Consider the following 62,519-nt stretch of genomic DNA (forward strand, 5'->3'; position numbering starts at 1 on the left):
TGATACTGCATATTTATGACGTTTAATTTCATGTCACATATCATTTTGATGATTTAAAATATGTTAGCATGCTTATATGTGGTTGTGAATGTTTGGGTTGCAATATGTGTTTATGATACATATGTTACACTATGCATTTTCATTAATATCAAAGTTTTGATGATTTGAACACATGTTCAAACTCATTCAAATGGTGAAACACATTGAAAATATCCTTAAAATGATCAAAATATCCAAGAATCATTTCTTGTGGTGTTTTGATTCGAATTGTACATGCACTACACAAAAGTTTCCTACAAAAAACTAGATTTCAAGAATGGGACGTCTATCCCAATATATGTAATGGTCATCCCCTAAGTTGTCTTATTTTTTTTTTAAGGGAATACGACGCTTGTTCCATTCTTACTGTGACAACTGTCTCATATACCTCTTTATTTTTCAAAAAAGAGGGAAAGGACACCCCACCCCTATCTTCTTGTGAAAGACGTCCTATTGATCATGCTTTCAAAAATGCAAAGAGGGAAGGACACCAATTTCACTTATTGAGATGATTGTCCCTCAGGTTTTATAAACAAAAAACCTTATTTTTTTCCCTTATTTTTTTCCCTTATTTTCTCAATCGTCATGCACAAGGACCCCAGTCCCCTCGATTCCCCATCACTTGAATCTTATTTTTTAGCCATCTTCGTCACACAAACATGCTTCCTTTTGCATCATCATCGATTGTACCATCATTTGTATCTATTTTTGCAATAAACCACCACGATTCACCATTGAGTTATGTGTCATCCATCACTCAATTCATCGATTCTGATAAAGTCTTACATGCGCATTATCATCCATAACATCATCATTCTATCCATTGCATTTTAGACCTCTTTTTTCGATTGTTCGTCATTGTTCATTGTCATCGTCTATAGTGGTGTTGTTAAGGTCCTTTTTTCAAGTGGTTTTCAAAATTGATCATCATTTATGACACCAAAAACTCAACCTCAAGGAAGTTACCATACGAAAATTTGTAAAATTCAAATCCAAAATCAAGTGTATCAGATTGCCATAAAAAAGCTTGTCCTACGTAATGTTATTTCAGGTAGAGCACTAAACGAACAAGTTTTACAAGCTCTTGGTATTTGGAATGATTTGTTCGATTTTATTTATAGTGTTAGTTGGGCAAAATCATTTCAGCTTAACACTTATTTTGTTGAATCTTAGGTGTTTGAATTTTGTAATAGCTTAGAATTGGCCAAAGGATCTCTAGGTGAATTGATTGATTATGTTTTGAAATTCTGGTTAAAGAGGAGTCATTTTGAAGTGAAATTGAAGGCCTTAACTAGGTGGCTTGAGTGTGACCATTAAGGCATATTAAATGTTCTCGTAGATTTTGATGCTCAGATAGCTTGGAAAACATTAAGCGGTGTCGAGACACACTGAAAGACTATTAAATCAAATGTCTTGCATAATCCAATCATGTGAATCATTCATTGCATGACAACTAACACTTTAAATGCTCATGATCAATCTAATAGCCAAATGACTTTGAAGGATCTGGTTCTTTTGGATACAATTTTCCATGGTCGTAAAATGGATATGACTCATTTGTTTATTGCTAAAATCATTTCGATCAAGGACGCAACAGATGGGGTTATTGAGTCTAGTACTAATGTCATTGTGATTGTTGAGAGTTTAGGGATCATATTAGAAGAAAGTGACATACAATATCTAAAGAACTTCACTAAGAGGGATTACATCAGATTTGATACCCTTAAATAGATGTAAATGATTTATTGCCTCCCTCGAGATAGGTGACAACTTATTCAGACTCAGTCTTAGCCTCAGCTAAACTAACTTACACAACCAACTCAACCGAATCCTTGACCTCATTGCTCCTTAGGATAAAGAAGTCTACTCCTATCATTCGAGTTCTTTTTCGTTTGCCTCTAGCTGTAGGCAGATACATCCTCACCAGGAGTTAGTTCCAACTGCCGAGCCATCTTCATTTAAAGATCGTGTGCTTAGCTTCATGAGCTTCATCAATGATTCACTACTTAGGTTATGTCATGATATGCAAGGTTACGATCAGGGACTTTGCTTCATGGAGTTGCTCATTCTGTAACATATTCATGACTGTCACCCAATTCCATCAATATGCCTCCACCTTTAGAGGATAAGCCTTGATCCTCCATTCTCATTTTTCATTTCACTACATCCTTATTTTGTATAGTATTTTGAGGAACATGTATTTATGCATATTTTGACTCATCTTTCATTTGTTATGTTTACTTTATCATGCATGCTTATTGAACATTTTTTATGATGCTATGATTCATATTTTGAATATTTTTTAAGATATGTTGATCATGTTTGTTGATGATTGGTTGGATCTCGTTGATTATGTTTGTTGATGGTTGGTTGGGATGCTATTGAGAAATTGGTTGCTATTGATTGATATTAGGAGTGTTTTTCTTTTATTTGTTATTTTGGGATATTTGAAAAACAAAGGAAACTCTGCTAAAAGTTTTTTGAGTTATGACAAAAAATGGGGGAGAGATTGGTCATTTTCTAAATACAAGTGACTTATATGAACTAAGATTTGTTGTTTTTAAATAAAAATGACTTATATGTCTTATTGAATTTGAAATAAGTTTGGCTTTGGAAAATGATTAAATAAATTAAAATGAAATGTGATCAAATCGATTTATATTGCTAAAGTGAGAGGGGGTTTTAAGTTGTTTAAAATTTTATAAACTTTCTAAATTGATTTTTTGAGGTTTAAACTTAGGTTTTGTCATTAATCAAAAAAGGGAAGATTGTTAAACGTCTAGGTGTTTTGATTATGTCAAAACTAAGTTTAATGTTGATATTTAATAATTATTGTGCTAATAAAGTTCAAGGCATAAAGTTCCGATGACCAAAAGCTGGGCAAAATGCAAATGTGTAATTTTTCAGGTCAGGCACACCCATCCCTATATATGGGACGCCTATCCCTCAATGAGACATCAGTCCTATGCCCGTCATTAGGAGTCTAGAGCTCTCAAAAATATTTTCTAAATTACTAGGGATGCCAATCCCATACTAGATAACGACCATGGAATGTTCATTCTCCCAAGAATGCATTATCAAACATAATTGGGACGGTCAATAAAATTAGCACATTGGGACGCTCATCCTTGCATGATTGATGCTCTTTGGAATTCTAAAGAGTAAGGCAAGACACCCATCCTTATAATGGCTTGTTTCAAGAAGTCGACCCTTGGACGACCATTTCAAAGCTGCCAAAGTAGGGATGTGTAAGAGGACGTCTGTCCTCTCGTGTTTTTTAAAGTAAAAACATCTTTTTTACAAGTCAACGACTAGTAAAATTAATCAAACAGATATTTCAAGTCTCAAGGCTATATAAAAAGGTTAGATTGAAGTCAAAAGGGTTAGAGAACATACTCAAAGCTTTCAAGAATTCTTATCTCAATCATTAAGCTCTCAATCTTTTCTAGAAATCAAAACTCATATTTTTTCAAGAGAAACTTTTGTACAAATTAGTAAAATCAACCTATTAGAAACATACTCTACTTGTAAATCTTCTTCCAAAATTACACTTAGACAAGATCTCATATGACTACTATAAAAGGGCAAAATCTTGAGTCAACTAGTATAATCCGAAAGTGATTAAAGTGGAAACTTCAAGCCAATTGCTTGAAGAAGTGAATGTAGGAGGCTTGAGACGAAAAACTCTGAACCACTCTAAAATTTGTGAGCATTTTCTAAACTCTCATCTTTTACTTTATGCTTTGATTGTTTATTTGTTTTTGTTTGTGGAATCTTGAGTGAAAATCAAGTTGAATAAATTTTGTGTTTAATTTTTTTAATAATCCTATTCACCCCCCCTTCGTCCCATCCACCCCCCCCCCCCCCCCCCCCCCCCCCCAATCTAGGATTAATTTGTCATTAGGGGTTTTTCAAATGCAATGTTTTAAAGTTTGAAGGGGGCGACATTTATTCTAAAATGTAAAACCTTAAAAAGTATTTATGATGGAGGTAAAAGATTAATTTTTAAAAATTAAGCTACAAAAAATTGTTAGTTTTTAAAATTAAGGGGAAAAAAAGAAATAATTTTTTTGTTTAAATTAAAATTCTAAATAATAATTTTACCTTTATCTGTAATAGTTAAAACTAATGAATGGGCGAGGTATTTGGGTTTTTAAAAGTTAACTAGATTATTTTAATTTTTTACAAAACCTTGGGTGGGAAAATAGACACACGAACACACCCCACCCAGTGCCCAATTTTTGACGTGCATTTCATGATTTCTAGCCTGCTTAATTGACCAGATTGATTCTCTTCTTTTATCAAATTATTTTGATAGTTAAACAGAAAAAGTAATGTTGCCTGCATAAGTAATATATACAATTTTATTTGAAAAAAATATTATTATGTGATTAAATAATTTTAAATAAGGGTTAAAAGTTATATTTAATCACATACTAATATATTATTATATGTGTATATAGTTTTATTGAAACAAAAACTAGTTTAAGGTATTATCAATGGATAATTATATTTTTAATTATCAATTTATCCATGTGATTTAGAATCTTGTACAAATTAAGTTGCAATATGACCCTTAATAATCTATCTAATAATAGACTCTAGCACAGAATATTAGAAAAATAAATATAAAGAAAAAATCAGACAATTGTTTTTAATGTGGTTTGATGATTCAATGAAACTATGCATATTTACTTTAAATATATAAATAGATATATATTTGATATATATCATCAAGTGGATTTAAATTAAAGATAAAATAATATTTACTCATATAATAATATATCATATATATTTATTTATATATTTAAAAATAGATAAGTATAATATTAGTTTAGATTGTTATTGTAGGGAGAAGAACTATTTCCCACCCAACTTTTGATGCGTTCTTAAAATGCCATCCACGGCAGATGAAAATCCACTTTTCTCACCCATGACCAAATTGCCGTCCAATTTTTCAGTTAGGGATAGGGGCAAAATCGACATTTACTATTTTTCCCCTCCAGGTTTTAAAAACTAATAACTCACCCATCCTCAAAGTTTGAAAAGTTTAGTTTCACCTCTAGGGTTTGCTTCCTTCTCCGGCCACCACCGACGGTCGATGCATTCGATCGATCTCTCATCTCCGACTACAAAGGACGACGAAGGATGACCCTTCGTCCCCCAGATCTGGATGACGAAGCGTCGTCCAGATCTGGAAGAACAAACGTCGTCCTTTGTTGTAGGGTCTAGACGACGCGACGAGCGACGAAGGACGGCGAAGCATCATCCTTTGTCGTCTGGGTGGAGCGACGAAGAGATCTCCGTCTCTTCGTCGCACCGTGCGATGAGGAGATGAAAATCTCTTCATCGCACCACCGTCGTCGCACCAGGAGAAGGAGGAGGCCGGAGACAACGTTAGGAGATGAAGTTGAAGAATGGGGGTGAAACTGCTAGTTTTGAAAGTTATGGGGGGCGACTGTATTTTGAAAAATATGGAAACCCTAGGTTTGGGGGTGAAAATGTTAGTTTTTAAAGTTTAAAAACTTTAGGTAAGGTGAAATGTTAGTTTTTAAAACCTAAGGGGGGTGAATGGTGAAACTCTCACATCAATTTTGAGATGAATTTTACAGATTAAATTGAGGGATAATTTTATCATTTCATCTAATAAGGGTAAAATTGATATTTTACCCTTATGCAGACAGATATCATCTATATTAACAGCTCATGGGTAAGAAAAATGAATTTTCATCTATCGTTGGTGGCATTTTAAGAATGCATCAAAAGTTGGGTGGGAAATAGTCTTTCTCCCTATTATTGCATCAATAGCTCTAGGTGAACGCTTCAATAAATTATGTGCAAAGACATCACAACGAAGTGTCCTAATAAGGATTCAAGAAATTAATCTTTGTTATGACTATTACGAAGAGATACTACAATTGGAATTGACAAAGAAAAAAATGATTGTTTCTTTATAATAGACGGATAGCACGAAAGGAATGTCATTTTTGTTGATCGTTTCTTAGAATGGGCTTCATGCCACACAATATTAATATTAATAGTCAGATTAATTCTAAAAAATATAGCAGAGAAATATGAATATTTATGTATATCGTAATGCAAGCCTTCGGGTTGATCTGGATTCGAATCAATTGTATTATCTAGAATCAACTCGTGGGAGAGTGGCCTGACCTTACAAGAAATTGACGTCTTCAAATCGAATCAACTGCCTGAAGAAGACAAAAATAGAAATAATTGAATTTTCTGTTTCTAGTTGCATGTCAAAATGACGGTGCAAAATTCAGTCACGGGACAGATAGATAGTTTAGAAAAAAAGCAAAAAGGATGATCTGACTCTGATACTCAAAACTTTATAAGATTGTGACACCCACTGCATTTCTATTTAGTAAAAAGATAACAAGAACAAAAAACCCTAATGTGACAAATAGATAAAGGATTCTGGATAATGCTCATGAAAAATAAAGTAAAGAAGTAGTGTTATACGATCAAAATTCTCCTCAATCAAATTTATGAATACAACATCAATAGACAACTAGCAACTACTAGATAGATGCATCACTTACCCATATTCTGATGTAAGTCAAGACAAAATACGAATAAAACACGATCTCATATTTAGAAACAACAATAAGGAAACAATAGTCGATAATTACATTAAATAAATAATAGTTTCGTATGAATGGATAACCACTTCCTACAACTCGAAAATCACAATCAAAATACAATTTCCTAATTATCATATAAAGATCGTACAAGAATGAAAATACTCATCAAGTTTCAAGATCTCACATTCCAATTATTCGATTACAAATATAAACTCTTAACATTTCCTTGTTAGAAATTTCTTGCTGTGGGTTAACATTAATTATAGTTTTGTTTAATAAAACTGGGTAATTGAATAATCCAATGCTAGTTTACAGATGGGCTTAAGTGATCAATAAGGATAAGTTCAATACACTTAAAGGTTATGATCTGGGTGGACAGTACAAATATAGGCCATAAGATTTATTGGACCTTGATAGGAGGTCAATTAACCTATTATAATTAGCTAGGTCCCAGTTTCAAAACCTAATGGAGTATAGTTTACCCATTCAAAGTTGTCATTTAGGGAGGTTTCTAGGATAAAAGACTAAGTCACATCGAGAGGTAATCTTGATAGATAATTTCAAGTGATTTCAATAGGTTTTCAGTTTCAAATTGTATGGAGATCCAGACATTTCTAAAACCCTAAAGTCTAATTTAGTATTTTATAATTTGTGTATAGATATTGGGATTGTAGTTGGATGATCTATTTTATAATGTTTTGGCAAAATAAATCGTATATGTGGTATCAGAATAGTACGCATTAGGTTATAGAATCAAAATTAGGAAATTAAAATCAAGATAAATTTTATAAAACTAAGATTTGATTGAAAGTCCAAATTAGGGTTTGGATTTTAATTTTTAATTTAAGGTTTTATAATGAGAAATCAAATCATAGTATTAAGAACAAGATATTGAAATTGATTCCGAAAAATTGAATTTCGTAATAGTTGTGAATTTTTAGTGAATTTTTGAAATTAAAATAAGAATTCCTCAATTCTGAATTATGGTTTAAATTTAAAAAAAAAAAAAGAAACTAGAGGTTATTCAATTTGAAATTAGATATTCAAATTGATTAGTTAAAATCTGAAATTAGATTCAGAAACCCTGAATATAGTATTTTAAGGAATTAAGTTTTTTTTTTTTAAACTCAAAATTAGGGTTGTTTTAAATTTGGGTTCAATTCAATTTTAAAATTAGGTTTAGGTTTAAAATTGAATATTTGGCACTAAAATATGACAAATCGCTCAGCAGAAACGGGGCAGATCAGCCGCCACCGACGTGAGTCGTGCCTTATGCCACTTTCTCTGTCAATTGAAACCACCAATAGGTGAATAGAATCTACAGAAACAGACCATCGATGTTGTTGGCATTGCCTCCCTTGTCGCGATGTATCAACTCGGTCCATGGCCGAGTCGTTAGTAAATCAAATGTCGTGAGCCAGTTTCTGTTTCCCCTCTCATATCAGACCAACTGGACAATCAGAGATTGCCTAATTGACTGTCGGCATTAAAGATAGGAGGTTTAGGTCATTCATAGGTAAAACCAGGTTGGGAAACTCGATGACCTAACCCATAATATTAAGCAGATTGAGTTCAACCTAGTCAAAGTCAACGAGTCAGGCAATGGGCTGTAAATAGGCCCAAATCTCTTTGGGCTAGACTAAACCGATCTCACCCATTTAAATGCTCGGTCTAGTAGGCATTGCGTGTGGCATCTTGCACATGATGTTTCATTAAATCGCGCGTGTAGACTTGTGGAAGAGATATTGAAGCTCGTGCAGGTGCGTCCAAAGTTGTGGTGGCACGTGGAATTATTCTAGAAGCACATGATAACACGTAGAAGGCTCATTGAGGTGCGTGAAAGCACATGGGAGCCCTCTGGTGGTGCATTGAGCACATGAAATATGTTATTTGGCGCATAAGTGCTTTCTGGAGTTGTGCTGGGAGTGTGAAATCATTAGTTTGATGCCTTGGCAATCCTTAAAGGCATTCACTAGCTTAGAATGGGTGCATGTAACATAAAAAGTCTCTTAAAAGCGCATTAATGCATGCAAATAGTGAATTATATCGAGTGACTACTTATAATAGTGTGTAATCCGTTCCTAATAGGTGTGTGTAGACATAAAGGATCATATAAACATATTTGTGTGTGTGAATGTCTTATGAGTGTATGTAATAAGGTTTTAAAGTTATCCTAGGGTATGTAATTGAGATCATATTAAAGGTTCAAGGATACATGTTGAAACTCATGAAAGACAAGCAACAATCCATGACGTGCATAAAGGACTTATGATTGCATATAAATAGCTTGTGGTGACATACAAAGATATCTTAGACACCTTATAAGTCTCTATTCGAAGATGAATTGAATTTTAGGTTAAGTATTGTGGCATAAAGTACTTCCCTAAAGTAAAGATTATTGTTCATTAGGTTAGATGCAACAATTTAAGGAAGATTATCAGAGATAATAAAGTATTATGTCTTATGAAATCTTAATTAGGACAATAATATTTAGTATCATTGGCATATTTTGTGAGTTTTAATGATAGTAATTACTAAAGTGGTACATTATTGAGACTTACAAAATTTTCCCTTCGGTAATGATACATTTTTTGGTTTTTAAAGCATAAGGTTAATTTTGGAAATGCATTGGTAATGAAGAACTCAATACATCCAAAGATGATTTGGCTTATTCAATTGACATGCGTTTTCCTATTAAATACAAGAGGAACAAGAGTCTAAAAAGTTTTATCTATCTAAGGGTGATATTTTTTTCAAAAACCATATGTTCTAAAGGTCTTCATATAGCTTTAACCTTGTGTTTGGGATCCTAATAACATGTCATTATTCTGCCCAAAGGTGATTTAATAATGATGCACCAAGAATTCCTATGAGGTGTAGCTTATACAATTTTAAAATTATTTTAATTATTGTCCAATACGAATTTGTTGCAATACTTAATTAAGATTGTCAGAGGTAATTTGGTGTTGTATCTCATGAAATCTTAATTTTGGCAATATTATTTAGTCTCAATAGAAATTATTGTAAGTTATTAGAATGTTTAATCGTCAAAATGATACATTCATTAAAGCTTGTAAAATTTCCATATTTAGTGAAAGAGACATTCTTCAATTGACACATACAATATCTTGTCCAAAGGTGGTTATTGTGTGTTAAAATTGATGGTCGCATAATGAAAAATTCAATTCACCCAAAGGTGGTTGTAATTTTTCAATTGACATATGTTTTTTCTATTGGTATGAAAGGGAACAATAACTTAAGGGGTTTATCTGCCCAAATGTGATAAACGTTCCAAAAGTTATTTGTTCTTCTTATTTGTAACCTTATGCTTGAGGGTCCTAATTACATGTCGTATTCTCTGCCCAAAGGTGATTATATGATGATGCGTCTAGAACCTTCGGGGATAATAGCTTATAAGGTTTTCAAGCTATTTATTGCCAATGATATTGTTTATTTATTGCATCCATCTCTAATAGATTTCATCATTGTGAACACTAATAATAAAGCCATAATTGAGGTCCTGATTGACTCTAACTTTAAAGAGTTAGAGATAAAAGTTGATTTTGCACTGCTAATTAAGGATATATCTTTGGCCTAGTGAGTTGGTGAACCATCTAAGCTAAAGATGAAGGCTCGATTGAATAAAAAGATTTCTATGTTGAGAGGGAAAAATCCATCATATTAAGGTTGCTTTTCATAAGGAATCTCTTGTTAATTACTTCATTGGAGGTTTATCCTGAAGATTACTAAAATGTCTCGCAATATTGGAGATACTCATTTAATTAGTAAGACTGTGAGAAGGTATAATGGTCCCAAAAAAGTCAAAGATTGATGGGTATGTGTTAGTTTTCAAAAGGCACCATAAGACTCACTTTTGACTTCAATCAAATTAAGACTAGTTATGGTCTAGAATCAGATATGAAGTACTAATAATCTGATTCATAAATGTTCTCGAATAAGGAAAGCATAAAGTGAGGGAGCCTTAATGGTAGGCTTGATTGTTCAATTGGTACTCAATTGTAAAGGAAAGAGCAATAATAAAAGGTACTAGTTTTGATTACCCAAATAGGGTTAAAGTTTTGGATGTAAAGTTGGTCAATAGATAAAAGCTAAGTAAGTGGAAGCCCACATTTAAGTTGAAAATTGTGTGAACATTAAAGGTAGAAATATGGGCATAATGGATATTTTGCCAAAATTTTCAAGATCTTAGGACTCCAAAATGGTATCGTTATAAAACTTAATCTTAGGCTTAAAGTCATGATGAGAAGTAAACGTAGCTAAGTGTTCATAGGGTAAAGTTGTCAAAATAACTTAGTATTTTCTTAATAGATTTCTTTATATATATGTCAAAGTTATTACCCCAATTAAGGTACTAAAGTGATTGACATCTAATTCTTAAAATGTTATAAGATTAGATCATGTCATAGCTAAAATCAATAATGGGAGTCAATAAAGATTACAAAGTCTAATGGAATTTGAGATCACCTTAAAGGACATTCCCCTAAATAATAAGTCAATACAATTGATGAATGTATTGAAATTCTGATAGGATTGTCTATTATAAAAGGACGATTTGTCATTATTAAGAATTATTATACGTTTCTCAGCAAAGAAAACCCTATGACATTGAAAGCTCATTTGGATTAGAGTTACAAAGGGTGAATGTCTGAGTTGTCTTTCTAAATGAAAACCTTAGTAAAAGTGGTTGTATGGTACAATCAGGTTTATCAAAAGCATAAAAGATGAAAGTTTTAGTATGGAATCTTGAAGAGTCTATCTATGGTAGAAATAAACTTTTTGACAATGGTGTTTTAATAAAACACACTTCTCATGGCCTCATAAAGAATAAATTGCATCAATACAGGAATATGAATATCAGTGGGAGCAAATTTATTTTATGGTATGGTTCAATATATTGATAGTGGCGATGTGAATTTATTTAATAAGATTAAGTCAATCTTATCCAAGACGTATGATGTGAGGGATCTTGAAAATACATCATTTGTTCTTGGTGTTGAGATCCATTGTGATAGAACTCATGGATTTAGTAACTTATCTCAAATGCATACTTGAAATGTGAGCTTAAGAGACTTAACATGTAAAGTTACAAGGTAGTCATGTGCCTGTGGTAAAATGAGATAAATTTGATATTAAGCATTGTGTAAAGAATGAGGTTCAAAGGGAATCCATTTGAAATGTCCCTTATACTGATACTACTTGAAGCTTGATGAATATACAAGTAACTTTTGCATTTATGGCTCTTAATTTACACCTCTCAAATCTAAGGTTAATTATTGGGTTGTGGTTTAAGAGGTAATGAGATACTTACAAAAAATCAAATTTTGGTGGTTATAAAGATAATCTAATGTCTATTTTAGGATATGCTTTTATATTTGTTGAATAGGTCATATTGGAAAAAGTACTAACTAGTCGTTAGTTGTAGCATCAACCATAGACATTTAATTTGTAGTTTACTATGGGGTAGCTTCTCAAGTGTGCGGTTGATGGATTACTTGGTTAAACTGTTGGGGTAGATTTTATCTATTATGATAGTAGTGCAATTAGATAAAATACCACTAGTAGGTTGAGACATAAAATAAAATATATTACAATCAGGAACCTTATAAAGAAATGAGACATTAGACTAAAATATAATGTAAAGTTGATAAAGGTTAAACCTCTAACCAAATGAATAAGCCCTATAACCCATAAACTCATATTGAAAATATAAGGGTGTTTAAGGTCTTTTGACATGTAAGGTTAGTGGGAGTTTTTGTTATCATTGTTTTATTGATATATTTTGTTACTTATTATTTATTTATTCATTGATCATATTCATATTGACATATTTATTTATCTATGAATGTATGTGCATATATACGATTAAAATACAACATGTGTCTCAAAATAAGGTTTCTCTTGAGTATGACAGTTGTATGCATATGTTTCACGAGTCTCGAGCAAAGTTAAAACATATAGACTTCGTTAGAAGTAAAGAGATTTTTCTTATTTCTTTTGAAACATAAAGTTAAAAAGAAATCATAAAGAGGACTGACAGAGATATAACACATGTTTGTGAGCATATATACGATTATGTTGATAAAGCATATAAGTAATGTCTTGGTTCGTTATTAATGATCATATTAACTAGATTGTTTATTAAAGTGTAATTTGTCTTTGGACTATTTTGTTTTTTAAAATAGTGGCACTTAAAGTTAAAATTGTTATTACCTTAGAGTCAAAATTGTTTTCTTTTCTTAAAATAAAATAAAATAAAAATAATTAATATTACCCAAGTGGGAGAATGTTAGAAATTTCTTAATGTGGGCTAACATTAATTATAGTTTTGCTTAATAAAATCGGGTAATTAAATAGTCCAATGTCAATTTACAGATAGACTTAAGTGATCAATAAGGATAGACCAAATACATTTAAAAGTTATGTTCTAGGTGGATAACACAAGTGTGGGCCGTCAGGTTTATTGGACCTTGATAGAGGGTCAATTAACCTACTATAAATTTGTTAGGTCCCTACTCTAAAACTTAATGCAGTATAGCTTACCCATTCAAAGTTGTCATTCAAGGAGATTTCTATAGTAGAAGACCAAGTCATAATGAGAGGTGATCTCGATAGATAATTTTAATAGGTTTTTCAGTTTCAAATTACATAGAGATCCAGGTATTTCAAAAACTCTAAAGTCTAATTCAGTATTTTATAATCTGTGCATAGCTCTTGAGATTGTAGTTGGATGATCTATTTTATTATGTTTTTGTAAAATAAATCTTACATTCCTACCACAGGTTCTACGCTGTGGAAAGGCCAGAGGAAGGCACTCTTTGAGCATTTTCTAAGCATTCACAAGTTCTAACAATATAATCTTGTTAATTCTCTCGGTACTCAGCTAATCGCATCTCCGTAGATGTAGGCTCTTGATTTACTTGCTGTTTTCTCAACATCTATTTCTCATTAATCTCATAATCTACCCAAAGTATTTTTCACAAATTTGTAAGTAACTTTAGCTAAACGCAGTTCAGTTCAGCCTGCTTGAACATCCATTGTCTCGACCAGTAGAAGAAGAAGAATGCATGCACGATACATAATAGAAAAAGAAAATCCAAAATCCAAAAGAATACGCCAGATAGGAGAAGTTTTAATTGGTGACAAGCTGCCATATTTACGCATGGTTCTTTAATCCTCCTATGCATGAACTCCATGTTTGTTGTTTATTTATATATTCCAATGGCTTTAGAAAGACTGATACATGGTTTGTTGGATCTCCGAGACCCAGTATCAGAATCGGCTGTACTTGTGATGCGAAGCATGTGATCAGTTATGGTGACGACTAGAGGCAATGAATCTGAGTCGGTGAGTTGAGTTCTGACAGTGAATTTTTATTAGTATTGGAAAGTGTTTAATTCGGATAATATTTTATTATCAAGTATAAAATATTATTATAAGAGAATATTTGATTAAAATAATATTTTATTATTAAAATTAAAAAATTATATTAAAGATAAATTATTGTCTATAAATTATTATTATATTTGATAAAATTTGATAAAAATAAATAATGATTATGTTTGATTAAAAATAATAAAAAAATATCAATATATTGTTTTACTTAAATACCCGTTGGTATAATTATTCTAAAATATTTATTATTATTCTAAATAATTAATAAATAAGAATATAATTATAATAAAATCAAGATTACTTTGGTGATCTTTTAATACCTAAGTGAATGTGGTAATCAAATTACTACCTATATTACCTATCATATTACCATTAGTAATAGAAAATTTATATAATATTTTATTACTGATAAATTAAACAAGGTAATATAAATAATAAAAAATATATTATCAAGGTAATATTTGTTTATTAAGAACCAAATGACCCCTAAAGATAGATTATTTGAAGATTACTAATATAAATTATTACTATATTTAATAAAAATTAATAGATATAAAAAATTATTATATTTGGTTGAAGATAATAAAAGAATATTAAGATATTATTTTACTTAAATATTTTTGGATATAATTATTTTAAAATATATTCATGTTACTTGTTAGATAAATTAAAATTAAGAGTATTTTAGTCTTAAAAATTTAATAATAAAATATAAATTAAAAAAAATCAATATTACATCGGTAATCTTTTAATATATAAAATAAAGGTGGTAATCAGATTATCATTTATATTATTTGTCACATCTTCATCGATGATAGAATATTACTATAATATTTTATTATTGATAAATTAAATAAATTAATGTAAATAATAAAAGATAGATTATCTAGATAGTGTTTGTTTATTGAGAACCGAACGAGTCTTAGAGTAAATTCCATTTTCCACCCATGATTTGGTCAAAAAACACTTTTCCACTTTTTAATGGTATAAATAATATTTTTTTATCCAAAATAAAAAATTGTTAAAAAAATTAACACTATAAAGGTAAAATTCCATCATCAAGATATTTTTAAAAATTTTAAAACGACTTATGAATCTAACCTAAAAGGTTTAAAAACTTACAAACTAACCCATATAATCTATTGTATTTGTGATTACTGTCATAAATCACTATACAAACCAAAGGCTCAAATCACCATCATGATCGTTTTGATCATGATCTCATATTGTAGCGAGAGAGAGAGGGAACAAAAGGAGGGCGACAAAGATACGAAGAAAGTTTTACTATGAGAGAGAGGATCAATTGAGTGGTTGGAAGTGTAGGTAGTTTAACGAAGAAAGGGAGTAATGGGAGTAGACCCATAAACCAAGGAAGAATAAGGTAAAGGTGATAAAAAGGGAAAATAAAAGTTAAAATGTACACTTAACATGTAAAGAGTAATATTTTAATTTTTGATAATTAAAAAAATTAAAATAATTAGAAATGATATAGTAATCGAATTTCCAACTTTGATTCATAATTATTTCTTTTAATAGAGGTTGACATTCTATCAAAGTGTCGAGAAGTATTTTACCGTGGGTGGGAAAATGTGATTTACCCTTAATATTAATTCATTTGCACGTGCGATTGATGAACGTGTGGGCAAATATTTTGTTGCATTCTGAATCGAGAAAGTACATTTCGTATACGCTTTCAAACCAAATCCTCAAGTTATAGGTTTCTCATAAGTTATCCCATTTAATTATTATTTTATTTATTAAATAATGACGATTCAAATTAATTCAGAATATCAAGTCTATTAAAATTTCAGATCATAAGATTACTGAATTAGTTATTATTATTGTCACTAATTTTAATAATTACTAAGCTTTCAAAGAAAAATAATAAATAATGATATCTTGTTAAAAAATAAGGGTAGATTTGATTTGGGTAAAGTCTGAATAAAGTCTAATATTTATTTCGTAGATAAAAAATATATTAACAAATAATAACCGAGCCATTAGAAGAAGATTCGAAAACAACCTAAACTTACCCTAAAAAGACGGATAACGTCCAAACTAACAGGACTGGATAAACCTGCGAAATAAAGCTAAAAAGAAATCTATATCATCACCTCTTTTAAGGGCTATCAAAATTCTCATCTTGGCAGAGTTCAAAAGCATCACAAATAAGGACGGCAGGATTGTCTACCAAGAAAAAACTGTTCAACAAACTCAAATAAAAAAGTACAAAAACCCAACATTGGTTGAGGAGCAGCCACGCCAGTACTGTCCTTAGTCACTACTTGAAATTTATCATTCAACTCAGCAACGAATCAGCTAATGAACAGCCAGGGCTGCTACAGAGATGGACACATCTTGCACGGCAGGACTGACTGATATGCCCGCTGGACCAAAGGAAGACTGCAGTATTCAAGCAACGCATAACACACTTTCGGCGGGCCCACTCAGGAACATAAATGCATGAAATAGGCCCACAAGAAGAGCTGCAGTATTACAATTTGATATTGGTCCAAATTTTAAAAAAGTTTGTTTGAGGTTAAGATTGACAAGTTTGAAGTTTAAATTTGGCTAAAATTAATTTTATTTTAAATTCCATTGGTGTTAGCTCAAATTTTAATGTTTAAATTGGTTTGAACTTCTTCATTTGTTTTGAATTTGAACAATTCAGATAAAATTCAATCTTATTAATAAAATAAACCTAGTAAAATTTGATACGACCTATTAATCTAATACAATATGACAAAAAAATAATTGGGTTAGGGCTATTACTTTTGACATAAAAAGGTAATTAAGATCAATTTCTGGTTGTATAGAGCCAACCCAAATTAACTAGAAAAATTTTAAACAAAATATTGCATAACATGATATTAGAAAAATACCCACAATATCATTTATTTTCTTTATTTGACAAAAAGATGTTCAATTCATATAATCTATATTCTCTAATTTGAATCAATAAAGAAATTAGCATTACATCACCAAATACAAAATTTGCATCATCCACCCACTTCTTCTTGAACTAATAGGATATGTGAAGACAGATATAAATTGAAGTGGCTAGATCTAACCCTAATCTGAGAAATGAACAAGTAAGGAAGATGAATAAAAACAGTGAAGAACTCTTTGGAAACTAAGAAAAAACAAGGGCAATATATTTTTTATTAAAAATTCGTAACTGAAAGATTACATAACCATAGTTTATATATGAGTGTGGTTAAAAATATCAAAGTAGCCCTTTTAGTTTTATCAAATGGCAACTAAGGCCACTCTATTTACAAGATAACATCTTAGTATCTTAAACTTGACAAAATTACAATTTCACCCTTGTGTACTAACATCCCTCCTTAAGCTTGACCCTCTCTGGAGGTCTATCTTCCACCGACACTTTTTCTCCATCCCAAAGTGCACCTCAATTTGAAAACTGGAAAAAGCTAGAGGAGAGTAAGGGTTGTTAGTTGTTTTTCATTCTCAGACAGGCAATGAGCCTTAGATCAGTACATTGACAATCCAGACCAGTGTAAGTTCCAGAATAATACAAGTCTAGAAGAAGCAGGGAGGGAGAACAAACTAAACATAGACTCTTTTAGTACTCTCTTTTTTCTTTTCTTTTCTTTTTTTTAATCTCTTTTTTGTCTTCTCTTATTCTTTTTTCTCTCATTCCTTCTTTCTTTTCTCATTCCTTCTTTCTTTTTTTTTTCATTTGTTTCTCTCATTCCCTTTCTTTTTTTTTTTCTCATTCTTTTCTTTCATTATATTTGTATTCTTTTTTTTCTTTTTTTCTTTTTTCATTTTCCATCCTTTTCTCTCATTTCATTTTCTCTCTCTTTTTTCCTAACATCTCACACTAGAAGCTTACACAATAGCAATAATACCAAGAGTTATTCAGGTTATATTTGAGAAGTCCAGAAACTACCTTTGTATACTTGTCTCAGATATTTAGTCATGTAGTTTTATCCATTGGCTTGCAGTTTCTCTTCAGTCTTAGTGTTACAAAAAAAAACAACAGTGACACAAAAAATTGAAATAAAATGAGACAAAGAGGACCTCCTTGTTTATACCTTTTGATTAGTCGTACCTTAAGATTTCTCCAACTCTTTGAACTTATGACCACTTTTGTGCCAGACTACTTTTATCACACCAGGTCAATATGCAGTAGGCTTTTATATAACCACAAGAAAAGGAAAAAAATATGACACCTTTATCACAAGTAAACCTATTACATTTACCTTTTTTTCTTTCAGCAGAAACCAAAAATACTATTAAACCTGCTAGACCTTCAAAGATAAATCTATTCCATGCAACAATGCAGACCTCTCAGAGACAAGTTACTATTCACAGACTGAGTACTTAACCAAGTGCATTCAACACAATCGACAGATTAAAGTAAAAAAAATAGAAAGTTGAGGACAACGACATGCTTATGCCTAAATATTTCCAAGTATATTAGTAAGCCATATACTTCCAAGAGAACACATGATAATTTCATCAATCAGCAACACTACAAAAACACATCAGAAGCTCATATATTATTAACACAATGCAAGATAATTTCATCAATCAACAATATTACAAAGACACATAAGAAGTTCATATATTCTCAACACAATGCAAGATAATTTCATAAATCAAAAACATTATAGAAACACATTAGAAGTTCATATATTTTCAAAACAATGCAAGATGTGCACAATCCAAATAACAACAACAAAGAATTTGCTAAACACAGAAAGTTAGCCACTATTCCTAAAGTTTATCAAGTAACCCATATTGCACACATTTAAAGCAGTATGAAGATTCTCAAATTTAACAATTGACAAAGCTTTGGTAAAAATGTTTTCCTTTTGGTGTTTAGTAGGAACATACTAAACCACAACATTTCTAGTAGTCACCTGGTCTATTATATAATGAGCATCAATTTTGATATGTTTAGTGTGAGCATGAAAAACAGGATTAGAAGAAAGTGTATTTGCACTTTGGTTATCATACCAGATAACTACAGGTTTTGAAAGCTCCAAATGTAGTTCACTAAACAAAGACTTTAACCAAGCAATTTCAATGGCAGTATGTGTGAGTGCGTGATACTCAGCTTCTATGGAGGATAAAGCAACAACTTTTTGTTTTTTTGAACTCCACTGAACCAAGTTTTTACCAAGAAAAACACAGTAACCAGTAGTGGACCTTTTATCATGCAAACTACTAGCCCAATCAAAGTCAAAATAACATTCTAATTGTAGATTATAAGTATTATGAAATAAAATACCATAATCAAGTGTTCCTTTGATGTACCTCAATACACGTTTACAAGTTTTCCATTGTAATTGAGTGGGAGCTTATAAGAACTGACTGAGTTTATTAATAGAGTATGCAATGTTAGGTTTAGTAAAGGTTAAATACTATAGGGCTCTATTAGGCTCCTATATAGTGATGGATATTCAAAATTTTCACTATCTTTTGGATAAAGTTTGGTTTTAGTTGTGAAATGAGTGATAGAAGGTTTGGACTCAAGCATATTTGCTTTAAACAAGAGATCTTCTGCATAATTAGTTTGACTCAAATGTAGACCAATATGATTTCAAAACAATTCAAACCAAAAAAAAAAAAATGTAATGCGGCTAAATCTTTTAATGCAAACTCTTGGTTTAATTAAGCAATGACTTGAGTAACCACAGAACTATTATTGACAATTAATAGAATGTCATCCACATACACAAGTATATACACAATAACATGACTAGATTTATAGATGAATAAACTTGTATCAGAGATGGAAGAAATAAAACCTAAGGCCATCAATGCATTTTTAAGCTTCTCAACCAAGCTCTTAGAGCTTGCTTAAGTCCATACAAAGCTTTGTTTAGCTTGCACACCTGCTTAACATTCTTAGAACCATCAAAAAAACCTTTTGGTTGGCTCATGAACATAGTCTCAGTAAGATCACCATTTAAAAATGCATTATTCATATCAATTTGTCTAATTTCCCAATTGCAACTCATAACAATAGTCAAAATTACCCAAATAGTGGCAGATTTAACAACAGGACTAAAAGTTTCAAAATAGTCAACCCTAAGCGTTTATTGGAACCCCTTGGTAACTAATTTAGCTTTATACCTTTGAATAGAACCATCAATATTATGTTTGACTTTAAATACCCATTTACACCTAATTACATGCATGTCATCAAACAAAAAACTAAGGTCCTAGTGTTATTAGCAACTAAGGCATCATATTCAACTTGCATGGCTTGCTTCCAGTCTAAATCAAGTAAAGCTTCTGTAACAATATGAGGTTTAGTTTTGACAACAGAGTAAGTGGGAGACATATGTGCAAGGAATCTTGTGACATTAGAAGAGATGCATTATTTAGGTTTAGGAAGTTTTCCTATCTTAGTTCTAGTTAAGATGGGATGAACATTAGTAACATTAGGTTCAGATTGTTGACTTTGACTAGTGAAAACAAGAGCAGGTGAATTGGATTAGTAAAATCTTAAGGAAATGGTTGAAATTGAGTAGAGTTGGATGCATTAGACTGAGACATGGAATCAGTAGACTTAGGCTGACCTTGAAGAGATATTAATATGGCAAAAGATGTAATGTAGTTCTTAAAGAAATACTGAACATTATCACATGCACAAGTTGACATGTCAACACCAAAAGTATTAGAACTTTATATATATATCTTTGAAGAATAGTTTACTGAAGGACTAAGACTACATGACTTACCTATTTGAGGAGGAGGGAACTTATAAGTTATAGTACACCTATCTTCAGGTTTATGAGAAACCATTCTAGAAGGAATATTTGTTTGAAATTTGGATCATGTAAAAAAGGAAGACAATTCCATTAAATTTAACACTTTGAGTTATATAAATTTTTCCTAAAGAGGACATATATTTATATCCCTTGTGAGCTAGACTATAACTAATAAAGACATATTTTTCTGTGTAAAAACTAAATTTATGTGACTGATAGGGTCTTATATGTACACACCCAAATACTTTGAGGGCAAAATAGTTAGAACTTATGTGAAACAACAATTGAAAAGATGAGTGAAAATCAAGGATAAGAGAGGGATGTTTATTGCTAAGGTAAACAACAGTTTGAAAAAGCAAGCCACCAAAATATGAGTGTCATACCACAATGAGCCAAAAAAATGTGACTAGTTTCAACTATTTGCCTATATTTTCTTTTAGCCCTCTCATTTTGTTGATGAGTGTGAGGACAGGGATGCCTAAAAACAATTCCATGACTAGTTAAGTATAGAGCTAAAGATCTATATTCACCTCCCCAATCAGACTGGACACACATAATTCCACTATTAAATTATCTTTCAACTAGTCTATAAAATGTCATGAAGGCAGTCTTAGTTTCAGACTTGAACTTTAGAGGAAAAATCCAAGTGAAACGACTATAGTCATCAATAAAATGAATGTAATACTTATATCCCTCAAATGCCACAGTTGGGGAAGACCCCCAAAGATCAGTATGTATGAGTTCAAGAGGTTTGAGAGCTCTAAACAAAGACATAGGAAAACTAAACTATTTAAGTTTACCAAACTGAGATGCATTACAAAAGAGACTATTGCTAGAGTAATTCTAAGATGGACAAACAAGTTTGAGAATTGAAGAAACAATTTTGGAACTAGGATAACCCAACCTAGAATGCTATAGAGCTTGAGTTAATTCAGACTTGGAAGGCCTAATAACAACTTCATAAGTAATACCATCATTAGTTTAAGTCTTAAAGGAATTACTAGCAGAGACATTGCAAACAGATATGTTATGCTTAGTACTCATAACAGTATCATGAACAAAATTGCAATCAATCACTACATTGAAAGTATTAACATATAAACCAGGATTATTCATAGAAGTATCAACATTATTATTCAAGAATTCTTTATCAACAACAGTAGCAATGTTATCATCATGAGAATCATTATCCTTGTGAATTACAAAGCAGACATATTTGTTAATGTAGTCATTATGCTTAGAATGCAAACAAGAAACCATGAGTTCCTTTGATCCAATATCATTCTTAGTCTTGCCTTGAGTAGAGGAACTAGATGGCTTGGGCAAAGATAGCATATAGAGGCCATCTCTAAGGGTTCCCTATAATAAGATAACATTACTTAGTTTATCTTTAATCACACACTTGTTAGCTAAAAATTCAACTAAAACATTATTGTTTTTGGTGATTCAAGATATACTAAGGAGATTCCTAGTGATATGGGGAATACATAGTACATTCTTAAAGTGCACAACCTTATTATGAATAAAGTTAGGTAAGACTAACTGACTAGTATAGGAGATAAAAAGATTCTCATCATTTCCCACTTGAAGTTGATCAGTACCTTGATAGATAGAGGTTGTTGTAAGTTGAAAGAGATCAATAGTCATATGATTAGTGGCTCTAGAGCCCATAAACTAAGCACTATCTTGAAAGACAGTAAGGCTAGCAATAGATGTATTAGGGACACTTAGAGTTATAGTAGAAGAAGCCCTAACAGAGTTGTGAGGAGTGACATTGGGTTGATAGTAACTTTGGGTAAGATATGTCTGATGTCTATTATAAAATGTTTATGCAAGACCAGGATTAGTGAATTGAGTTTATGGAATTTTTGGACTATACTAGGGTATGTGTGGAACTAACATTGGATAGGATTGTATTGAATGGTGATAAAAATCATGAGGTAAAGGCATAGGATGAGAATACTGGGGTTGATATGGTGGGACAAGACTAAGATAGAATTGAGGCATGACATTTTGAGTATTGTAGTTATAATTGTACCTATGATAGCATTGAATAGCAATATGCCTAGGTTTAATGCTCAATTGACAGATAACATGACTTTTTCCTCCACTTTTTCCTCTATCTCTAGCAAAACCATTTTAAGATTGATAAGAAAGAGTATTCTAACTAAAATAACTAAAGGTTTGTCTATAGTTAAGAGGACCAGAAAAATGGGTCTAATTATAATAGGATAGTAGAGTTTGATCTTAGGTATGTTGAACATAGTTTAAGGAAATAGGTAAGACAAAATTTTTAGGATATTGATGAGTAATAGCTTTAGTAAAAAAAACTTTGTGAGTATTTTCTGTAGGATCATATAGTTTATTAAAAGATTTAACAAGATTAATAGAATGGGCACCATGAAATTCTAGAGACATGTCAAATGTAAGAGACTGTTAAGCTTTGGCAAGTCTAAGCTTATGTTTTTGCAGTAGATATTAAGCATCTTGAAGAGTAGGTTTATCATATTTAGACTCAATTATAGAATTGAGAGTAATTACAGTTGAGTCATAATCAAAATCTAATCCATCTAAAATATGACTGAAAACCTCGTTGTCGATAAAACTATGCCCCTGAGATATAAAAATCTTAGCATACTCATTCATCTTCTTAAAGTATTCAACGATGCTCATATTATTCTTTTTTGTGTTTTGTATTAAGTTTTTAACTTGTAGGAGTTGAGACTTAAACTCTGATAAGAACTCATTTTCAAGAGTGACCTATAGATCATGTGTATATTGACACTTGGATATGACCCTAAACATACATGCAAAGATGGAAGACAAAAACTAGTTGTTTATCAATCTTTTACCAAAGTGAGTACTCAGGATTTGGCTGAATGATTAATTGATCTTCAGTTTGAATTTGTATGTAGGAAGGAGGACAAGTTGAAAAACCTAAAAGATGATTATCTAGACCATGGGCACCAACAGTAAATAAGACTTAAGACCTCTAAAAATTGAAATTAGACCTATCAAGTTTGGGGTTAATGGCTTGCAATTAAGAAGAGCAACTAGAGGTTCCTAGACTAGTAGAGATACCTTCTGCAACAGAACTGGCTAAGTTTTCCATAAGAGCAGAGTTATTTAGGTTTAACAGGCTCAAGAAAAGATACACCAAGATGACAACTATAATGCACCAACAAACAACAATAAACCACTTGAATTGTTACAAGAACAACTACAAATAATAACTACATAATATTGCAATCACAAGTGTTATAATCATTATTATAACTTGTATCAAAGTTACAAGACATTGTTACACTTGAGGAACGAGGTTTTAAATAAACCTTCTCTTTCACACTAGTAGCATTGCACCCTCGGATTTCTAGTTTATGTAACTAGGATGTAGATTACATACTGATTATACATAAGAAATATTAATATCCCACTAATTATGCAACATAGAAAGATTATTCAAAAATTGTACAGCTAACTCATGAAGAATCAAGACTTAGATATCAAAAGGTTATCATTCATATGTGTTATATTTGCATCATCGAATAACTTGCTCCAAACAATATAGATGTAGGGTTACATATACTAAACAATATATAAATCTAAAATTAACAATAGTACATGCACTTGAAAAATGAACAACAACCATCAAGTTTTCAAAGAAAAAACAAATCTTTATAAGCAAGAACATAAGAAACACACACAGTAGGTACAGATCTACAAATTGTTTCAATAGATACGAAACACACATAGGTCTTTCACAACAAGTAATAGATCTTAAAAAAAAAAAATGTATAGAAAATTATAAACCTAACCAAACACTTTATATATCAATTAGATAGCAAGACATATATGTTTTCAGTAACAGATCTACAACACACAGGTTACACAATCACCAAAGATATAGTTTTAAGTAAAGAAAGATTTTTAATCATGACAATAGAAACACAAATCAAATATTAATTGAACAAATATTAACCAAAAACACAAAAATGAATTCTTCAACATGCTTTAATCAACTAGATCCAAAAAATATAGGAGTATATTCTCATTAACACCCCAACGACTGCATCAGAATCATTCAAGACTTAAAGAAAATCAGTTAAACAAACTATAACAAAATAGATCTGAAAATTTGCATACTAAAACAGTCAAAAGAATATTGAAACATACTAGAATCACATAGATCTAGGAAAACATCAACATTAAAATGACATGCAAACCTTATAGACAAAGGAACATTAGCGAGAAACCAATGATCTTCACACACACAAAAGAAAACACACTTTACACAACAAAAGGAAAAATATAAAGAGAAGAATAATTACCACAATGATTGCTCGACAATACCTCGGTAGCGTTTACTCCTTAGGTCTAAATCAGACGATGCGAGTCTTTAGCTTTGATAACATGATAGGATATGTGAAAACAGATATAAATTGAAGTGGCTAGATTTAACCCTAATATATGAAATGAATAAGGAAGATGAATAGAGAGAGCGAAGAACACTTTGGAAACTAAGGAAAACAAGGGCGATATATTTTTTATTAAAAATCTGTAACTAAAAGATTACATAACCACAATTTATAAATGAGTATGGTTAAAAATATTAGAGTAGCCCTTTTAGTTTTATCAAATGGCAGCTAAGGCCACTCTATTTACAAGATAACATCTTAGTATCTTAAACTTGACAAACTTGTAGTTTCACCCTTCTATACTAACATGAACATTGTACATAATAGCGGCATGTCTACTCGGAAGAGTTGGCTTTAAGCCTTGTGACAAAATTTTTTCATTTTCTATTAAAGATGGTCATTTTAATTTAATAACTCTTTTTTGCATACTTGTAAAAAATTATTTGTTGTTTTCTTTTTTGATTGGTGTGTTATAGTACTACTAATTTGAACTTATTGTGTTTGGTGTGTCATATTCATATATTTATTAATGATTTTAATATTTATAATAGTCATATTCGTCATACATAATGAAAATTAAATTTCTTAAATATTTGATTAATAGTTGTTAATCTTGTTGGGTATCAATTGCATTATTTTAAAGTTAAAATCGCAGACTTATTGGGTTTTTATTATGATATTTTTTTTTTAATTCGTACAATTGATCATATAAAGAGACAATAAGTAAACTATTAGTATTAACTTAAAATACAGTAATTTTGTTTTGATAAAATGTCATTTCGTGTTAAAATGTCTTTTCATGTATTATTTAGTGACAAATTGTGTTATTCCTTGATATTTAACAAAATATATTGTTTGGTAATAAATCATGTTGGTTACCTGTTCCACATTTGGGTTAACTGGGATTGGGTCAAGTCAATCCAGAAATATTTTGGTTTGGTTTAAGATTTAAAATTTTTGATATAATTCTATTTCGGATCGAGTTAGAGTTTAAAATCTTTAACCCAAAACCTGAATTGATACAATATAAATATGATTTGATAATATGAACTGTCTGACCTATAATAAAGCATATTTCACCAAAATTATTTAATTTTCATTTATTAGGTTATTATAGCATAAATAAGGGAAATTAATTAAATTGCCCCAAAGATAAGGGGGTAAAACGAAATTGCCCCTGAATTTAAATATTAAACGAAAATGCCCAAAATTTGTGTAGAGACGAAAATGCCTCTCATATCAAAATTGTCGAAAACTATGCATATCTCTGTGAGACACACGAAAACAGAAAATTCAAATACACGTTTTTGCATACTCGACACCTTCGATTTTCTCTGGCGATTTTTACGACTTTTCTGACGACGAAAATGGATAAAAAGGTTAGTAAAACAATCCTTTTCATCTTTTTATGTATTTCAGTTCAAGATTTGAGCGATCTGATATGAAATTTGGGTGTTTAGCGTTAGGGTTTCGATTTGAAAAATTTGATGAAAATGTTTGATTTGTTGGTGATTTTGATAAATCTTCTTAGGGCTTTTGAGTTAGATTAGGTGTAGAGTCGATTGTTGTTGAAATGGAGTTTGTAAGACAAAGTTTGGGAGGTGAAATCTAACCACACGAATTCAGCAGTGACCACGCAAATGGTGGACTGACCACACGAATTTGTGTGATAAGATTTGCTGAAGACGGGGAGGTTTTACGCATTTTTCAAACTTCGTGGACCACACGATATGTGTGGTTAGGGGTGAAAATGCGAGTTTTAATCGTGTGGTGGGGCAGAATATAAATTGGAAAAGTTTGTTGACGCACGAAGTTACGGTCAACCATACGAATTCGTGCGGTTGACATGCGAATTCGTGTGGTAGGGGCAAAATGCATTTTTCCAAAGTTATGCACCATGTGAATTCGTGTGGTTAGAATTAGGGGGCAGAATGAGATAATGTAAAATTTTAGGGCTTTTTTGATATTTTTCATGTGAGGGGTAAATTGAAATTTATGCATCCTAAGGTTTGTTGACGTGTAGAATTCGAATTTGATATCTATTTTTTAAAATAAGACCTCTATGTATAGAACTGAATAATTTATAATATAAAATTGATATAAATTTAATATAATTATAATTTAATTTTGATACAGGGAGTTGGACAAAAGAGAAAAATGGATGAAGGCAAGGATGAAATACGATTTCCTTTTGAAAAACACTTCAAGGCTCAAGTTACTACACGTGGATATAGAGATGTGGGAGCTATGATCAAAAAATTATTTACAAAGAGACAATTACAAATTTTTCGACATACCTGTTTTGGACACTTCCTAGACTTGAAGGATAGTCGATTTAGTAGGGTTCTAATACACTTCTTCATCCTTCGAGAGATAAATAAGGTGACCTCGAGAGAAGAATTATGGTTTCGAGTTAATGATGTGGATATAAGATTTAGTCCGTATGAGTTTGCCATTATGACAAGCCTTCGATTCATTCATATGGTAGATATTGACATCTATATTCTATCGAAGGCCATTGATCGGATTTTCTAGACATATTTTCACAGGTGTAAGTCAATTACATATGCTGATTTGAGTCATGTTTTCCAGCAGAGGCCGTGGGGGAGGATAACACTGATGCAATCAAGTTAGCGCTGTTGTTTTATCTTCACATGGGGTTATTAGAGAGTGATTTGAGGAAAACAATTTCCCAGAAGATATTACAATTAGTTGATCATCTTGATGGGTTCAATGCATACCCATAAGGAGTACGGGTGTGGCAGATGACATATCGCTCTATATATGATAATATCTCTTAAATTTCTATAAATTTCGGTCCAAAAAAGAAGAAGAAAAACTAGCTTAAAAGTATAGGATCATGGGATTTCCATTAGCGTTTCAAGTAGCTATAATATTTATTAATTTAAACAAAAAATTTGTGTTTAAAATAAAATTAATTTAATAAGATTGTAAATATACACAATAACCAATTTATGTTGATAACGCAGTTTTGGATATATGAGACGTTGGACTCGCTATATCGATGGGTAGATATGTCGCCAATTGTAGGAGCTGCCCAAATGTTGAGATGGCACACGAAAGACATTCCGGGATGGGATTTTATGTCAACTATCTTAATTAGAGATGCAGTAAGTACTAATTTGTTAAATATTAATTTATGTATAAGGTATAACAATAAAATGCACTAAAAAAAATATTTTGTAGGATGATGTTAATTTTCCATTAGTTTTATCTCTGGTTGAGAAAGATACAGACTGGTATGATGATATCGTCCAATACAAAGGGATGTTGGATAACCCATCTTTTTTATCCACATCACCCTTGGCATCTTCAGGAGATGCATCATTAAGTCCTCTTGACGTTAGTTCTTTGATCGTTGTTCCTCCTTCTACTGAGGCTCCTGTTTAGCCTTCTCTTACCGAGCTTTGTCCGATTAGTGACCCTATTATGACCCCTGTCAAGGAGCACATATCACTGGATCCCGTGCCTCTGTCTCTACCACTGAGCATATGTCAGATGATTCTCCTATAAGTGGACCAGATTTCTCCATCTATTACTTTGATGTTGTATTGGCTCGATGGGGAAATCTTATCTTAGATCAACTCACTGGTTTGGAAGCTAAAATAGAGGATAAACTTAGTCAAATTGAGGATAAGATGACTCTTATGGGGGATAAACTAAGTCGTATAGAGGAGATATAATCTCATCACCACACAGATACTATTCGACAGGTAAAAAAGTTAATATTTTACTAAATATTTCATCTATTTATATAAGCAATTATATAAACCTTATAATAATTGTATATATTGTTACAGTCTTCTCATGACAATGGTGACGGACTATCGACAGAGGATCCGATATTTTCGTCTTCATTTGTTATCGATGTGAGTGCTAATTGCTTCAAGTATATTAGGAATGATACTTTAGAAATACTTTTTGTCTTCTGTTAACTCATAAATGTTGAAATTATTACAACGTCAGTTATTTGATAAGGGATCATCCCGAGAAGATCCTATATTGACTTTTGATATGGGCAATGACATATCATCGCATGAGATTTTTCCAATGACACCTTCTATGATGGCTCAGGTAATTCAAAACTATCACTTTCTCCCACCCTAACTACTTGTGCACGCTACTGACATTCTTTATTACAACATTTGACCACCTCTCTACGCGTGTCTGATTTGTTAACTGAAAATTGATATCCCTTTTGAAGAGCATCTTGATATATCGCATCAATGACATGTTGTTTACTTGTAAATAATGTATCAACTTTTGGATAATTATTATCGATCGATACTTTTGAGGTTTTGGATGTAGATGGTTGATCAAAAAAAGGTGGTAATCAATAAAATGCATTAATACGAACATTCCTACCATTAGGATTTGTTTCCGAAAAACTACTTGTACCTTCGATATCTTTATTAACGTATGTCTGCTCTTCAACCTCCGATTCCTCGATTGGAATATCATGTACAACCTTTCTATCAAATTCACTCCACTCTAGAAATTTTTCTTCGTAACCATTAAGAAATTCTTTCGCACGATACAATGCATCAACATCAACATAATTTATATATGTAAAATCTTCCTCTGAAAATTCTTGTTTCGGATTGATCCTGATATTTTGAATTTCTTCTATACCAATAGTTTGACTTTTTGGATAACTACTCGACTCACTACCTTGTAAATCCTCATCTGCTTGTTGAGCTCATAACTATCAACATTAACTGTAGTTATTACAAAAACTAGAACAATTCTTTAAAATGTTAGATAGACCGTTCAGAACCTCAACATCTTTATCATTCGAAATTTCTATAGGAATGTCGTCATCAAGATGCTTTGGTTTCATGCTTAACTGAATGTTAAATATCCTTCGATCTATATTGCACTTGTCGCTCACTATTTGGATTAATTCTTCGAATGATATGTGTTCTAGAATTTTAATCAATTTCTTATTACCTCCAACATATTTTATAACATTGTCACCATTTTCTATCCATTTCCCCCTATATCTAATTGAAGCATATACAACAATTTAGATTAATTTTACAATAAAATATATAATCAAGATAAGTAATATGACTGAAAATACTATTTATAGATTTCTATTGCACAATTATACATATTCCATGATTCAATTATATATTGTGACTATTAATATACTTTGATTAATGTGATGCTAATTTGTAAAAATATCACTTTACTTTTATATTATATAATATTATGTTTTCTCAAATATTATCTAACATATCTCTAACACCTTGTATTGTAATATATCATTTTACTCTCTAATATTATCTAATCTAATTCTCTAACACCATTTATCCCTAAATATTATTTTATCCTATGCTACTATAATATTTACAATATAGCCCATGTGATTTTTATTATTTTACTTATTACACACAACTATAATTTATTATATAAAACATAGCATATAATTGCATTATTAATAAAGTAATAACTATTGAAGTAATAGTAGGGATAGATACCTCGATATCACAATTTTTTCTCTTCTTGCTCGAAATCCTGAACACGAACTTCTTTTCTCTTTTAAGAAATCTCTCTCAGATATGTTAAAAATGAAGGAAAACATATGGTTTATATAAAAATAAAGGAAGGGTAGTTTTAGTATTATTTTGGGACATTTTTGTTCAAATGTCTTAAATTAAGGGTATTTTTGTTTAAACCCCAAAATTTGGGGTACATTTTTTATTACCTTTAAAAAAGGGTAATGTAATTAAGAATGGTAGTTTTGGTATTTAAGAGCATATTTGGGGCATTTTAGTTTAAATACTTTAATATAAGGGTATTTTTGTTTAAACCCCAAAATTTGGGGTAAATTTTTTATTACCCCAAAAAAAGGGGTAATTATTTTAATTTTCCTATAAATAATGTATTTGTTTATTTTTCATAACAAAAAGAATTTAATTATCTTAGTGATAGAGTTTTGAATGTGTACTTCAATAAAACTTTGTGCACTAATGATAATTATAATTTATTTATAAATAATAATATATCATTATATGGTTAGATTATTTTAATTAAAAATAAAAAAATATTCAATCATATAATAATATGTCATCGTTCATATACAAATGAGACTCTTTTTTAATGCACATAATTTTGCTCAAATTTCATCACGACTTCCCACTAAAATTATAAACCAATTGTTACATAATTATATTAAAAAAGGGATTGTAATTATAATTAAAATAAATAAATAATGAGTAAACAACATTTTCTCACGTAATGTATGAACTAAAAAAACTTTTTTATTATTTTTTTTTTCTCCAATATCAACCTTCCTTAAAAAAAAAAAAAAAACTAACGATATAAGGGTAAAAAGTAATTTTATTATAAATTAATTTTGAAAAAAACAACAGTTTTCTGTCAAACTCAAATATTTTAAACATGAAAATTTAACATTTAAAAAAGTTTAAATTAAAAAAATTTAAAAAAAAACTATTTTCTATCCTACCCAAATATTTTCAAATCCCTCTATATTTTGAAACTATGATATGACCCCGCTAGTTGTAATATTTCATTTATACTCATAATTTACTGCATTATATTCAATTCTTTAGAGTGTAACTATCATTTTTTAAACTATTGATAAATAATGATATTTCAAAATTTTTAAAAAGACCGCCAATATTTTTAAAAATTACTTATACCTCCTAATTTTACTATTTTACAACAAAAACATTCCTATTTATAGGAAAAGAGGAAGAAATTGTGAGGGTGAAAGGAAATGGAAATAAGAGGCTTTTTATCTAATTTGAATATTTAAAATGTTATTTAATTTAGAGCTATATTATGATTTAAAATGGTAATTTCACTTTTTAATATTATTGTTTCATTAACAAAGTTTAATTTTGGATGATAAAGTGTTATTTATGTTTGATTTTAAGTTAAAAAGTATTATTTATGTTTCCTAGGGTTAGAAAAGTTTTATACGACCAAAACTTGGCTGAGACAATGGAAATTAATCTAAATTAACAAAAATTAAAAATAACATTATAAATATGGAAATTATATAAGAAGCTTTTTATTGATGTTTTCTTTCACCCTCATTCCCTATTCCTCTTTTCTTAAGGATTATATTTGGTAGTTCATGTCATTTGATTATGTGTATATCATGTTAGTTTAGGTTTTAGGTCATTGAACCTCAATCCAAACCTAACCTAAAATAGAATTATATAAAAAAATTTTAACCCTAACCCAACCTGAATTATATTCAAATTGAGCTAACACAACCTAAAATGACCTAAAATTGTTTGTTGTTTCCATTCTCTTAAGTGTTTGTATCGTTTTAATTTCTTCACCAAATTATGTTAACCTACAAACTAGACATGTTAAGGGGCTGGATCGACCCGTGCCCCTAGTTAGTAAAAACACATATTATTTTTATTTAATTAGCATATTAAACACGTTGAAAAGAATTTTTAAACCCAAAATGTATTAAAAACACGTATTTTACACCTTTCCCATATTAAATGCAAATTATTCGGCCATATTTTACATTTGACATATTTTTGAATTTTTGGCTAAGCTTATAGTACAAAATTATTCCTTTCATTTTCAATTATTTATAATAATGCCACAGTCATTTAAAAGGAAAACCTAATTTGTTTCTTCTTGATCCCTAATTTTCGATTCTCCTTCCCCTATACAAATATTCATGCTCCACGGAAACACTCAAACACCTAAGTCATCTTCTTAATCCTTAAGAACTAGACATGTTAAAGGTTGACCCATGCCCCTAGTTAGTAAAAACGCATATTATTGTTGTTTAATTCGTGTATTAAACACATTGAAAAAAGTTTTAAACCCAAAACATATTAAATACATATTTTACACCTTTCTTGTATTAAACACAAATTATTTGGTCATATTTTACGTTTACTGTATTTTTGAATTTTTGGCTAAGCTTAGAGTACAAAATCATCCCTTTCATTTTCAATTATTTACGATAATGTCACAGTCATTTAAAAAAAAAAAACCCAATTTCTTTCTTCTTAATTCCTAATTTCCCATTCTCCCTCCCCTGTACAAATATTCACATTTCACAAAAACACTTAAACACCTAAATCATCTTCTTAATCCCTAATTTCCCAATCTCCCTCCCTTGTACGAAGGTCATGCAGTTAATAATCAGAGTGATATGCCAACCTTGTCATGCATATGCATACTACTCATAATTTCCCTTTGGCCTACAATTTTTGAAAAAAGGAGTTGGTATTGCTTTCTGTCATTTAATATTTTTTTTGTTGATATTTTCTCTTGTTTCATTATGTAGTTTCTATATGTGGAGGATTTTGATTGTAGCATAATATTATCTTTCGGTATAATGGATGAAAGCCACCCCTAATTTTACTGTATGATCATATTTATTCATCAAAACTAACAACTTGTTTATGTTTTTGTGAAAATTGTGAACTTTTTATTAATGATTATTTTTGGTTATATTTTTAACATGAGAAAGTACTTCTAATGTTAAATTAGATTTTGCTTAAATATCTTTAATTAAATGTTTTTTCTAGATGCACTAATAACTTGTGCATCAATTTTTACTAATCTCAATGTTATTCTTGATTGTTTATGTATTTAGTTAATAACTCCTATCTATATGTTTTGATGATTAACCTTTTAAAGTGCATAACACTGTACTCTTTGGGTTGTTTTATCTATCGTATAGGTCTGTTTGACATAAATTTAGAATTCATTTACATTAGTTTTGTATTATTTTAATATTGCAAGCATATATATTGTGTTTGAGTCTCAACAGAGTCTTTTTTTAGAGTCTTGAGATAATAATTTAAATTTAAATTATGTATTATGAGTTAATTAAATACTTTACATTTGAATTGTTATGTTAATTTTCATTAGAAGATTCACGAAAGTATTAAAATATTATTAATATTATTATATTTTTATAAACGTATTATTGACAATATGTTGTATTAAACTCGTATATATACGTTTCATATTTTTTCCCTATGAGTGTTTTTTATAAATGTATTTTTTACTATTCACATATCATAACCGTATAATTTTCATACTGTTTTTTTTTTTTTTTTGTTTCTGTATTTACTAACTAAGCCTGTGACACAATCCATGTTTGAGCACGACTTGCAATATTGTAGGTCGTGCTCAGGGTTATAGGATAAGGTTGTGAGCCAGTTAGAAAAAAATAATAAAAATTATAATATTTAAAAAAATAATTTAAATTAATTTAAAAACATTAAAAAATATATAAAATTTAGGGTCCATGAAGGCATGACGCAAGGGCCTTTGGGCCATGCCATGAGTCTTCCCATGTTATGGCCTATGGGAATTATGGATTGTAGAGAATTTAGTCCGAAATGGCTTGAATTGACTTCCTACCATAACATTTATCTTCTTTATACATGATTTAAACAATTTACACACAAAAAATTTTAAAATTGTTATAAAGTTAATTGATAGATAGTAATGATAATTGCAAATATATAAAAACAGAGAAGAAAACTAAAGAGAGAAAAGAAGCAGAAGCAAAAACAAAAATTAAGGGAGTGGTTTTATGAAAGAGAATTGAGTTTTTTTTCATATATCCACAAGTGATAAAAAAGGGGGTTTATATAGCAGTTTGTCGCCACCCTTATCACCTAATACAATTGACTAATTCCCTTTATTTCTTCTTCCTGCATCAGCCCTCACCATTTTTCTTCCTCCATGTGCTTGAAATAATAAATGATTTCCCACCACTTTTTCTTGCCTTGATTTGGTGGAAAGCCACCTAGATATATAACACTCTCCCCTTGGATTTCTATCACTTACTGATAATTATATTAACCTTGCTAAGGAAAAATCTAGTGGGATAAAAACTAAAGCATAGGAACATAATTATTTAATGTCCTATAAGTTGGTGTTAGACGTGCTTAAACTGCCTCATTAAAAACCTTACTAGGAAAATCAAGTGGGACAAAACCTAGTCAAGGAAAAAAGAGTACAGTGCACATTTTGTCCACAATATGATATACTTCAAAAATTAGTTTGAAAAATACTCCCCCTGATGAATACTCCTATTTTTTTGTAGTGGCATTAATTTGGTTACTTATTGAGCCACCGCATACAAATGTTATACACTAACTTTTCAAATGTTGATGTTAGTAATATCTTGGTGAACAAATCTGTCATATTCTCATTGGATCTAATTTGTTTAACATCAATCTTTCTACTCTACTAGAGCTCATGAGTGTAGAAGAACTTTGGTGAGATATATTTGGTTCTATCTCCTTTGATGTATCCCCCTCTAATTTGGGTAATACATACTGCATTGTCTTCATATAATATGGAATAAGTGTCTATTATAGAAGAAAGACTACATGCATTCCTGATATGATGGATAACAAACTGTAACCATATGCATTCTTGACTAGCTTCATGAAGAGCTAGAATTTCTGAATGATTTAAGGACGTTGCAACCAAGGTCTGTTTGGTGGAGCGTCATGATATTGTTATGTCATTATAAGTAAAAACATATCCAGTCTGTGAACAAGCCTTATGGGGGTCAAAAAAATAACCAACATCTGTATATCTAATCAAACTAAAATTTTTAAAGGATTTGACAGAATAGGATAATCTCAAATCTTTAGTTCTACATAGGTAATGGAGTATGTGTTTAATTCCGTTCCAATGGCGACGAGTTGGTACAGAGCTAAATCAGGCTAACAAATTAACTGCAAAGAATATATCTGATCTCGTGCATTGGGCCAAATACAATAAGGTTTTAATGGCATTAAGATGTGATACTTTAGGACCGAGTATTTCTTCATCTTATTTTTTAAGACGAAATGGATCATTTTGCGGATCAAGAGATCGAACAACCATTGAGGTGCTAAAAGGATGAGTCTTATCTATATTAAAACGTTTTAATAATTTGTTAATGTACGTTGATTGATGGATAAATATTCCATTTGAATTGTGCTCGATCTGCAGGCCGAGACAATATTTTGTTTTCCCTAAATCCTTCATTTCAAATTCTTTTTTAAGATATTTAGCAGTTTTTGAGAGCTCTTTAGAAGTTCCAATTAAATTCATGTCATCAACATAAACTGTTATAATGGCAAATATCAATTCTGACCTTTTGATAAAGACATAGGGACATATAGGGTCATTTACGTAACTCTCCTTTTTCAAATATTCATTGAGGCGGTTGTATTATATTCATCCAGATTGTTTTAATTCATATAATGATCTTTGTAATTTGATGGAATATATGCCTCTTAAATTGTCCCCTTTCACTTCAGGCAATTTATATCCTTCAGGGAGTTTCATATAAATTTTAGTATCCAAATTTTTACACAAATAAGCAGTAACTAAGTCTATTAGATGTATATCCAGTCCTTCAAAGACTATTAAACTGATTAAATATCTGAATGTGATTATATCCATTATGGGTGTATATGTTTCATCAAAGTCTTTATCGGGCCTTTGGGAAAACCTTTGGGCTACAAGTCTGGTTTTATATCTAGCAATTTCATTTTTCTTATTTCTTTTTCTTAGAAATATCTATTTATATCTAATGGGTTGTATGTCTTTCGGTGTGGGAACTACAAGCCCAAACACTTGATGTTTTGCTAGAGAAACTAATTCTGCTAGAATTGTTTCTTCCTATTTAGGCCAATTATGTATTTGTTTTCACTCGACCACAGTATGTGGTTCAAAATCATCATCATTCAGAATTTTAGTAGTTACTGCAAATGAGAATATATCATCAATTATAATTGTTTCAATATTCCACATCTCTCGTGTATGAACATAATTTAAAAATATTTCAATATTTTTATTTTCTTGTTCTTCAGGATTTTGTACTACTTCAGGGGTTTGTGCCATTTTAAGGGCTTGAGTCTCTTCAGGGACCATAACCTCTTCTGGAGAAATATTAGAGAGTGTGGTTTTTCATTTATCTTAGGATTATCATGATTGATAGTTGTTTGATTATTTGTCTTTCTTTTTCGAGGAACCGTGTTCTTCGATCCAACAGGTCTATCATACTTCTAGCGTGTAGTAGATTGATCAGTTATTGTAGGAATGGACTGTTTAGTAGTCATATTGATTCTTGCTGGTGCATTAGCAGTTGGAACATGTGATCTTGTCACTTTTGTCGTATATACAAATGCATCAGCATTTGGTTGGCAATAATTTATAAACGCACTATCCTCTGTACTTCAGTTTCACTTTAGGATGTGCAAAGATCTAAATGAGACATAGAAGATACATACCAAGTAAGTTCATGTCTAACTTCAAGAGGCATTTTCTTTTCCCCTAAAGATAGGAAAGTTGTCTTATCAAAGTGACAATATGCAAATTGTGTAGTAAAAAATCATCTGTTAATGGTTCCAAGTACTTGATAATGGATGGTGAATTATATCCAACATATATTCCTAAACGACGTTAGAGTCCCATTTTTGTGCATTGAGGAGACGTAATAAAGACATATACAACACAATCAAATATTCTCAAATGAGATATATCAGGGTGATAACCAAAGACCAATTGTAAGAGAGAATATTGATGATAAGAAGAAGGTCACAAGCGCATTAACGTTGTAACATGTAATATAACATGTCCCCATATAAAAGTTAGTAATTGACTTTTTAGTAATAAGGTACGTGCAATTACCTGAAGTCATTTTATAAGAGACTCAGCTAATCCATTCTATGTGTGGACATGCAAAATTGGATGTTCAACCTTAATCCACATAGATGTGTAATAATCATCAAATATTTTGGATGTAAATTCACTAGCATTATCGAACCGTATTGACTTGATCGAATACTCTGTGAAATATGCCTTAATTTGATAATTTGTGCTAACAATTTAACAAATGCAACATTTCAAGTAGGCAATAAACAAACATAAGATCATCGTGCAGATGCATCAATTAAGACCATAAAATAACGAAATGACCCACTCGGTGGATGAATAGGTCCACATATATCCCCTTATATCATTTGCAAGAATGATGGGGATTCACCTCTAATTTTGAAAAGAGATGATCTTATTATTAATTTGGCTTAAGAACAAGTGGTGCAAAATTTTTCACTGGACAATAAAATTTTATGATTCTTTAACGTATGTCCATATGAATTTTCAATAATCTTTCGCATCATTGTAGATCCTAGGTGGCCTAAACGATCGTGTCAAAGCATAAATGCTTTTGGATCACAGAACTTCTGGTTCGATATCGCGTAGGTTTCAATTGCCTTTTATGATTGTATAATATAATCCAGATGATAAAGCGGGCAATTTTTCTAGTACATGTCTTCTTTGGAGGTATTATTAGTTATACATAAATATTTTGCACCATTTTCATTTATGGTTTCAATATGATAACCATTGTTTATTAAATCTTTAAAACTCAATAAATTTCTTCTGGATCTATTTGAATATAATGCATCATTGATGTTAATTTGGTTCTATTTTTTAACATAATTGTGGCTCTTCCAGAGCCTTCAATCATATTTATTGATCTTGATATAATATTTACTTTAGCCTCTATTGGTGATAAAGTTAAGAATAATTTTTTTTTTTTAATATAGTGTGGGTGATTGCGTTATCGACTAAACATATGTTTTTATCACCAGCTTTTGAAGTTAACGCTTCAATTTTAGAGTCTGTTTCCTTTTATTTGAAAATTTACATTAGTCATTAATTATTACAAAATTTGAAAGGAAGAAATATATATAGTACTAATTATACACTATAATGTACATAATCTCTTAATCTTGAAAAAATTCTAAAATATCAAAGTTTGCCAGATCGATAGGGTCTAGAGTATCAACACAATTTGATTCGATCTTCTTGTTTACATTTTTAATAGATGTTTGGTATAAATCTACCAGATATCTTGGTGTACAACAGGTATGTGACCAATGACCTTTAGAACCACATTTATAATATTCACTTTCATGGTTTTGTGGTTTAATCTGTATCATTTTCCCTTTATCCTATTTTGTTTCATCTCTGGTCTTTTAAAAGTGGAAAGATTTTCTATTATGACCACCTCTGGATCGAAACTTATTTCGTCTAGGACCTCGTCTATGCCCACGATGACTACTACTAGTATTTGCGTTCACTTCAGGGAATGATGCAGTACCAATGGGGCGTCTCTAATAGTTCTTTAATAATAATTCATTGTTTTGCTTAGCCCCCAATAAACAAGATATCACTTCGGAATATTTTTTAAAATTTTTTTCCCTGTATTGCTGTTGTAGGAGCATAATTGAGGGAAGAAATGTGGAGAAAGTTTTTTCTAACATATTTTGTTCAATTATTTTTTTCTCCATATAGTCTCATTCGAGAGACAATTCTGAATATGACAAAGTTATATTCACTTACAGATTTAAAATCTTGTAAGCGTAAATGAGTTCATTCATATTAGGCCATCGGTAATGTTATTGATTTATGATGATCAAATTTTTTTTCAAATTTCTCCATAATTCTAGTAGGTCCATAATATCCACGTATTCTTCTCACAGCCCTTTATGGATATGATGACGAAGGAAAATAGTAGTTTTAGATTTATCCTACTGGGATGCATTATTTCCTTATTTTATTGTTTCTCCTAGGTTAATTGATTGTAAATGGAGAACTATGTCCAAGGCCCATTCAGAGTAATTTTCTCCATCCAATCGAAGGGCAACATATTGAAGTTTTACAAGATTTGCCATTTTTACCAACTGCAGGTTGACGAAAGAAATAAAAATTAGTGATATGATTGAATCTTTCTTTCAGATTTCTCTATAATTCTAATGGGTCCATAATATCCACGTATTCTGCTCGTAGCCTTTTGTGGATATGATGATGAAAGAAAATAGTAGTTTTAGATTTATCCTGCCAGGATGCGTTATTTCTTTATTTTATTGTTTCTCCTAGGCTAATTGATTGTAGATGGAGAACTGTGTCCAAGGCCCATTCAGAGTAATTTTTTCCATCCAATCGAAAGGCAACATATTGAAGTTTTACAAGATTTGCCATTTTTACCAACTGCAGGTTAATGAAAGAAATAAAAATTAGTGATATGATGAGGAAAAATTATGTGCGAACTTTAGGTTCGTATTTGTCATATATTCACATGATTAATATTCATAATATTATAGTATATAAGACTTACATAATATTTTAAACTTCTATTTCATTATTTTCATCACTTATGCAATCTTTAGGTTGCAAGTGAGATATAGTTAAAATAAATATTTAAGTGAAATTTAGGACTTTAGACCAATATATATTTTCTCATGATTTTATAATATTCAGGGTACAAATCATATACCGTAATTATATTTAGGACTTTAGGTCCATATTCATAATTTTGTAACTTCAGGTTACAAATAATGTTCAGGACTTCGAGTCCAAATTTATGATATTTTGCAAACTTTGGGTTATAAATAGAGTATAATTATAACTGAAAAATTAAATAGAAGTATAACATAAAATAAAATATATATAATAATTGAGAGATTATAATAATATATCTGAGCAGATCGTGCTAATAACGTGTTATAAAGTTAATTGATAGATAGTAATGATAATTACAAATATATATAAACAGAGAAGAGAACTAAAGAGAGAAAAGAAGCAAAAGCAAAAGCAAAAGCAAAAGTAGAAGCAGAAACGAAAATTAAGGGAGTGGTTTTATGAAAGAGAGTTGAGCGTTTTTTTTCATATATCCGCTAGTGATAAAAAAGGGGGGTTTATATAGGAGTTTGCCGTCACCCTTATCAACTAATACAATTGACTAATCCCCTTTATTTCTTCTTCCTGCGTCACCCTCACCATTTTTCTTCCTCCATGTGCTTGAAATAATAAATGATTTCCCACCACTTTTTTTGACTTGATTAGGTGGAAAGCCACTTGGATATGTAACAAAAATATGTCAATTATCTTAGTAACTAATCTCATTCACACCACAAAAGAACAAAATAAAATTTTTAAATAAAAATAAAAATAATATAAATAATTACATTTATACCAAGAAATAACTATATATAATTTGTAAGAATTTTGATTGTTATTGAACTTGTTATTTAAATTTTTTTAAACTTACATCTAACAAATTCTACTGCAGTAAATATTTCTCAAAATATTTAGATTAGTTCGGGTTATTTTCATATCAACTTTAACACAATAATATTTTTTTTTCAAGTTATATCGAGTTGACTTAAATTCACTTTAGTGTAAAAAAAAAACTCACTCCTAATATGATTTTTTTTGCATTGTGTCATATTAATTGCTCTAATAAAAATGATCAAGATACATTTAAACAATTAAAAATAAATTAGGTTTAATATCAAATGTGATGCATAATAGAAAAATCGTAGAAAATACACAATGTATATTTAGAGATTAGATACGATTTTGCATGACAAAATACAAGTCATTAATTTTTAATAGTTTTAGAGTTTAAACCTATTTTTATATAATAAAATAAAAATCTCATCTCTTTAATAGATTATTTAAAAAGTTTGTTTTTTAATTAAAAAAATATTATTTAATCGATTATTAGAGAAAACATTATTTTGTTTGATACCTCATGATAATGTAATCTCTTTACAAAATTATATTGTTGATTGGCATTGTATTTAATCCAAGTTTTTTATATTTAGATTAAACAAATTGAATTCAAATAAAATATTAAATTTATTTTTATAAAATAAAATAAATTTAAATTAATCTAGATATTTAAATTTAAATAAATTTAAAATTAAATTATTTTAAAGTTAAATCCTAATCTCAACATGATCATGGTACACTGATTTTTTTAAATTCAAATTACTTTATAGTTGAAATCCTAGTCACCTGTCTCAGACTTAATTTGAAATTATTTATCTTACAGTAGATGATGTGCGGCCAAGTCTTGTAGAGTCGGGCACTTAAAGATACGTGTCGGTATATTATTGGATAACGTAATAACAGCTGTCTGAATTGATCACACACGAGATTTTCTCACCGACTGCAGAATTTTTAGGTGATATATTCTGGAAAACTCGCACAAAAGAAACGAGAAATTAAAAAAAAAAAAATTATCTCCTCGTCTCTCTGTGTCTTTAATTTTCGGGAGAAAAATTCTTTTCTCGATCTCTGGAGACTTGAGATTGAGAGAGAGATTAGAAATAAGTAATAGTGATGGATCAGATTTTGAACAAGGTGGGTTCGTATTGGATCGGCCACAAAGCCAGCAAGGAGCTCAATTCAGTTGGAAGTGATATCAGTGTACATACTTTTTATCCTTGAAAGTTTAATCCTTTATCGTTGTTACGTGCAAATTTTGATTTCCATGTTGATCCAGTCATAAAGTGTTTTTTTTTTTTTTTTTTTACATTTAAAGTGTGATTTGAATTTAGGGTATTATGGTTTTGTTATGGATTTTGTTACAAATAATATGGTAATTGAATGACTGGAAACTTTAATTACAATGGCAAATTAAAAGGGTTGTTTTTGTTTTCAAATTTGAATTATGCCCATTACCATATTGGGCTTGTGACTCAGTAGCTGTTGGTCGCTGAAGCATGTGAAGCTTAACTTGAATGTCCGTAAATTATGGAAATTGTTTTGTAGATTAAAGAAAAAAAAAACTGGCATTTTTCTGTTAAAATGGGTAATTGCATGATTGTTTGTACTAGATTATTGTCTTTATATGAGATGAGTTGGTAAGTTCTTATGATGATGTTTATGAGAAACTAAGATGATAGAATAGGAAGGTGAATTACTTGGAGGAAAATAAAATTGCAAAAAGTAGAGTTGCACTAGCTTTTAGGGTTTGGTGCTTTGGCCCTGGTTTTTTAACAAATTTATTCTTATTGTTTAGAAATAGCCTGAAGGTAGGAAGAGGAAGAAATATAGACTCCCATCAATGTAGTTTCAACTTGAGTTGTTTCGCTTTCTTGCTTGTAGGGGTGTGCACGGTCCAATTTAGTAAAGTTTAAGAACTTTTTCAAACAAAGTTGACAAAAGCGATTTGAAAAATTCTAAACCAAACCAAACTATTTAAAGTTTTAAAGCAAATTAAAAAAATACGGTTTGAACCTAATAAAAATCATGTACTTTCATATATTTCTTACTTAATAAATAATATTGAATTATGGGTATCTAAAACATGAAATAAACACATAAAATAAATATGAAATACATATACAATAAGCATGTAAAGAAAATGACAAGATAAATATAAAAAACAAGTAATGTAAACCTCTAATTTGTTGCATTATGTTTAAATTTTTTGGGTATAACTGTCATGTTTGAAATTACTAAGTAATATTAAAAATTTTAAAATTTAAAAAAACCCTTAAATTATTTTGAATTTCTAAAAAACCCTTAAAAAACAATCATTGATACCTTTAAAATTTTCAAAAATTACAAAGCACCTCTAAACATATGATTGTAAATCATTGATACCCCTATCTATATTTATACTTGTAAATTTTTTTCTATATTTATTTGAGATTAATATAAATTAGGGATACGAAAAATTATTTAACAAAATTTTAGGGACAAAGTGTTATTTAGCTTAAATTTTTTTTGTCTTTTAAAAAATTTTATTAAAGAATATAACAAATTTTTAATAATTCTAACTTAAAGGATGAAAATTTGTCATTTCATCAAACCTTGGGTGGGAAATAGTTATTTGACATATTTATATTTTAAAAAAATACAGTTTGTGGCTTGGTTTGGAAATTGCCCGAACTGCAACCTAAATTGTAAACCCTTTTTCCAAAATCTATTAAACTGTTTAATAAATCAAATCAAACCAAACCATAATTTTTGAATAGTTTTTTCCGGTTTTATGGTTTAAACTAAATTATATACACTTGTACTTGCTTGTATACGTGTAACACTGTTACAGCCCCTACGTTCAAGGTGTACAGTAGGAGACATGGGATTGCTACCAGGAGAACAAATCAGGGAACAATTGTGGGGCTGGCTGAGGATTTTTAGGGTTCCAAATGATGAGGTGAAAACATATGGGTTGCTTGGTATGGAGGCTGGAGAGGTTAGTTAGAGGAATGAAATATAAAGGGGATGAATGAGAGAAAAGAAGTTAACAAGAAAAAAAATCAAGGAAATGGAGTGGGCAGCCTTTGGTTGAGGGATGTTCCAGCTCCACAAACTTCAAGTTATCCAATTTGGTTTCTGTTATTTGCTTATTCAAATTGTAGTGAGAACTTTATATATATATATATATATATATATATATATATATATATATATAAACTTCTGAATATATTTCAGTGGAGGAGTTTTCCATTATTTGTCTTAACTGTGTCAATTTCTGGGCAACTGCATTCTGTGTGTTTGTGTGTGTTGCTGGTTGTGGAGTGTTGCTTGACTTGGAGTGCTAAGATATGCTTGCACACACACACACATGCTCAGAGTTGAGTTACTGGGGAAGCATGAATGGTAACTCACAAACATAGTTGTTAAAAGCTCGCTTTAAGCACGCTTAAGCAAGAGGCTCCTCAAGGCAGTAGGTCCACCACTTCTAGACATGCAAGGCGAGCAAAAGTCTGAAAACATAGCTTAAGCGCACTTTTATTGCGCTTTATAAGAAGTAAAAAAGCGCCAGAAAAACGCACTTTTAAACCAAAATCTCTTTCTTTTTAAGTCTAATACTAAGTTGATGTCTAAAGATAAAAAAGTCATAGAATATAAGTCTTTTAATGGAAAAAAAAATGTTTTAATGAAGAAATGAATGAAATCGGAGATGAAAAATTTGATGATAAGGGAGAAGATATGACTTTCGATAATGAAGATGAAGATTTGGATTTCGATTAAAATGTATGTTTGATAAAAGTTTATGTAGATTAAAGAGTTTTTATATTTGTTTATGTTTTATTATAAATATCTATAACTGTTTTTGAGACTTCATATATAATATTATGCTTTGGTATTTGAGTGATTAGTCTCAATTAATTTTATTTTTGTTTAATCGCTTTTGGTCCGAAAGGAACGATTTTGCTTCGCTTTTTTGCTTAAGCAGTTGGACCTCTTATCGCTTTTAGACATTTTTCGCTTTTAACAACTATGCTCACAAATGATGGATTCAAATAAATTAATGAGAACTTTTTTTTAATTTGTAATTGGTGTTTTCATTACTGATCAGTGAGCTTGTGTTGTATATGTTTTATTTTCGCTTGATGTTCAGTATACCATCTAAATGCAATGCAATGTCTACAAAAATTAAATTACTGAGACTTGTGTATCTTGTTTAGCTTTTGTTTATGATTCTTATTTTTCTTTTCTCTTCTTTCTTTGTTTTTTCTCTGTAATTAGTCACTGGGAAGCAGCATTGAAGGAGGAACGAAATGGCTGGTTAATAAAATTAAAGGTTAGTCCTAACCTATTATGCTAGTTGTTCAAATAATCATTGCTCTGTGACAAACACAATCCAAGCGGGTTTAGTGGAAGTTCTTTTATCTTTTTTTTTAAGTTTTTGAGATTGGTGATTGGTTATCGGATGGTCTCTATTAGGCTTCATTTTCAAGGATCTAATCAACTGACTAAAAAATATAAAGGTTAATTTGTTGGTTTTCCTGATTTTATTTTATTTTTTTTGGGGGTTAGTAGAGAAAGTGATCAGGGTTTGTGATAATTATTGAGTGAATGTGAGTTGACAAGCTTCATAGGGGTATTTTAGTATCGGACAACCTTAATGGAGATTAATATTAAATGATTTGGCTTAACACTTTTATTTTGAACTAATTTCTACCTAGACTAGGCTTTATGTGATCTGCTCACACTTTGCTTGGCTTTGGAAGATGGCAATGGGAAAAATATCTGTAGAGTTTGCTCTTGGAATAATTTGTCTTACTGCTCTACTGAAAGAAGATTGAAGTCCCTTGGAGAATAGCAAATTGAGAGAGAACGAAATAAAACTTAGAGTTTCTGGGTGTCGACAGTTGTATAGGCTTGATTTTATTTGGTATTCAAAATGATATTTGTGTGGGCGGATTTTTGTATTTACTTTAAGATCTCAGTACCTCTCCATCACTACTGTTTCTTTGAAGTGGTTTATTCCTTGGATCTACTAATTCAGTCATTCCCATTTTAACTCCTATTATGTCAATTTTGTTGATTGTTTCTTGAATGTAGTATTTGTTTTACCAAGTGACTCCTGGCTGAACAGGGAAAATGCAAAAGCCGTTGCCTGACCTGCTAAAGGAGTATGATTTGCCAGTTGGAATCTTCCCCCGTGATGCCACCAATTATGAGTTCAATGAAGAGACACGAAAGCTTACTGTCTTCATTCCTGCAATTTGTGAAGTTGGGTACAAGGACTCATCTGTTTTGCGTTTTAACACCACTGTCACTGGATATCTGGAGAAAGGAAGGTTTGCAGACATAGAGGGGATGAAGACTAAGTTTGTTATTTGGGTAAAAGTGACCTCCATCACATCTGAGGGATCAAAGCTCCATTTTATGGTGGGGATGAAGAAAACCAGGAGAAGGGAGGCTTATGAGGTTCATAGAGATGGAGTTAGTGTAGATAAGTTCTGATATTATTTTAATGCTTTTGACATTAGTATTAAAATTGTTATGACCTTCCACCCTTTTGCCATACCGAATGGAACATTACGTGCTAGCCTATGTAATTCGTTTCTGTATGTACACAGACCTGTTTTTCAAATCTTAAATGCTTGCTGTGGATGTTTCGTTGGTTGAGATTTAATCTCTTCTTTTTCCGTTTGCACTGCCAGCATGCCGCCTGACCATGATCTGGGACGGGTCTAATGGAAAATCAAAATTTGTGTGAAACTGGTAGATTGTGGGCACCGGTTAAGTAATGCTCCAGTGGCAAATGAAAAAGTTTCAAGCCTCTGTAATGACGGGAAAAAAATGCACCAGCCGGGAATCGAACCCGGGTCTGTACCGTGGCAGGGTACTATTCTACCACTAGACCACTGGTGCTTGCTGGTAAGTGGGGCATAACAAAATACAAATATTTTTCTGTTAATGTTCTTTTTTAAAATTACGTATGTACCTGTTAGGAGCTTTCAGATTCTTGTTAATCGATTACTTATAAGCTGGAAGTAGATTCCATCCAAGCGAGTTGGTTCGCTCTTCGGGTCAAACAAGTCAATATCAAACTAAAACAATTTTAGTTTGTCAAATTCAAGTTCAGTTTGTGATCAATGCTAGCGTTGAAGTTCGTTTTATTAGTTATTTTTTTCTTCTCGTTTGATTATTCCCTTTCTTTTTTTAATCAAATTCACATTCTCTAACATTTTTAGTGTTTATCAGATTGAATGGACGGTTTTAACTTCAAGTTGAGTTTGAATTGACTTTTATTCAAGTTTGATCTGATTCAGATTCTCTCCTATCCAAATGGGATGCACAAAACATATAAATACATGCTGACTAGGTGCAGATTCTGGCAATTACTTAAGTAGTTTGATGTATTTGATCATTTATATATCTATCTATGATGGCTTGAGTATCCAAAGATTACTCAATCCGAGCAAATAAATTGGATGAGACACAGAGAAATTCAACACTCGATAATAATGGCAGGCGTTTGAGCAAATTGTGGTTAGTAAGATGAGTGTTTGAAAGGAGGAGTTGGATGCTTGGCATGTAGACCAGCAAATAGTAGCAGCCGGAGCATGGAAGACCACCATCCCCTCGTAAGCCCACGATAGCCTTCCTCACTAGTGTTTCAATTACATTTCCAATTGAACTGCTTGAATAACTATCACAACCACACACACCCTATGTATCGAAAACACATAATTAAACCTTCAGCATTCACACAATTTGATGAGTTTAATGACTGATTTCATATTCACCACAAGCTTGTTTAGTTAGGTTGAAATATGTTCTCCTCAAAAACCCAGTTGAAGTTGCAGTTGAGCATTGAAAAGCTTACAACCAAAGTCTTAAAAGTATGTCACTGTTGAAATATTTTCTGTTTAAAATTTAGTCTAATAAGATTAGGTAATTGAATAGCTTAAAGGGAGTTCACTAAATAAACTTTACCAGTTATGATTGGTAAACAACATTAATATATTAGTGTAAACATTAAGTTTTATTAGATCTTTAATGGTTCTAATAAAACACAACAATACTTGGAATTATTGAATTATTAATTTTATTTATTAAATAAATTCAACTTTATATTTTCATTTGAAGTAATTAAACTTTCAAAATTTTTTATTGAAAAAACTAAATTTTCAAATCTTCTTATAAATAGATCAAACTTTTAATAATTTCTACTAAAAGTATTGAATAATTATAATAAATAATAAAACAGTAAAAAAATATAAAAGTTTGGTCGTAAACCATGTATAGAAAAAAAAAATTTATCCACTTCATAGGAAAAATACTGTTTAATATCAATCTTATCAATAAAACAATGGGGTAGTTATAAATTTTAGGGAAATTAATTAAAATAAGCAAAATTTTAAGCGTTTATATGTTTTTAGGCCATCCTAGAAAAGTTTTACCAAAATAAGCAAACCGTATTTTTTTTACCCTTTTTACCCTTATGTTGAAAAACCAAGTAAAAATATTTTTTCTGAGAATGTACGTCGGTTTATGGTGGTTACGATGGTGGCTAGGGATTTTACAGTGAAACCCTAAATATATCGAATTATGTATATGGATGTTTTTGAATGTTTCAAACGCTTAAAATGATGTAGTTTCGATGTTAATGAATATCTGGAAGTGTAGCCGTTGAGAGACAAAAGCACGCAAATTTACAGTGTCACGCAAACTACGCAAATTTACAGTGCCGCGCAAACTACGCAAATCGCGTAAACACTGTTCACATCGCGCAAAAGTAGATATCATAGTCTGTGAACAGTTTTTTTGTGTGATTTTGCAAGCGTTTGCGCAGTTGAACAGTGTTTGCGCGATTTGCGCGGCACTGTAAATTTGTGCAGTTTACGCAACACTGTTCACTTTTTACGCTTTTGTCTCTCAACGGCTACACTTCCAGACATCCATTAACATCGAAACTACATCATTTTAAGCGTTCGAAACATTCAAAAACATCTATATACATAATTCGACATATTTAGAGTTTCACTGTAAAATCCCTAGCTACCATCGTAACCACCATAAACCGACACACATTCTCAGAAAAAATATTTTTACTTGGTTTTTCAACATAAGGGTAAAAGGGTAAAAAAAAAATACGGTTTGCTTATTTTAGTAAAACTTTTCTAGGGTGGCCTAAAAACGTATAAACATTTAAAATTTTACTTATTTTAATTAATTACCCTAAATTTTAGGATGGAAATCAGGGTCCAATATTTTGGAGAGACATCAGTGGCCATAACGATGATATAGTTGAAAATTTCTGAATTCTCAACAAGTTTTAAAGGAGGGAGAGTGACACATCGGTGATTGAAAATCACTTTTGGGTATGATGGAATAGAATTTTACCTTATTTAGAGGATATATAAAAATATCAATAAAAATTTTAAATTCAATTTTACATCGTCTAAGAAATTAAAAAAAAATAAAAACATAAGTTCCAGAGGTCATGTGCTATCCACAAGCCATGTAAACATACAAAGGAAATGGCGACAAACAATTGATATAGAATAGAAACATAGAGTTCCATCTAAGTCTTAATTAGGTTTTCAATTCATGAAAAACTCATAAACAAATAAAAATAGTAAAATTATGACGAACACAAAACATGGTTTGACCCACTCTTTATAAGTTTATATCTATTATTATATTATTAAAGATTTTTTATTATAATTTGATAACGTAATAATATTATATATAAAATCTATCATTTTTAAACTGATATATAATTATTGAACAATGAAAGGGTTATATGCTAATAACATTATTGAATGCTAAAACTTTAACATAATAATGAATGTAGTCAGATTCTATTGTTAAAAAAATGAATATACAATCAAAAGTGTGAAAAATAAGTGGTATAAGATAAAAATTAAAATATGATTTTGTGACTGAATGAGATAGATTTGACACGACATAAAGATAATGAGGTCATTGGATGTATTTCAAATCGCACGTGTCTTACTTTCTACTAATATTATGCCATAGATTTGAGTATAAATAATATGATTAGTCATTGTACATAATTTTTTCTAATTAGTCGTCTTTTAGTTTTGTCTATGTGGGCCAAGCAAAAGATTAGATTGGAAGATTACGCGTGGCTGTTGGCGCATGGTGTCCACAAGCCTCGCAACAGTATCTTCCATGAAAAGCACCAATTTTGTCATATCACAGCTAAAGTAATCTGGCTCCAGCTGCCTCCTTCTCTCATGCTCATCTTAGCGAAGGATAGACTCTTTACTAATAAAGATTAGTCTGGCCTAAGAGACTGATTGGGTAACAAAGTAGGGTGACCCTAAGGTCAAAAGTTAGGTTTAAATCACTTTTGAGAAACTAAATTAATATAATATTTTTTATTGATTTATTTTAATAATTATAAAATTAATTATTAGATTTAAAGTTTTATCTATTTTGATATAATAGAGGCGTATCAAATTATGCTTCTCTAATTATGTCCAAGGTGAGTATAAATTTTCATTGAAAAATTTAATAATTAAAAAGGTTTCTTTATTATATAAATTTTTTGTTTAAATAGATGTCGTATTACTTGTTGATCACTACCTATGAACATTCACGTGACCATATGACTCAGCAGACTATTTTGACAAACAATGAAAATTCCAAACTCATTTCGCTAAACACAAAATTATCGTTACTCAAAGTGTGTGACATAACCCCAATATCCCACTGGCTAACCCAGATCTGTGCGTATTGAAACGCGAGTTTATATTTTTAAATACTCGCAAGAGTGAGAAATGTTTAAAAAGATCTAAGAAATGTGAACACGAGATATCCCCTTAAGATTCCACGACCCTTTGTGGATAGACCAACCACGAGGGTGCCACACGCCTTAACCCGTGGCACAATAATAGCCATACACATGTACTTCTCTCTAGCTTAATCAAACGGCACCAGATAGACGCTAAAGCCTACATTTACAGAGACTCTCCACAAGCTTCTCGTCAACTCTAGTTTGATTCAGATTTCAGACACCACGTTATGATGTTTTCCAAACCCGTTTCAGCTTCTTGTTCTTTTTCTCTTGCAGCAAAGCAAGGGCATGCTCTCATGTTGACTTCTTTTTCTTCTTCTAATCTGAATTTGAGGACCAAAATGAAAAGTTTCAAAGTTTCTGCTTCTGGGGATGCAGATAATATGGTAGTCACAAGTTTGGTGTTTCAGCCATTTGAAGAGGTCAAGAAGGAGGATCTTGAAATTCCTGTTGATCCTCAAGTTTCGCTTGCCAGGCAGAAGTATTCCGAGGAGTGTGAAACAGCAATAAATGAGCAGATCAAGTGGGTTCTAGAGCAGTTAACTCGTTTGAAATGGCCATCTTTTTCTATCTTCGTGATTTCTTCCTGTTTATTCGTGTTTTCTTTTTGGCTCATTTTGCAGTGTTGAATACAATGTTTCTTATGCGTACCACGCCATGTACGCATATTTCGACCGAGATAATATTGCTCTCAGGGGCCTGGCTAAGTATTTCTTCAAAGCCCGATTTATTTTCTTTGATTTAATATCTCACCATTTCTAACTGCATCAAGTGACGAATATGTATGTGTATATTTGTTGTAAGCAGATTTTTCAAGGAGTCGAGTGAAGAAGAAAGAGAACAAGCGGAAAAGCTGATGGAATATCAGGTTTTTTTTTTTTTTTTCCTTAAGTCAAACATTCAAAATATTTGTTTGTGGGCGGAACGACTATTTCCCATTATGTTTTTTGAGTGAATGATAACTTATAACCACCCTAACTTTAAAAAATGATATGGAAATTGGAAAGGATAAGCTTACACTTCACTTATTAAAGTTTGAATATTAAGTCGAAAAGTTTAATTACTTTCTATCCTTATCTTAATATTAAAATGATTTTGCCCACACACCAACACCACTGCCACCTATACCTTACCACTAACAAAACCAAGAAACATCCACACACTGCTACCAACACTACCTCACACCACCGCCACCAACACCTTACCACTGTCAAAGCTAACAACATCCATATACTATCATTAACACACCACCACTGTTGGCACTAATTCCCAGCCACAACTAAAGCCAACAACACACACTATAACCAATACCACCACACTTACCACCACCGCCACCGACACCCATCACTCATACACTACAATTTTCATCAACAACCACCATCGATTGACCCCATACTTCCGCCACCAACTTACCGTCACAAACGAAGAACCATTCACCATCACTGCTACGTGGCATGCACCACTATTGCCACACACCACGACTACAACCACTTTCAACACCCATAACGACTTCCACCTCTCTGTCATTATAAAATAATCATCCAAAATTACAGTAAAAATTAAAAAAAAAAAAACGCAAGAGGAGTGAAGAAGGAAAAAAATGAAGAAAAATAAGAAATATAGAGGAAAAGGGAGAGAAAAAAAAGTTAAAAACAAAAATTTAGAGGTATAATTAATATTAATTATATAATATAAACTTACGAAAATACCTTTTAACAAGTTAAAACTAATGTTTGAAATTAATATAAGGGTGATACATTTTCAAGGAAAGTACCATTACACAAAACTTTGGGTGGCAAATAATAGTTCTCTTTGTTTGAATTATCTTGTATCGGAGTTGTCCAATGTTTCTCCCTCAATTTTTTAATTAGAACATACGTGGAGGGAGGGTAAAGCTACACTCAATTCTGATGCCACTCTCGGAGTTTGACCATGCAGAGAAAGGAGATGCATTGTATGGTAAGATAAAATATATTACACACACACACACACACACACACACACACACACACATATAAATATTCTTTTTCCTTGCCAAAATCATATAATATGGATGTGCATGTTATAATATTAGTCTGTCTATCAATATCAAATATTTGATTTTGCTGATTCAGCCATGGAATTAGCATTGTCCCTGGAAAAGTTGACAAATGAAAAGCTTCTGAGTCTGAACAGTGTAATTCATCATGACCCCTTGTGTTCATTATAATGAGGGTATTTTGAGTCTGCAACTGAACTTTGTTTTTAATCTGGTGTTGATAAACATTAGGTTGCAGACCGAATGAATGATCCCCAACTTGCAGATTTTATCGAGAGAGAATTTTTAGCTGCGCAGGTGAGCTTGCATTTCGGTTTCATGTTCTGTCAAAATTTCAAAGCCAAACTGCTGTTTGGAAGAAAAAATTTCTGTATCATTTGAAAGACTTGAGTTTGAGAACTTAGGAGAATCACATCATAAAAACTATCTGTTGATATTACAGAGTCGAAAACATATAAATACTTCATAAAAAACGCATACTTTCAACCTTACTCTTGTGATCATAATAGAGGCTTTTGTTTGACAGGTGGAAACCATTAATAAGATAGCGAAATTCGTCGCCCAATTAAGAATGGTTGGAAAAGGCCACGGTATGAATCAAATTATATTATTTACTTGTTAATTAATATCCAGTTCCTCCGGATTTTGTTATCTCTAAATAACATTTGAGCAATCTTGCAGAAAATGCTTGTACCTTTTCTCAGTGTGTACTGATCTTTTCATGCTTTTGGATTTTCCAGGAGTGTGGCACTTCGATCAAATGCTCCTCCACGAGGGTGATGCTGCATGATGAATAAACAGGGTGCTAATTTTGGCAGTACCCCTTACTGCCGAAATTCTGGAATGCTTCTTTTTCCTCACAATTACAATATGTAGAGAATAATGAACTAAAAAGAAAAAGTAATATGTAAAAGTTAGTACTCAATAGAAAGCCGCCTTGCTTTCGCATATCGCTCGTCAAAATTCTGAATAGTAATACTGATGGGACATGGAGTTTATCCATGAGGGGTGTTGTGTGAGTGATGTAATAGTCTTAAGAAGCATAGAATCAACTCATGTCAACTCATCCTCTTGTTGTATAAATAATTTAAGTTATGAAATCAGGTTAAAGTCCTTTTCAAAAAGTAGCTTATATCAATGTTTTCAAATTTGGATTGGATTAACCGATCAGTGGTTGGAATAGAATATAAGAATTGTTGTTGCACATACATATATATCCAAATGAAATTGTAGTTTGGTGGTACATTGGATGCTTTGATAATCATGCCAGTTGGTGGGAAATCATAAGCTCCATTAGAATAGAATAAAATCAACAGTTGAATTATGATCTGACGTGGTTTGCTTGGTTCAATTGTGATTCAAAGTGGTTTCATTACTTAAATGTTTTTAAAACTTTGGTTAAACCGAATTGACCACTAGATTTTGGTCAAATCAATTGATCTTATCTAAGTTTCAAAATTGTGGTTTTATTTTTCTTCTGTTGCCCTTGTTAAAATAACTCAGAAGCATAGTTAATCAAAGATGCTATGAACGACCTAGAGTTCACTAGGAAACAGAAACTCAGCAGAAAACTATAATCTTTACTCAGGTCCTGATGATATTTACATGACAATAAGGATAATAAGATTCCTATTTTTGCCATTTTTATTTTCTTTTCTCATATGAGGGAAAATCTACTGTAATCAAAGGTACAAGAGAAACTTGACAGGATACTTGCATCAATTCTCATGTAATGCCTCTAGCCATATAAAATGTTCAGAATCCTATATTTGTTGGGAATTGAGTTAGGTCAAGGTATGTAACTATGAGAAAAAGTCTCACTTCTTGAATTGGTTTTTGGTAGCACTTTGTGAAACCATAACAGGTGGTATCAAAACCAAAAGAGGTTTGCGGTCCATATAGTGCTCTAGCTTTGCCTATCCTTGAATGACAGAGATTGAGATCACTGAATCAAGAAAACGAAATAAAGAAACGAAGAAAAGTGTTCAAGAAAATGTTAAATAACAAGGAGAGAGAAAATACACATTTATTAGATTGTATTATTTTAGTTGAATTAAATTGAACTAACTTTAGTTGAGTTACATATACATTCATCAGTGCATTGCAAGCCATGTGTTATACATGACATTTGACATTTTTCCCCTTTGACTTTTACAACTATACCAATATTGCCCCTTAAGCTAAGTTCTCTGCATTCTCTATTAACTCTGTACTTAATACTATGCACACATTAATATTAGCAATTCATTACTCAACAACTAGATCATAACTCCAATAATACCATCTACGTAGCAACTTCAGTAATACAACAACACCAACAATACTAACTACATCATAACTCTAATAATACCATTTGTATAACAACTTCAGTAATATAGCAACACCAGCAGTACCAACTGTAATAATATCATTCGCATAGCAACTTCAGTAATACATCAACACCAGAGATACTAACTACAATAAGACCATTTACACATCTACTTCAGTAATACCAATTACATGTCTAATTCAGTATCATCCTCAATAGAACAATCATAACACCATTTACACAAACCAAAATAATATCATCTACATTGCAATTCTGCACAATAATGTTAGTTTCTACAATACAACATAAGCCAGACCCTCAATGACACTTCAATCTGTACATCATATAAATTATACTTTTAATAGTAACTATCACTATACTTTTAATAGCAACTGAACTGCCACAAATGATCAACTGAACACTTTCTCCACTTCATACTCAACTGAACACACCTAAATGAGGTATAAGATTATAGTACCCATAAGTACGTCTGAAGGGTAAGATAGTCTTTTTATGTAAGTTGTTATGTTCAAAAAGTCATATTTTTCTTTTTGGTGGCACACAACTGTGTGTGGGGGAGCTCACGGCCTATGTCTTTGCCACATCAGTTGAGTAAGCTGATTTTGTATAGAATAAAAAATTTAAGTGACATATGTCTGTGTGTTTAGAGCATAGAATCATATTATAAATAAGAACGTTGCTATGATTTTGGGGAGAGTTTTCTTATAACCATAATCACCAAAAATACCGTAAAAAATGAGAGAGGAGGAGAGTTTGATATCTCGACTATCATGTAACATCTCAGGCAAGTTTTCTCCGATGACATGGTGACGAGGAAACTAAAGATGAGGCTTTGTGAGTAATGTTTCTACGACAATCAAAGGTAAGTAGGATCTGCCTTATTTGTTTAATGCGTTCTTGTGGATGTTTGATGATTAAATATGATTCTTTATACCAAGATATGCGTGTATATAATCATGGGATTGGTTGTGTAAAGAAAGACTTAGTTTTAAATATTCTTTGTATACAAGATCGTGAAGAATCAAATATGGTGTACATAGTTGTCTAAGTCATTGTTGATTATGTGTACGTGTAGTTATGGATCCAAATATTTGTTAATAATATCAATGTCTTGGGTGATAATCTGGTCTATAACCTGAATTATGAATGAGCATGTGTGATTATTATTGTTAAAGGATTATTAAGGGCATAAAGAACCCTAGGTAGGCTTATGGCTTGTGTTAAACCTATATAACATGATACTTGGTAATTAGGAAAGGTTTTAGACATTGTGTATGCCTAGTTGTGAAAGAATCCCATAGAAACCAAGTAGGGTGTAATTTCCAAGTGCTTTTCCAAATTCTGGAGTCGACACATTACTGTGTAGTATGGGACACACACTCGTGTGCATGGCTTCTAGACTTTGGGATGCATTTTTCGATGTTCCAAGGGCTACCAGACGTAGTTGACTAGTTGCTAGTCATCTAGCATGTGTAGACATTACGTGTATAGTTAAGGCATGATTAAACAATAGGTAAAAGGACCAAACAACCTTGTCAAAGAATCTTTGTTGAGGAGTAATATGAAGCTAGTAGCTGAAGGAATATATGGTTGTGTAGAAGAATACACACACTTATGTATGTGTGAATGATGGTACACAGGTAGATGCCATAAGGAAATTAGTCGTGTGTGAACAGTAACTAAATGCACCCTTGTGTCTATAATGCAAAAAGAGAAAATGACTAAGGGAACTAGGTTAGAAAGGTAAGGGTTGTCTTGAGAAAAGGACTAGACCTTCTAGGTATGCAGTAGTACCTTTTGTGCCTAACAGTTAAGATATATAGTGGCACAAGCCATCAGTAAGATAGAAATGGTAATGAGCCAATGTTAGTTAAGGCTTGAGATGTAATCATGTTAGACATCCTAGGATCATTACGAGAGGGCATCGTAAGTATATATTCCTAACATCACTTACATATGGCAAGTCTATAGTAGGACACCAGACCTATAGTAAAGTACTTGCTAGTAGTAAAGCTTGGTTAAAGCACAATATGTGTTAGGACATAATAGATAACTCACATAGTCAAGGTGTCAAATCCTTGTATTCGATATAGTACAACTTCTAGATTTAGATGCTTCCATTGAATTAAATAGCGTCACTCCAAATAGAGACCTAGGGGAGTGGTTTCTAAAAGACCAAATGGTACATATTTCGACCTAAAAGTTAAGTTACATAGCCTAGTTAGCCCTAGAGTACAACATAAACACTCGAAGAGTACTCAAAACTCATCAACATTCAATACAAACTGTATTGCCAACTCTAGATAACAGAGTTTAGGGTTGAAATTGAAGGCATTTTAGGAAATCTAATAATAGTGTCCATTGAGTGCCTATTTACTAAGTGTTTTTATCACTCATCCCTTCATTTTTTTTTTGGTATATGCAAATACATGTGATCATGACAATTATGGGACAAGTGGTGATTAAAGGGTGTAGAGTAGAAAGGCATTTTCGTTAATGCAACATTTATCATACTTTTAATTACTTTTAATTTTATTTTAGTTGATATGTTATAGACTATGCATTTTTATTGGTTTTGATTTGATGAACATCTTTTGTTATGCTTCCAGATTTATTGTTATTAAGGATATTAAAGTAAATTTTTGAAAATTTTAATAAAGAGATTATTTTAATTATTTATTATGTTTTTATTGCTTTATAATAAATGAAATGCTCAAAATAGTTAATCTAGTAACGTTCCCTTTCGAAGGGTAGTACTTCTGGAAAGAGATGTTACAAAGATCAACATCATACATAAGTAGGAAGGACTAACCTTCTTTAACACTTAACATTCAATTAAAGAGCAAAATCAAAGCAATACTTCAGTTACTACAAACTACCTCAAAGTAACTCTCAGCTAGTAGCATAATTGCCATGTAATCAGTTTATGCACTATTCATTTGGCATCCAAAATTTACATATCAAGTTCCATAATACATCAAAAAAGAAAAATAAATGAAAGGAAGAAGAAAGGGCCATCAATACTCTATTAAGCATAGACCAATAAGCACTATAACACATTAGAAGATCAGTACTTAATCACCTTAATTTTTTTCTCAAATACACTAAAAAACTTGTTCTTGGCTGAAATTGTTAAGAATTGCTCAAGGCTACACAAGGTGAAAGCTTCTCTCAGAGTCACAAACTGTTTAGCAGCTAGTGGCTTTGTCAACACATCTACCTTCTAAAATTTAGTGGGTATATATTGAATTGTCAATTGCTTTCTAGTCACTTGATCTCTAATGTAGTGTGTATCAATCTCTATACGTTTAGTTCTTGAATGATACACTGGATTGGATGCCAAAGAGCTAGTACTTTGATTGTCACACCATATTATCGAAAAAGCCAAAAATTGCAATCCTACTTTTCACCCAAGCTATTTCATTTGTTGTTTGAGAGAGCTTTGTATTTTGCTTCAATAGAGTGTGAGGCAACCACTTTCTACTTCCTAGAGCTCTATTGAATAAGATTTGGACCAAGAAAGAGACAATACCTAGTGGTTGACCTCTTGTCATGTACGTTGCTGGCTTAATTTGCATTAGAAAAATAGTTCAGTTGTAGTAGGCTTCTTGGTATAAAATGTAAACCAAAGTTCAAAGAGCCTTTTATGTATCTTATAACTTTTTTACAAGCTTACTAGTGTGAAATAGTTGGTTTTTTGTAGAAATTGGCTAAGTTTATTGGTTGAGAAGATAGTATCTAGCCTGGACAATGTTAAATATTAGAGAGCACCTACAATACTTTTGTAGAGTGAAGGATTATCCAAGATAAGATTGTTGTAACACCTATTTCTAGAAGTATTGCCCTCCAAAGAAAATGTCACTAAATTACCTATTATGAGCATGCATTTAATTTAAAATAAGAAACAAATTCATTAAATAGCTTAATAAAATCTCATTTATTAAAACTTATAAAATTAATAAAATACCCTTGACTTAAAAATAATTGGAAGAGTCAAAAGGTGTCCAAACATAAAAACATAGTATATGTAGCTTGAAACATCTATGAAAATCTAAATGAAATAAAGCTAAAAAGATTGAATTACCCTTGATGCTCTAAGCCTGTAGACCATTACTTGTCTCGCAACCATCATGATCACCTATACCTATATATGTAAAAGTAAGGAAATGATTGGTGAAACATTCAGTAAGTAAAAAGCTCTGCTAATAACTTTAACTAAAATCCTCTAAAATGTCGTTAAACTTGACCTACACTAACTATGTCATCTAGAGTCAATATTAAACTCTTGTATGGATGATGATGGGTTCTATATATTGTCTCTGTACTTTAGGGACTATCTAGACTGTATGTCATAACTCTCAGGTCGAACTATATCCCTTTTGGTCGCTAAGAAACCACTCCCTAAGATTCTTATCTGTTGTGACTATACTGAACTTGGTAGAAGCATCTAAATCTGAAACTATAACTAAAGCTATATATTAGGCTGATCGGTCTGGATCAGATATAGGGATTTGACACCTTAGTCATGTGAGCTATCTTTTTATTTTACTACCTTAATTGCATCTTAACTGGATTCTACTACGAGTATGTACCCTACTACAGGTTTGATATTCTATTACGGATGGTGTAGTGACTATATACTCAGGGTGCCCCCTCGTAACGATCCTATGATGTCTAACATGCATATATCTTGAGCTTAACTAACTTTGGCTCACTCTCACTTCCATCTAATAATTGTATCTTATACCATTTTATAGCTTAACTCTTAGGTACATAGGGTACTATTGTATACTCGAGGTCTCTGTATTATTACTCAAGATGACTCTTAACTCTTTAGTCTAGTTCCCTTATTCTTTTCTTTCTTTTACCTTAAATACACGAGTGTGTACCTGTAGACACATGGGGGTGTGTCCTTTTTATTTACTCATACATGACCACCTTTTTGTGACTTCTTCTTATGTGCTCTTATTCATCAATACACGAGCGTGTATCTCTTCAGATATTTATTCTACTTTCATTTTCTACTTTCTTCCCAATCGTACTATTTTTTAGGGGTATTTTGGTCATTTCACCCCACACACGGTTATGCACAAGCTACACACGGGAAGCCCATGTGTTTTAGTTGACTAATAATCGGTCAACAACATTTGATGATTATCGAATCACTAGGAAATGTAATTTGAACTTTGGGCTTCATACACACAAGCATGTGTTGAATCCATAATACAAAAAATGCCAAGTTTAAACCCTAATCTGATCTTTATAAGGCCATCAGAACATTTAGTCTTTTTTTATCATGCAAATACACTTATTATCACAAAGCAATTGCATATACTCATAGCTCAATAGCATATACATCAATGCTCTAAGCATCAATATTCATCAACATACTCTCATCATTAATATATACATATATATACATCATCATTATCATCACATAACTCCTATATCCTAACTAAAATAGATTAAGATGGCTACACATAACAAATCCTATTTCAACCTAATCAACTTTAATGAAATCTTAATAAAACATGAACAATCGCCGTTCTTTTTAATTTCCTTAGTGTAAACATATTATAACACTTTACCACCATCATAATCATGATTATAATCCAAAATACAAATTAGAGGGCAATGCCAAGTTTTATGTACCTTAACTACATAGAAATTGAACATGTAAGCAAACCTTCTTTCTTTCTCTCTTCTCATCACCATGTCACCAAAAATAAGCCATTGGAGGTACTATACTAAAATTGGATGATCAGGCTCAAGTCTCTCTTTTTTTTTTAGGGTTCGTACATCTAGGGATTTTGAAATCGTAATCCAAAAAACACAACGATATGTCATATATAAACTGAAAATGCATTATACACACAAAGACATATGCTCGAGGCACACAAACGTGTGTCACTTAAATTTGAATTTCAGATGGATTAATCTTACTGGCTAAAGTGGCACGACACATAGGCCTTGACCTTATTATACATGGCTATGTGTCACCTAAAACCCTTATTTTGACTTTCCAAATCATGCTAACTCATGCTAAAATACTATAATACCCTTGAGATGTACAAGTGGGTGTTACAATTCCTCCCCCTATAATGGAATTTCAACCTTGAAAATTATTAGAAATAACCTGGGATGCTTATCTTTCATGCTCTACTCTATTTGTCAGGTAGCCTCTTTAATATTATGATTCTTCTAAAGAACCTTGAACAAAGGAATCTATCGGTTCCTCAGCTATTTAATCCTCCTATCTAGGATTTAAATCGATCACTCATCATAACTCAAATCCTTTGATAGCTAGATCTTCTCATTCTTTATCATATGAGAAGAATCACTAATATACTTGTGTAATGACAAAACATGCACTACAAGAAAATGAGTTTTTAGCAACTATGTAAATAGTTGCTAAAAATTCGAATTTAGTTACAGATTATATTTTGCTTTTATTAAAAATTAGTCGTACAATAGTTGCAAAATCACTATCGATAAAAATATTCAACAACTAATTTAAAATAGTTGCGAAAACTTGCTTTTTGCAACTAAAATCTTAGTTACTAATTATAATTAAAATAGTTGCAAATAAGTCTAAATAACTGCTCATTTTATTCGCAAATAATGTCATTAACAATTAAAAATTTAAATGCAAATAAATGTCATTAACAACTAAAAAATTTAGTCAGAGATGAATGTCGTTAGCAACTAAAAATTTTAGTTGTGGATGAAATGTCATTAGCAACGAAAAAATTTAGTCATAGATAAACATTAATAGCAACTAAATCAATTTAGTTATAAAATGTATTCTTTAATGTTTTACTTGTTTTTTATTATAACAAGTTGTAACTACTTTTATAGTTACTAAATGATACTTTTGACAACTAAAGATATTAGACATAAATGATTTTGTTATAGCACTATATTTTTCAAATTTTCTGATTTTATATATACTAAGAAAATAATACAATATCATAACTATTTGAATAATATCACAATATATAAGCCTTTTGCTATATATAAGAAACACATTCATCTATACATAAGATAATGTATATAGTTAT

At 31.1% G+C, this 62,519-nt stretch overlaps 2 protein-coding genes and 1 non-coding gene across 3 annotated transcripts; 2 read left to right on the plus strand and 1 right to left on the minus strand.

The window, feature by feature from the left end:
* Nucleotides 1-42,273: 42,273 nt before the first annotated feature.
* Nucleotides 42,274-46,944, plus strand: LOC123201903 (uncharacterized protein At5g01610-like). Its single transcript, XM_044617486.1, has 3 exons — nucleotides 42,274-42,498; nucleotides 45,556-45,610; nucleotides 46,409-46,944. Exons 1-3 carry the CDS (start codon nucleotides 42,412-42,414, stop codon nucleotides 46,777-46,779), a joined length of 513 nt encoding a protein of 170 aa, XP_044473421.1. The 5' UTR covers nucleotides 42,274-42,411; the 3' UTR covers nucleotides 46,780-46,944.
* A 175-nt stretch (nucleotides 46,945-47,119) lies between these two features.
* On the minus strand, nucleotides 47,120-47,190 carry TRNAG-GCC. The gene has a single exon. It is a non-coding gene; the product is annotated as a tRNA-Gly (tRNA).
* Nucleotides 47,191-51,265: 4,075 nt separating this feature from the next.
* LOC123201902 (ferritin-3, chloroplastic-like) lies at nucleotides 51,266-54,253 on the plus strand. Its single transcript, XM_044617485.1, has 8 exons — nucleotides 51,266-51,614; nucleotides 51,715-51,798; nucleotides 51,899-51,959; nucleotides 52,963-53,050; nucleotides 53,206-53,267; nucleotides 53,361-53,426; nucleotides 53,656-53,719; nucleotides 53,870-54,253. The coding sequence occupies exons 1-8, from the start codon at nucleotides 51,319-51,321 to the stop codon at nucleotides 53,917-53,919; spliced, it is 771 nt and encodes a 256-aa protein (XP_044473420.1). The 5' UTR covers nucleotides 51,266-51,318; the 3' UTR covers nucleotides 53,920-54,253.
* Nucleotides 54,254-62,519: the final 8,266 nt, after the last annotated feature.

Source organism: Mangifera indica, chromosome 18, assembly GCF_011075055.1.
Source record: "Mangifera indica cultivar Alphonso chromosome 18, CATAS_Mindica_2.1, whole genome shotgun sequence".
NCBI classification, from domain to species: domain Eukaryota; kingdom Viridiplantae; phylum Streptophyta; class Magnoliopsida; order Sapindales; family Anacardiaceae; genus Mangifera; species Mangifera indica.

What these genes read in the sequence shown, in the direction of transcription:
- LOC123201903 (XM_044617486.1), top strand. Translation starts at nt 42,412, where the DNA reads ATGGATCAGATTTTGAACAAGGTGGGTTCGTATTGGATCGGCCACAAA. An exon ending in CAGTTGGAAGTGATATCAGT is followed by an intron (nt 42,499 to 45,555) that starts GTACATACTTTT and finishes CTCTGTAATTAG; the next exon opens with TCACTGGGAAGCAGCATTGA. An exon ending in GCTGGTTAATAAAATTAAAG is followed by an intron (nt 45,611 to 46,408) that starts GTTAGTCCTAAC and finishes CTGGCTGAACAG; the next exon opens with GGAAAATGCAAAAGCCGTTG.
- LOC123201902 (XM_044617485.1), top strand. Translation starts at nt 51,319, where the DNA reads ATGATGTTTTCCAAACCCGTTTCAGCTTCTTGTTCTTTTTCTCTTGCA. An exon ending in GCAATAAATGAGCAGATCAA is followed by an intron (nt 51,615 to 51,714) that starts GTGGGTTCTAGA and finishes CTCATTTTGCAG; the next exon opens with TGTTGAATACAATGTTTCTT. An exon ending in GAGAATTTTTAGCTGCGCAG is followed by an intron (nt 53,427 to 53,655) that starts GTGAGCTTGCAT and finishes TTTGTTTGACAG; the next exon opens with GTGGAAACCATTAATAAGAT.